A 72,089-nucleotide genomic window follows, 5' to 3' on the forward strand; every position below is an offset into this window, starting at 1 on the left:
TTAGAACTCGAGGCGTGCCATTTAGTTGAATTTCCATGGCCCTCGCAAACTTGAAAGTGCGGAGTTGCTGTAGGCGCGTTATTTTAATAATTCACCTTCCTAAACTCGGGTGCACATTTATGTGACCCAAATCCAAATCTCAACGAGGTTAAAATATGTCAAAAACCACGGGTGCATTTATGTGACGTGGTTCGAGACGTGCTTTAATAACGTTGCAATTTTCTTTAAAAAATAATAATAAAAGTAGTAAAAAGTTAAAATTGCACATAGGTTCATAATTGTTTTTAGGGGTGTGCATTCGATTTATCGATTCGATTTTGACCCTTATCGATAATTACTTATCGATTATCGATTTGTACATATGCTTATCGTTATCGTTTCAATAAGGTTTCGATTTTTCCGATTTCGATTTATCGATTTTGGGGGCTTATCGATCCGGTTATCGATTACACCAATAAGAAAATTTGCGGGATTCCACGGAAAGTATATCGCTATAAACGCGCCTAACTAATATGGACAAAAAGAAACTAAAATAAGACGAACACCATTTATAATATAAAAATTGTGTCAACAAGCACACGCAACAAAACTAAAGTAAGGGATCAAATGTATGCCACCAACACTCCAACGGTATAAAAAAACAAAACAAAACAAAACACATCATCACGGCTAATTCTGTTTTCCATTAATTTGAACTTCATTCCCTTGATCTTTAAATATGATCATTCCTTAAATGTGGTAGAGGAAATAATAGGGTACGGGACTTAGGGTAAAGGAAAGGGTATAGATTAGGGAAAATAATATTGTATAGCCGTTTTGAAAATAGTAGCGGAATATATATACATTCTGTATGTTATATTAATCTACACAAATAGGTATTACTCATTTAACAAGTGTCTACAGTCTAGGGGTGTGCATTGGATTTATCGATTCGATTTTGACCCTTATCGATCATTACTTATCGATTATCGATTTGTACATATGCTTATCGTTATCGTTTCAAAAAGGTTTCGATTTCGATTTCGATAACAAATAATCGATTCGATTTATCGATAAACCGATTCGAATGCACACCCCTAATTGTTTTAAATCAGATAATCAAGCCATTTATGACAGTTGAGCGACCGGGCTAGAACCACGGAACCTGGGAATGACTAACACCTTCTCCCAGGTTAACAGAATTCCTTACCCGGATTTCTGGTTCGCGGACTGTTAAACAGAGTCAATCCTTTCCTCGATTCGGGATTTCAAATCGGTGACTTGGGATACCATAAATCTCCCAAGTGGCGACTCTGATTTTAAATAAATAAATCCTGTTTCGATTGTCCTTTAATTGGAAAAACTCCCTTTATTATACCCTGTTCCGGGGGTGTAGTAAAAAAAGGAGGTGTGACAGTTAGGCCCAAGTGAAGCTTTGCTTGAGGCACTATTACTCACTAGCTACTATTTACACAAAAACAATACGAAAACAGACTCAAACCCTTAAGAAGGTTGTCAAGCCATCCATCATCGGGAAGAGCCACCCGGTTCACACAAATTCCACCTTTGGAAAGAACTGTGGCATTAAGAAAACCAAAGGCTTATTGCACGCAAAACTCAAACTAAGAAGCTACGAAAATGAAGTAAGAAGCTATGAAAAAAATGCGAAAAGTAAAATGGATGTGTACAATAGGGGATTTAGACGAATATACAATAGAGGAAATGAATATACACATCAGAAAGTAACTTTATATACAGACCAAAGTTGCAACTACGAAAAGTGAAATAAACTGGTAAAATTATGTACATACCAAAAGTGAAAATCAAAGCATAATAAAACGAAAATAGTGTCATATTTACAACCTAATATCATCAAAATAGGGCTACCCCCTCAAATGAAAGCTAGCATTATCCTCAATGCTAACTAACCAAAAATAGCTCAAACAAAAAAAAGATAGAGAGTAAAGAAAACTCCCTATTGGTCCTGGGTCTGCATGGTATCATGAGCCTGGGTCCCTGGGTCCTCTGACTGCTCAGGAACTTGTGACTGGGTCCTTGTAACCCGTGCCTGAACTGGGACCTGAGGCTGCTCTGAGACCTGGGGCTGGCTAGAAGAACCTCCCTGCGGGTCCTCCAACTCAATGATTGCATCATCAGCTCGGGGGATCACTCTCCTCCTCTTTGGTGCCCTCTTCAACTCCTGTACTGGCTCAGTCTGAGCTGCTGGAACTGGGTCATGCAATATAAGCTCCAATGGCAAGTGATCATCAGCCTTCATCTTCTCCGCCTCTACCCTCAACTCCTTCACAGAGTCCCTAGAGGCTTGAGTCTTTCTCAACTTCTTTGTCTCCTTTGTCAGCTATGCCAATGCCTTCCATGAGCACCTACAGCCTCCAATATCGACTGCTGGTTTTCCAAGATCTTCTTCTGGTTGGACAGAAGCTCCTTGAGAGTCTCCTCCACTAACTCTGGAACCTGTGGCTGTGGGGGTACGGACTGGGCTGCCATCGAGGTAGAAAGCACAGACAGCTTAATAGTAGCTGCCTGCATCCAGTTGTTGATACTGGCAAGGGTTTGGCTCAAACGGTGGGCAGTCAATGGGTAGGCTGTGGATGAGGGAATATCTGGAGCAGTAAAAGTAGAGGGTCCTGGTTCAATATCTAGTGTAGTTGAGGGAGGCTGAGTAGAAGGCACTACTACTACTGGTTCTTCAGACTGGCCAGTAGAAGTAGTGGCTTTTCCTTTTGGATCTTTGTTTTTGGGGTTGTCATCACTCTTTAGGCTGTACCGAGAGAAAGGCAGCTTTGGCTTCACCTTCACATCAAACTTTCTTTTCTCTACCTCCAAGTCCTCAAAGTACATTGTCAGGAAATGTGGGAAGGGATATGATCTATCACCTTCGTTAACCACCCGTGTGATCACACGAGACATGACATTCCCGACATTAATCGGGTACCCTGCCATAATTGAAGCCACCAAGATTGCCTGGCAGATAGGCAGAGAGTTCTCATGAGTAGTGGTGTCCAGCCTGCTGCACACGAAAGTCTCCTACCCCTTTGCTTCGAAGTTCAAGGTTCTCCTTAGAATTGGGACTCCTGTTGTCAACCATGCTAGGGTGGTACCCGAGAGTGCCAAGTATTCTGCCACCCACGGACGGGCTGCCTCATCCAATGCCACCTTTTCTAAATATAGTGATTCATCTTCCTCCAGAAAGCCCAGGTAGTCATTGATTGTCTGCCCATCGAACTTCACTGTCAAATTCTGCACCTTAGTCACTTTAGTGCCCTTTTTGATGTGGGCAGCATTAGCGTAAAACTCCTTGACTAAGTGCTCATTTGCCTCCTCGACGTCGCCTATGAAATATTCCCAGCCCGCTCTCTCTCTGAATTGTCTCTGCACATTAGGTTGTGAGGAAGAAGGTCCCTTTCAATGAACTTCCTCTCAAGTATCAATTTCCTCTCGGGCCACCACTCTCGGAACTTGTGGTATGCTTTCTCACTGACGAATCTATCCTGCCAAGCATCCAGGTTTCTAGTTCTCTCTACCCCCCCCCCCCCCCCGGTTTAGGGCACACCACCTCTTTCTTCTTCTATGGGATCCTCACCGGGTGTTGAAGCTGTAGGTGAGGTAGTAGAAGCACTATCACCGCTCTCAGCTGAGCCCTCAGACGACTCATAAGAAATTTGAACTGAAGCTCGAGCAGTAGGAGAGCCCGGGGGGGTAGGATCATCTCCCAATCTCATCCTGTCTGGGAAGTCAGGGATATACTCCGGCACTGAATCAGACTCAGATGCCTCCCGGGAGGGTGCATACTCACTTCCCTCAGAATGGGAAGCAGCTCTATTCGCAGCCTTGATTAGTTTTCTTGTTTCTCCAATTGCTTTCCGAACTTGTGGGGTCAATTTTATCATTCCTCGTCCCCTACCCTGGGAGGACTCTCCTTTTTCTTTTTGTTTATCACCATCGCCTCATGATTTAACCATTGTCTGCAAGTGGAATTCAGTTGAAGCTTATTAGTATCACAATACCAGAAGAATCAGTGAAGAATATGCATTAAAACAGCTGACTACAAACCGCATAAAAAGCAGTGCGGCCGCAAAGGAACCACCGCGGACCGTACAAAATGGCACCGCGGTCCGCAATGAGGTGGGGTTCAGAGTACCCACTCTCTGATTCAGGGCACCGCGGACCGCAATAAATGGTCTGCGGCCACGGTAAGGCACCGCGGACCGCGAATAACCGACTGCGGTTGCGGTCCTAAAAAACAACCTCTCTGAAGTTTCCCGCCGCGGACCGCGGAAAAACCATTGCGGCCGCGGTGAGGCACCCGGACCGCAAGAAATCCACCGCGGTCGCGGTAAGCATAACACAACAATACCAAACTAGGGTTTCAATATTTTTCTCATTTTTAGCCTAAATTTATATGTTATCAATTCCCTAGGTAGTTAATCATCATTTTCAACTAGTTAACCCTATTCTAAACAACACTATGTGACCCTACGCTAAAATTTGAAAGAAAAGGGAAGAAAAAGAAGCATAAACTAACAAATTAAAATAAAATAAAACAAAATTAAAGATTAGGGGAAAAATTTGAAGTACCAGCTATGAGATGCACACAGATGATTGGGAGACAATGTTTGAATTTGTGCTTAGGGCTAGGATGAACACTGAATTTTACTATTTAGAGAGCAAAAGAGCAAAAGGGTAAATGAGGGCATGAGGTCCTATTTATAGAAAAGGGACCTGGGACCCACAAAACCTACCCAACGCGGCCGCATAAAATGCACCACGAACCGCGGTACTCAAACACAGGAAGCACTGGGGAGGAAGTCACTGCGGATCGCAAAAAATCCTCTGCGGCCGCGGTAGTGCACCGGGGACTGCACCAAATTCATTGCGGCCGCGGTGACAACTTCAGAGAACCCCCAATTTTAACTTTTCACCAGTGCAGACCGCAATAAAATTTTGCCCCCGCATTAAGGCCATTGCGGCCGCAGAAAATGTAATGTGTCCGCAGTCCAAACTTCAGAGAGTGCTACATTTTCCCAAGTTGGTCCTGCACTGCATCAAAACAACCCTACACACATCTCCAAATCAGTTAGTCCAAAAGAAAATCCTACACTAAAAAGAAAATCAATGAAAAACAAAAAGAAAGACACATGGGTTGCCTCCCAAGAAGCGCCTGATTTAACATCGCGGCACGATGCAGGTTACCATCAAATCACTTCAGATGGATCATTGCCACTACGTGGCTATCATCAATCTTGCCAAGATAGTGCTTGACTCTGAAGATCTCACCATTTTTGTTTTTCAAGTCAAGTGCACCAAACGGAGTCACAAGCACCACTTCAAAAGGTCAACTCCATTTTGACTTAAGCTTTCCTGGAAACAGACGTAACCGAGAGTTGAACAAGAGAACCAAATCACCCACTTTAAACTCCTTGCCACGAGCATACTTGTCATGAAGGTACTTCATCTTGTCCTTATACAAGGACGAACTGGAGTAGGCATGGAATCAGAATCAAGTTCATTAAGCTGCTCCACACGAAGATTTGCTGCCACATCCCATTCAAGATTCAGCTTCCTCAAAGCCCACATGGCCTTGTGCTCTAACTCAATCGGAAGAAGGCAAGCTTTCCCAAACACCAACCGGTACGGAGACATACCAATCGGAGTCTTGTAAGCAGTCCTATAAGGCCATAGAGCATCATCCAATTTCTTTGACCAATCGGTCCTATTTGCATTGACCGTCTTTGACAATATACTCTTGATTTCCCTGTTTGAGACTTGAACTTGGCCACTCGCCTGAAGATGATAAGGATTAGAAACTTTGTGATTGACACCATACTTTGCAAGCAAAGTGTCAAAAGCTCAATTACAAAAATGAGACCCCCCATCACTTATGATTGCTCGAGGCGTGCGAAACCTAGTAAAAATGCTCTTCTTGAGAAATGCAACAACACTTCGGGCCTCATTATTGGGTAAGGCCACGACTTCAACCCACTTTGAAACATAGTCAACTGCCACTAGAATGAAAGTATTGCCACACGCACTAACAAACGGGCCCATGAAATCAATGCCCCACACATCGAAAATATCAACTTCGAGAATGGTGTTAAGAGGCATCTCATCCTTCTTCGAAATACCGCCCGCTCTTTGACATTCGTCGCATCTCTTCACAAGTTCACTTGCATCTTTGTACAAAGTTGGCCAGTAAAACCCACAACTAAGAACCTTCGAAGTTGTCCTCGCCCCACCGTGATGGCCACCATAGGGAGAGGAATGACAAGCCTCTAAGATACTCAATTGCTCCTCCTCAGGGACACACCTTCGGATCACACCGTCAGTACAGATCTTGAACAAGTACGGCTCATCCCAATAGAAATCCAAACAATCCCATTTGAGCTTCTTCCTTTGGTGAGAAGAGAGCTCACACGGGATTATACCAGTCACAAGGAAATTTTCAACGTCCGCAAACCATAGCATATCATTCACCGACATAGAAAGTAGTTGCTCATCGGGAAATGAATCGTTGATCTCTAGGCCATCACGAGGCCTACCCTCCTCCTCCAAGCGGGACAAGTGGTCCGCCACTTGGTTTTCACTACCTTTACGGTCCACAATTTCCAAATCAAACTCTTGAAGTTTCAAGACCCAACGCATCAGCCTAGCTTTGGAATCTTTCTTCGTCGTCAAGTACTAGAGAGCGGCATGATCGGTATGCACTATGACCTTGGCGCCCATGAGATAAGATCGAAATTTTTCTATTGCGAACACAATAGCCAACAACTCTTTTTCAATCACCGTGTAGTTCATTTGGGCATCATTCATTGTCTTGCTCGCGTAGTACACCAGATGAAACATTTTATTCAATCTTTGACCCAAAATCGCCCCAACCGCAACATCACTCACGTCGCACATGAGCTCAAAAGGCAAGCTCCAATTGGGTGCGGTAATAATAGGAGTGGTGGTCAACTTGTGCTTGAGAAGTTCAAAAGCTTGCATACATCCCTCATTGAACAAGAACTTGGCATCCTTTTCCAATAGATTGCACAAAGGATTTACTACCTTGGAAAAATCCTTGATAAATCTGCGGTAGAACCCCGCATGCCCAAGAAAACTTCTAACCCCCTTGACTGAAATAGGGGGAGGGAGCCTTGAAATCACTTCAAATTTAGCTTTGTCCACCTCTATGCCGCGCTTTGAGATTTTATGGCCAAGGACTATGCCCTCCTCAACCATGAAGTGGCATTGTTCCTAGTTGAGCATAAGATTGGTTTCTTCACAGCGGGCCAACACCCTATCAATATTTGTTGTACCCAGAATACCCATCCAAGAAACAGTAGAAGGCACGCCCAGCAAGTCTATCAAACATCTGGTCCAGAAAAAGCAATGGAAAGTGATCCTTGAGGGTCACTTTGTTCAACTTGCGGTAATCCATACACATCCTCCATCCAATGACAGTCCTGGTAGAAATCAGTTCATTTTGCGCATTGGTCACTACGGTCATACCACCCTTCTTCGGCACACATTGCACCACGGATGCGCTAACGCCCTTATTAGAATAGGCTTGAGCGCTAGCGCGCCCCTATCTCGTCAGCCGTTGCTTGTTCGGTCGAGCACTTCGTTCCTTACTTTCCAGTCTTTTTCTGAAGTTCCTTCTAGATTACTGCCGCTTCATTGGTTGATCGACATACGAGGGTGTCAGCACTAAGAAAGCAAATCAGACAATAAAGATCAGTACTAAGTTAGAAGGAGACTAGGCATCAGGCCCTAAGCCAAAAAAAATGGGATAGTACCGTCAGTGTCATCACTGAATCGGGTACATCTGGGTTGGTGGAAACTAGGTCCGCGTGTCAAAGAAGATCTCAGTATTTAGTCCCTTCAAAGCAGGCTCAGGATATGGGTAGCGCATATGACAGACGATCAGGGAATTTTCTTCTTGATAGAGTACCAAAATTCTCACACGGCTATATGACCAAAGATCAGGTCTCCGACCAAACTTCCCTTAGCTACTTTGAAACAACACATTTCACACTTAACTAAAAGGGCTTAACGATGCCATAGTCTTTACACGCCTGACTTATCCCTTACTCAGGATTGGTTATTTTCTCATACCGAAACGAACTTAGTTTCTCTAATTCCAACCGGAGCGATGTTGGGAACTTGCACTCCTGATAACAAACAAAATCTGGATTCTATCTCTTCCTTCTGTGAAGCGTATCTATTTGTTGGTTGATTGGCTTGTGGTGCTGCTCTAACCATGCTGTGGAGTTGAACCACAGTTCTTCCTTACCTTTCGTGGTGAAATTTCACTTCCCTTTTTCATAGCTATTATGGAGGAACCGCTGCCCTCACTCAATTCTAATCTCGAAATCTTTACCCGATCAGGAAATACTTATCTTATATGGCACCATAGGTCTGAGTTTCGTTTCCTATATGCGTTTTCGTTCCATCCGACTTCAAGAACTTGTAGGGGGCCACCCACCCTTTCCCCTTTACCCTCTCACTCCCTAAGGAATGAAAGGCCACATCTAAGCCCAAACCACTGGAATACGAATGAGATCTAGAATTACACCATATAATAGTACATGGCTTTTCTTCTCGAACCCACCTCCTCCAAATAAATTGCACCTCCATAATTCAGTTCAAGATAAATAGAAGGGAGAATGCCACTGACAAAGATGAGCTCTACCAGTCTCTCCTTTTTTTTATTCTATCAAAGGCCAGTTCTAATTTCTCCTTCGAAATTTCATCCATAAGCCTTTTATAAGGCAGGCTCGATGGGTCCCCTGGTTCTCTATTTACTTAAGGTGGTCCAAGTACGTATCCAATGAGAATGCCTTACTAATCTTCATTATAGAAGGTTCTTTATTCCAAATACTGGCGAATCACCTTCATTCAATGCTAGCATCTCTCTCAGCTGAAAGAAGATCAACTCTCAAGCTCACCCCTTTTTTGCTTTAGTCAGAAGAGCCTCTCTCCTCCTCGAGTTCTAAATCAGCAAGAGAAGAGGGACCTATAAGACAGCAAGGAAGTTTGATTTACATAAAACTTCTTGCAAGAAGATTCTATCCATCAGGTAAAGCCCCTTTGACTAGTCCAAGAACTGTCAGAGATGGGGTACATAACCCCTGCATCCAACCACTTGATCACCTCCTTTTTCACAACTTCTTGCATTGCCTCGCTCAACCTCCTTTGATGTTCCAAGGAGGGCTTTGCACCATCTTCAAGAATAATCTTGTGCATACAAAAGGCGGGGCTTATTCCCCGAATATCAGCTAAAGTCCATCCAATTGTCTTCTTCTATTTTTGGAGCACCACCAATGTGGCATCTACCTGCATGTTAGTAAGACAAGAGGAAAGAATAACTGGCAAAGTTGAACTAGGGCCTAAGAATTCATACCTAAGGTGTGGAGGTAACGACTTCAACTCCAACACGGGAGGTTCCTCAATTGAGGGCTTTGTTGGTGGAGTCTTCCTATTCTCAAGATCCAAAGATAGCTTCCGATTCTCATAAGAGTAAGAGCCCATTCCATGTAAAGCATTAACACACTCCACCCGGCCTTCATCCTCATTTACATCAATATTCAACAAAACTGCCTCTAGAGGGTCCCCCACATTGATCATTGCACTAGTATCATCAATTATCACAGTCGTGACAAGATCCAGAAATGAGCACACTTCAGTACAGTTGGGCTGCTTCATTGACTTACACATATGAAAGACCACTTTTTCATCACCCACTCGGAAAGTGAGTTCCCCTACTTCCACATCAACTAAGGCCTTCCCAGTTGTAAGGAAAGGTCTTCCCAAGATTATAGGCACCTCAAAATCGACCTCGCAGTCAAGAATCACAAAATTAGCCGGCAAGATAAATTTGTCCATCGGACAAGAACATCATCAATTATACCCAATGGCCTCTTCATTGTTCTATCCGCAATTTTCAATCTCATGGAAGTCAGCCTCGGTTGCCCAATACCCAAAGTCTTGAAAACTCAGTAGGGCATCAAGTTGATACTTGCCCCCAAATCACATAGAGCTTTAGCAAAGTCTGCATTCCCAATGGTGCAAGGAATGGTGAAAGCACCGGGGTCTTCTAGCTTCGGAGCCATTGAATGCACTATTGCACTAACTTGATGGGTCATCTTGATATTTTCACAGTCCATGGATCTTTTCTTTATCACCAAGTCTTTCATGAATTTAGCATAACCCGGCATTTGCTCTAGAGCCTCCACCAAAGGCACATTAATGGATAAGCTCTTCATCGTGTCAATAAATTTCTTAAACTGATTCTCATTTTTCTACTTCGCCAACCTTTGAGGATAAGGTGGGGGTGGCCTTGGCAAATGAGCCTTGGCTTTAGGAACAACCGTTTCCGGCATGTCTATTACGTTTTCCCTAGACGGGTTCACGTCATTCTGAGTTTCCACCTCGGTATCTTTGATATCAATCCTCACTTCTGTATTCAAGTTCTTATCAATCACATTTTCAACCACCAAAGGAATCTCATCCTCTTGCAACTCAACTTCATCACTCAAAATTTCTTTTTGTTTGGAGGCATTCACATCACCGCCTCGTCCACTTCTTGTAGTTACCGCCATTGAATGCTCGCTATTGTTCCCACCCTTCGGGTTGACTACCGTATCACTAGGTAGAGCCCCCTTAGGGCAAGTATTCAAGGATTGTGAGATTTGGCCTAGCTGAACCTCCAAGTTTCTGATTGAAGTATTGTGGGATGCCAACTGAGCATCGGAATCATCATTCTTTTTCATTATCTGTTCAAACATCATTTCAATTCTCCCCATGTGATTGTTGGATGAACTAGGACCTTGGGATGGAAATGTGGGTGGATTATTCGGTTGTTGATACATTGAGGGCCTTTGAAAGCCTTGCCACCGATTTCCCTGATTGTTATTGTTCCAACCACCCTGATTTTTGTTTCCACCCCAGTTGTTGTTGTTATTGCTCCAGTTTTGTTCTGATTATTGTTCTGGTTGCCCCAATTTGGATTTTTGTTGTTGTTCCCCCAATTATTGTTCCCTTGTTGTTGATTTCCCCAATTGCCTTGGGATCTCCATTGTTGTTGTTGGTTGGAAGAATTGCCTCTTTGGCCTTGATAGTTGTTCACGTATTGCACTTCTTCATTCTGCTCATCATAACCATCATCTTGGAACCCACCACTGTCTTGGTCATACTGATCCGAACTCCCTTGGTTCTGTTGGACTCTTTGTCTTCTTTTGTTCACTAGCATATTGACACCCTCCATAGCATTTACTTGCCGAGGAGTTTGAACCTGCTGTAATTGTTCCTTTGCTAGCTAGTTCATTGTGGTTGCCAGTTCTGCTATTGCCTGTCCATGATCATGAAGCTCTTTGTGCAAGTCAATGACCGTGGGGTCACCCTGTGGCACATTGGCTCTACTTTGCCAAGCGGAGGACGTGTCAGCCGTCTCATCCAATATTGTATTAGCCTCATCATATGGTGTGTTCATAAAATTGCCCCCGGCGAGTTGGTTCACTATGCATTGATTAGTGGTGTTAATGCCCCGGCAGAAAGTCTGTTGTGTCATTGCCTCAGTCATATCATTTGGGACACTCCTTTACCATAGTCCGGTACCTCTCCCATATTTCATGCAATGGTTCGTTGGGCTCCTGTTTGAAGGCTAAGATTTCATCCCTCAAAGTTGCCATGTGCCCCGATGAGAAAAACTTCGCAATGAATTTATCCGCCAACTCATCCCAAGTGGTGATGGAATGGTTGGGAAGCCGCTCAAACCAGTCCAAAGCCTTACCTCTCAGTGAAAAAGGGAATAGTCTCAACCGAAGTGCATCCTCTGGCACGTTTGTTTGCTTGCTCCCTAACAGGTATCCACGAAACCTTTAAAGTGCTTGTAAGCATTCTGATGGGGAGCACCAGTGAAATACCCTCGCTGCTCCAACAAGGTCAGCGTCATATTGGAAATTTGAAAATTTCCTGCCCGGATCTGGGGTTTGCACTAGCATATCCTTGGTTGGGAAGCACCCGAGGAGCCACACTTGGAGGTGGCGGGGGAGCGTCTGGAACATTATCATTAGCATTGGCCTGGCGGCCTCTCCTTTGTCCTTGAGGCACTAGAGGCACCTCATCATCTCCGTTATCATCAACCTCCTCCCCAGAACCACGTTTCCAAGAGGGTCATTGTTGTTGTTTGCCGCCATATTGTACCTGAATTGGCGTCACACACAAGTTAGTATCACAGAAGGAAAGAAAAACAATACACAAAACTATTTAGATAGATAGCCAAAATCGTTAGCTCCCCGGCAACGGCGCCAAAATGTGATCGGAGCCAACCCTACACCACTACAGAGTGGCGAGAGCGGTCGATGCAGCTTTTACCCGAGAAGGTCGGGATCGAATCCACAGGGAGCTAGATTTGGGAATTGGATTCCTATCTAAACTAGCAATGCGTAGTGCTCATAATTACGCTTCCAATCATGATTGTTCTTTTTTTACTTCTACTTTTATACTAATGAGATGCTAAATTAAACTAAGAATAATTGCTTGAAGGGTTTTCTAAATGGATAACGAGGCACTAGGTAAATGACTCTCTCCTAGGTGAATATGTGACGGGTTCTAAAGCCTAAGGCAAAGTTGTTATGTTTGGGATCGCGATATAGCCAATGCACGACACTACTCGCTCTATACCTTTCGGTAGCTTGAGTGACTTTGCCCTAAATGACTTTCTCAAGACCAATTGGGTGTCGAAATTATGCAAGCAATGTAGGCTCAAGTCGGGTATTACTATCTATAGATTTAACCCTTTAATTGGGGCTATCAATCTCTTGAGTACGCCCCAATTCCTTGTTGGACTGATTTCCTAGACTCAAGCTCTCATTCTCAAGAAGAGCCTAAGTCACATAGGCATAAATTAGTGTTTGCAACCACTAATTCAACATGAAAAACACAAATCAGTCCAAATATCAACCACCCATAAACATCTAAGCCTTAAAACACAAGACCCATCAAATACCCACACTAGGGTTGAGCCACAACCCTAGCAAATGGGTCTAGCTACTCATAACAATGGAAGAAAACAGATAATTAGATGAAGAATAATCCATATAATATGTTTACAAGCTAAGAATTAAAGATTCCATGATAAACCCACTATAAAATTACTCAAAATAGGCTAGAACCGTCGTTCACGTGCTCAGCTAAAAGTTAGATACTCTAAAAATCTAAAAAAGAACTATTTATACAAGGCCGAATTTTCTAGACAAAAATACCCCTGACGGAGGTATCGCGGACCGCGGAAAATGCACCGCTGCCGCAGTGAGGCTTTTTGGCTTGATTTCTGAGTCTTTGAATCTATCCACCGCGGACCGCATAAAATGGACCGCGGCCGCGATGGCTTCATCGCGGACCGCACAAAATGGATTGCGGCCGCGATGGCTTCCAATCTTCAAAACTCCCAGCTCTCTGAATCTCCTCACCGCGGACCGCACAAAAATGGATTGCGGCCACGTGAGGCTATTGCGGTCCGCACAAAATGGACTACGGTCGCAATGCTTGAGCTTCCAAAATTTGCATCTCTCTGATCTTTTCCACCGCGGACCGCACTAAATGAATTGCGGCCGCGGTGGGTCTTCTGCGGCTGCAATGGTTTTATGCTGCAGCAGTGCCTTGACTTGTTCTTGGTACTTGTGCAAGTTTCACTCCTTTTTAAGATGGTTTTGACTACTTGTCACTTTCTTGACCAAACCCTGCAAACAAGTACAACATGTAAGCCTTTGGGACTATTTGTATACATTTTTAATCAAAACTCAAGTAAAAAGGAGTGTAAAATGAACTAGAATCCCTAGTTATCATGGAGGAAGAGGAATGGAGTGGATAATAAGAAGAAGAATCTGATGTTGAGAAGGACAAGATGGTTAAGTTTGGGAAGAGAACCATCTTGAAAGGTGGACTCCTCAAGGACTTGGAGGAAGAAGGAATGTTACTGTTGCTGGAGAAGTTACGGTTGCAAGGTTGGAAGTAGGAGTGTGCATTCGAATCGGTTTATCGACAAATTGAATCGATTATTTGTTATCGGTTTATCGATATTGGTTTATCGGTTTATCGATTTATCGATTTCGAATTTTGAAATTTTCCTTATCGAGTTATCAATTTCGATTTCGATTTTGTCCTCTTCGGTTATCGGTTTATCGACAAACCGATAAGATATACTAAAAATACAAATATACCCTTATTCAATAATACCATTTCCTTTACCCTAAGTCCCTAACCCTATTATTTCCTCTACCCATTCTTCAGCGCCACTTTTACCTTTCTCCCTCTCTCCCGCGAACTGCAAACCCCGCAGAGAAAGCGAACTCTGGCGTACTCTGGCGTACTCCGGCGACTTCAATAGTACGTTTCTCCCTCTCTCTCTCTCCGTGCCTTTGTTACAATTTCAAGCATCAACAGATTTCACCTCCGTATCCATTTCAAGAGACCTTCTCTCTCTGTCATTGACCTCTCTTCAGGTACCCTTTTTTCTTTGATGTAGAAACGGGTATTTTTCTTTATTTGCGTATTCTTCTGTAGTCATCATATATGCTTCTTCAACTCCATGTTTGTGGGTTATCTTGGAGAGTTACCCCTTGTTGCTGCTTCCATGGCTACTTCCTTTGCCTCTGTCACTGGTTTTAGCTTGTTGGTTAGTCCTTTTCTATAAAGTGTTGGTTTCAGCTTGTTGGTTTAATGAGCTTTTACACAATCATTACAATTTCATTATGTAGAAAAAGTTAGTAGCCTTAGATTTCTTATAGTGTTGATTCTATAGCATGAGACAAGTTTAGATCTAGAAAACGAAGGAAATAGTTCAAGAAACTGTCAAAATGCTTGCTTTCCTAGGATAGTCAGTAGGAAAGTGCTCCTGGTGCTTGAAAAGGAAGGAGATAAAACACTTTCCTTTTGCTGCTCTTTCTTGATTTCCCTTTCTTGAATTTTCCCTTTTCTTGAATTTTCTTGTTGGATGCTGTAAGTATTATTGATTTTCCTTTCTTGAATTTTCTTGTTGGTTGTTGTAAGTATTACTATTAAATTCCCTTTATTTTGTTGGATAAGGACCTTATTTAAATTGATTTCTTTCCAGCCATAATTTTTAGGTCAAGAGCGAGGAGTGCTGACTTCGTCTTGCTTTGCTTCATTCAACTCGCTTAAGACTGTAAGTTACATTCTTCATTCACTTTACATGGATGAAAATGATAAAATTGATAAAGTGGTTGATGAAAGTAGAGCTTCTGAGTCTACTGCTGCAATTACTCACTCGACAGTTACAAAACAAAGGAAAAAACAATCTCAGGCATGGGATTTTTTGAAGAAAAAGTTGATGCTAAAGGAAATAATATATGTATGTAGATATTGTGGACAAGAACATTTTGAGACAAAAGGCAAAAGTACGACACAAATGAATAGTCATATCAGTAAATGTCCAAGGAATCCTTATAAAGTTGAAAAAGGTCAAAAACTATTACAATATCAAACATTACCGGGGGTAATAAAGGTGATCTTATTCCATAAAAATTTGATCAAGAAGCGTGTATGATGGCTTTGTGTCGTATGGTGATTGTTGATGAACTTCTATTTAGTTTTGTTGAGAAGGAAGGCTTCAGAAACTTTATGAGAGTGGCACAACCTTGTTTTTCATATTCCTTCCCGTACTACTGTTACACGGGATTGTTTTTGCTCTTTTTAATGTGAAAATAAATAAATTAATGAAGTTTCATAAAGGAACAAGTCAAAGAGTAAGTCTTATCACTGATACATGGACTTATATTTAAAAAATTAACTATATGTGCATCACATCCCATTGGATTGTTAGTGAATGGACTATGCATAAAAGAATTATTAACTTTTCTCCAATTACTAGTCATAAAGGTGAAGATATGGCAATGTGTATTATTGATTATTTACGTGAGTGGGGTTCGCAAAAGATTTTCACTGTCACAATTGACAATGCTAGTTCAAATGATGTGATCGTGGAGAAGTTGTCTGACAAATTAGATGATAGATCGAATGCACACCCCTAGTTGGAAGGACATGGTTCTTCATATGGATGGGAGGCTGGCCAGAACTGAGATTATGGAGTTCAAGGCAAATTGTAAGATCATAGATGGTAGGGTCACCAGTGTGGTCAAGGGGGCGACAGTGACTTTTGATGATAAAGAACTGGAGAGATCTTAGGTGTACCTGCTGAAGGTACAATAATTATAAGAAGCTTAAATGGCAGAGTCTAGAGAATCTCCCTACTGCTCTTGCCATTACTAGGAAATTTTGTGACAATGAAGAGGAGCTTGATCCCAAGGCTATTTACAAAAGTGAGATGAAGACACCCCACAAAGTGTTGTTCGAATTTGTTAGCAAATGTGATCTGAAAGGCAGGAAAGGAGGCACATTGCCACATTCATGAACCTGGTCCTTATGGAATGTTTGGACAGTGGGAGGCAAATCAATTGGCCTGGATTTATCATCCAGCTTCTTGACAGGGTTCTAAATGGCACCAAGACTCACACCATACCATATGGTTTTAGGTTGTACTTGCACATGTCAAGGTACCCATCAAGAAATGGGAAGTTGGTATAAGCAAGGATCATTTTGGGGAAAACACTCTAACTGCTTGTGACTATGAAGTTCAAACCACTTCCAAAGAACCTGGTTCATCCAAGAAGGTACTAGTGAACAACAAAATGTGAGCTTTGGTGCAAGAAAGTGGGGCTAAGGATGTTGAGATTGATAGGATGAATAAGAGGTTGGCTGAGACTGAGAGAGATGTTATCAGAGCTGAGCTTGCAAAAGAAAAGGAGAAGAATGATGACATTCTTCAAGATATGCTGAAACTGCTCCAAGCCAAAAACCAAGAACCTGGTCCTTCCCAGCCTTAAGCCTCCTAGCCTAGTGTAGATCAACCAGTGACCCAGTTTGGGATTTTTTTATTTCTTTTGCTTATGATCCAATGTTCTTATTTCTTTTTATGCTTTGTGGTAGGCTCTTATCAAACAATGAAATTCACTGCCTTTTTCTCTAACTGTTTGTTGATATTTCTTAGATGGCTAATATCCTTAGATTGATAGATGATACTTAAATCCATGATTGCATTTGAAGTAGCCACAGTGGCCATGAGTAATTTCTATTAAAATCTAGTTATCTCACATAGTTATACAACTTTTCGATGATGCCAAAAGGGGGAATTAGGTTGTGCTTTTACTCTGAACTGTGATGTTATATCCTAATGAGCCTGGTCCTTGATGATTAATGACTTTAAAAAAGGTAAAACGTTCTAACTTTGTGTTGATGTTGAGCTAAGTTGAAACAGGGCCTGCGCTTACGAAAAGCACAGAGTTTGTCATCCTCAATAAGGGGGAATTTGTTGGCCCAAGTGAAGTTGGTTTTGAAGATTGACAAAAGAACTTAAGCATGAACCAGGTCTATCCATAGTGTACACAGACACGGGCAGAATCAACCATAAGGGATGCACGTGGGGAAGATAAACTTAACTTGTTATATCGGATATCTCTTGATCAAAAAGGTTGCATAATTGATAAGGAGAATGACTCCTTAATCAAAGAGCATTATCCAAGATAAGGAAGGAGTTAGAAGTTGAGGTTAACTAAAACTCTTCCACCAATGAAGAAGTATAGCGCTGGAACTCTAGTTATTGCTATTCTACTAACTCTATATAGTACATGATGTTCTCACTTTACAGGAATGCACAAATGTTGAAGTTAGAGAGCAAAATAGCAAGGCATTTTACAAGCAATTCGAGTGTGCAAACCTAAAGCTACATGAACCAGATAGAAGAACCAGTTCCAAGTGTTTGTCTTTTATTCTAGTTCAATTGTAGTAGGTGTTTTCATATTATACCTTTCAGCTTTATCTAGAAGCAATTGTATTGGATACTCTGAGTATTCAAGTTAGAGTTAACTTGAAGTTGTCACAATAATTATAGGTTGATTGCTACAACGGGATTAGCGGTAATCCTTAGGTTTACAAAGAGTTTTTATAAATGATGTTTCGGCTAATTGATTAAGTAAAGTGTTGGAAAAAATCCTACTGAGTAGTAGGTCGTGGTTATTTCACCTTTTGAGCCTGGTGTTTTCCACGTAAAAATACTTGTGTTCTTTACTTTTCGCATTTATTATTTCCGCAATAATGGTTTAAGGAACGCATAGTAGAACCAGGTCCTTCTATAATCTGTGCACAAGAAAATTGGATATCACACAAATCACCCCCTACCCTTCTTGTGTGGCATTGAAGTATAAAACATCAGAAGAGTTAATAAAAACAAACACTTTCCGACCAATCAAATTGAAGTGTGACTAGGGGTGTTCATAAAAACCCAAAAAACCGAAAACCAAGCCAAACCGACCATAAAAACCGATACTTTTTGGTTTGGTTTGGTTTTGGTTTTGAATTTTAAAAATCGATCAAATTTGATTTGGTTTTGGTTTTAATCAGAAAAAACCCGAAAAAAACGGAACCAAACCGGCTATAGGAGTAGCTATTTCAAATTTATTATTACACCTATATATATGTATATTTTTATCCAAAGTTTCAAAAATTTAATGGTAAATATTAATAGTTTGCACTTTTAGTATAGTTCCTTACCTTTACATTCTAGTTTGATTGGTAGTTTTCTTTTGTTAAGTGCAAGAATCCAATTCGTGTTAAAAATAATATATTTTTAATTGAGTCCTTAAATTATTCATCAATATTTGATTCAATTATCATCAATATATTTTGGTAAATAATAGATTTCTCAAAGGGAAATTGATTTGATAGTGGTACGTTGAAAATGTGATCGCCAGAATATGTATTTGGTAGTGTATGTCTTAAATTTAAGAAAAAACCGACAAATAACCAAAAAAATTGAAAAACCGACAAAACCCGACATAAACCGAATCGTGAAAAAACTAACTTAATTGGTTTGGTTTGGTTCTAATATTTGAAAAATCGACTTACTTGGTTTGGTTTCTTTTTAGGGAAAAACCGATCCAAACCGAACCATGAACACCCCTAAGTATGACAAGGCCGCATTTGATTGACCAGAACATGTCACTTGCACATGTGACGCGGTTTCATTGGCCCTTTAATTTGACTTGGCATGCCTTGTCATTTTGACAATGGCACAATCCTACTTCCGTTTGACTTGGCGTGCCACGTCATTTGACACTGGCACCAAATTGGGCTTCTAGAAAGATGACTTCTTTGGCCTAATGAAGTGGGCTCATCGTCTGTAACCCAATCAAATGGATTAGCCCAATGAATTTGGACTTATTTATTTAATTCATATATATTTGACTTATATAATTAACTCCAATTATATTAGCCCGATTAATTTATTTGGACCAAAATATCTTGAATTTAAGATATAATCCTCATTATTATATCGTTTAAATTCGATAAAATTTGGATGCTTATAAGTGCGTTCGGCAACAAAACACAATCAAACCATATTCAACCTGTTTCATTCAACCCATGCCTTGATAACCAACATATTCTATTTAAGCATAGAAAAAGAATCCCATAATTCAGTCATGTAACCGTAACGAAGGAGGTCCTGGTTTGATCATAAATTGCTATTTTTGTGTTAAGTTTGTGTCGTCGTTTTAATTTTGTTGTTTAAGTGGCCATTAGTTGTTAGATGGTATGTGCTACGTGGCAATCTCCTATTTGGGTTGTTTAGTATTGGACACCTAGCATTTTGTGTAAGCGGGTTCAATCTTAGAAGAATATAACTTTAGTCGTAAAATAGTAGTTGTCAAGTGGGTTCAAATAAATATTTATACAAAATTTACACAATTTTAATCCTAATTTATACATATATACAGTATTAGTTTTTGGTGAAGCGGGTTCAGTTGAACCCGCTAACCACCACTTGGGTCCGCCACCATGTCCTTAGGCGCTGTAAAAAAAACCAGCTGTTGCTTTCTATGAATGATTATCCAAAAGTATTTTTATTTTTCAGTCTTCTCTTTCTTTTATCGTTTTCCTATATTCGGTAACGTTACAGTAAATTAGTATGCACGGCGGTACAACTGGTTGGAGGGAAATTTTGAATGTCAAAGTAAATTTCCAATACTTTTGACTAAATGTATCTTTTATGAAGTGATTATCCAAAATAGCTAACACATTACACATACTAGCATGTTTACCGATGGGCGGCAATTTAACACGTTATAAGGACAAACAGAAAGGTAAAGAATTAAAAAGTAAAAGAAAAATGCAATAGACAGAAAAGGAGATGAGGGGGTCAGAAAGAGGAAAACGACAAATTAATCAGTAATTGTCTCAATCCCTTTCCCAGGTTGCAGGTTGTGTTGTGCTGCAACAATACAATTGCGAAATTCTCACTTCTGCTTCTTCATGCACGAGGTATAAAGGAAATATATATAGGGAGAGTAATATATTGGAAGTACTAATCTTGGAACACGTATTTAACTTTTTCTGTTTAATGTTAATAACGTTTCTTTTGTATTAACATATTTTTGTCAACGTAAAAATCTTATCATATTGAAAAAATTTAACAAGAATTTTTCAGATAATATCGTCAAAGTTGTTTAACCATATTGTCTGAAGAATCAAAGACCAAAAGAAAAAAAAATTAAAGGAAAAAAGAGTTAAAAGGCAATAGGACGTCAAGAAAGCTGATCCTCTAGTGTCTCCCTAACTATTGTATAAGACCAGGAAGCCTAAAATGAATTTAGTCAATTTAACTAAATAGTTAAACGGTTTTGCACCTTCGATGACACAGTCTCATTTCGAAAGTGAGAAAAAATAATAATAAAGGAGTTAAACAATGGAAAATGGATGGATTAAACACAATCTAAGAAAGTTACGGTTGTGAACTTTATGGCTATCCAAAAGAAAGTTACTCGATAGAAGAGGTGGTTAATACAATTTTTTTAAAGTAAATTATATGTTATGATGGTGTAAATTATTTTACATTACTAGTGTGATTTTTAATTTGCTATACCATGTTACTTAGCTAGTATTTGGATATAGATTTAGTTGAAACTTGAAAAAATAATTTTACATAGATTTCGTTGAAACTTGAAAAAAGAATTTTTGAAGTTGTGTTGAAAAATAATTTTTGAAAGTTGAATTTGTGTTTGGACATACATTTTACTTTTTTAAAAAAAAGGTTGAAGCTTTATGAGTGGGAAAAAAATTTCACCCCAAAACAGCCATAACCAATTTTTGGGAACTTGAAATCTTTTTCAATTTCTTTAAAAAAATTGATCATATTCCATGAACAAATAATGTTTCTTAAAAAATATATCAAAAAAAAAAAAATTGCCAAAAATTATGGCTAAACGGGAGCTTACTCTTAGTTCATGATTGCCAGTTAAGAGTAGCTATAACAATTTAATAACCGATAGTGTATAATTTCTTTAATTACTAGACATAAAAACCGTTGTTTTGCATTATTAATGTGATTTATTAGTTTGTTATATAGTACATAATAGGTTACTTACCTTTTAATTTTTATTCCAGGTTAAATTGCACTTAGTTATCTTTTTATAATAGTCTTACTGTGTAAATAGTATCTTAACGCCATAAGTGAAATGAAAAGAGATGAATCTTGCAGAAATTAAAAGACCAATTAGCCTCAATATGTTAAGGTGAAAATTGAAATCAATTGTAGATTTGGAAACACACTGATTAAGAACATACTCTCAAGTAACCTTAGTACATACAGAAGCCTTTTTAATCAGAAAATGAGCCAGAATAATGTAGCTCATCTGCCACAATTAATAAATAGTGGTGCAGTTTTAGGAACTATTTACTTACTAATCCTATCGTAGTTCATTTTCAAGTGAATATAATTTAGAGATATAATTATACAGAAGAGCATATGTTTTTTTACGTTAAAAAAGCTGGAAGTAATAATTCTAAGCTCAAAATTAGATAGGTAATGTAAGCACGGTAATGGTAAAAGAGACAAATAAACCAAAATAAGCTAACCAATAATTAGCTGTGTGTAGTGAAAAAAACTGCCACTTCCGTATACGAGCGCAGTAGCTGTGCAACAGCAACATAATATTCCGTCTTTCATTGTTGCCATTTGCATTCTTCATCATCCCTAATTCTTCACCACTACCAGCTAGCATGACAACTTCTTCATCTTCCACTACTTCCATGGCAGCTTCTTTTCATCTTCCATTTCAATGCCAGTTTCTTCTTCCACTACCATGGCAGCTTTTTCTTCATCTTCCATGCCAGCTTCTTCTTCAGCCTCCCTTCCAGCTCCAGCTAGCGAGATTCAACCTACTTCTCCTCCCTCCCCCGCACCCGATGATAACCAAATATTTCAAGTTTTTAGAAAAGATCCACATTATGAGAATTTTGCTTATGTGAATAGCAAGAAGTTAAAACTTTTCCCTCTTCAGATCTTAAAGAAGAGATTCTTAAGGGATAACAAGGTTGCCTATGTTGCAGAAATTAATGACAAGCTCGTCCTGCATTTAAGATATCCTTTTATTTTATTCATTCATTTAATTATTACTCCACTCTACTACTACCTATTATCCATAGATTTCATGTGGTTTCTGTTGATTTTTCTATTAGCCCCTTAGCCATGATTATTAAGTACTATTTCACCACTTTTCATGATTTGACGTGTTGCTGCTGCCGCCATGAAACTAGTCTACTCTACCTAGATTTTCAGTATATCTTTTTGTTTTTATTCTTTCTAAAAACTCCCCCTGCCATGGGTTCTGAAGGTGACGGTTCCGTATTCAGCCTCCTCATCCCTATATTTTGTTTCCGGGATATAATCGTTCTATATATTTTTATTTATTGTTTTTTTAGCGTATTCTTTCAAAATTTTGTACCTATTTAATTTATTCGTTCTAATTTATATACTCACTTTATTTGATAATTTGTGCGTGTAAATACCCTTACTCCACTGTCACACTCGTTAGTTTCTTCTCTAGCTAATCAGTGCCACAATTTGTTTTGCTCTTGAATTAGGGTGCAATTTTTTTCTTCGCAAAGTACAATAGTTACTCTTAAAATCGTTTACAAGTTCTTTTAGCTAAGTTGTAATGGATTTTCAAATTTTGGCACCGTACGTCGTACCTATTTTTGATTTTGCTAAGTGATATAATAGTTGAAATAACTCTGAAGGATCTTCTTCCTTTTATTTGCATTCTTTGGATGTAAGACTTGTTTAATTAACTCAATCTTCCTCAGGTTTTTTTAGTGGATATTGATCTTTTGGATGCTCCATTCATGGAAACTGTATGTTTTGTATTCATTGCCCATTCTGATATGACTTTATCTGTGTATTGGGGTTGTGACTGCTTTTGCCCTTTCTAGCTGCCATTTCTATCAATAATGGAGTAGTTTTTTAATTTCTTCAAGTGTAGTTTCAATTTTTTTTTTTTTTTTTAGCGCATAAGGAACATGCAAACAATTTTGAAATTGCCTTTGGGCTTGTCGAACTAGGACAAAATGGCAGGGGTTTCATGTTTCACTAGATATGATACTTTTCATTTCCCAAAATAGGATTATTATTGTTATTCTTGAAAGTTCAAAAGCTCTGAGCTAAACTTTACTGTTGCTCTTCATATTATGATGGAGATTAAGAGAATGCAGATAGAGCGCAAACAATCCACGTGGTTTCCCCTAACTCTTTTAGTTTACAGTGGATGCTTCGGTTCCAGATGACCATGTTGCTATTAATTATCTCCACGCAGATTTTTTGGATCTGTTGTATGGAGAAGTTGTTCGTTTGAAATCGTGAGTTTCATTTTCCTTTTAAGCAGTCGAGTTTAATTTTCTTGTCCATCATTAATTAATGACAATATTTCTGTAGGTTCACTATCCCTCCACCTCCAGATCTTGAATTAACCACACTTGGGCTAGAAGTTGAAGACACTGGGAAAAGAATTATTAAGGTAATATTAGTCGCATCTGATTCTGATGTACTTTAATTACTCTTATTTATTGTTGATGAAGTATAGCTAACGATTTTGGTTTTACAGGCTTCTCATCCACATATTACAAAAGATTTCCTACAACAATTCAAGGTACACATCTTCTGTAAGAAACAATTGCTGTTTTTTGAGCACAGAGGTGCAAGGGTACATATGAGAGTGTCATTTGCCACTCAAAAAGCTGGGAATGTTGGTAGAGGAAAACTTGTGAAGAAAACAGAGATACACTTCTTCGAGTCCGATTTATTTAAGGTGCGCATAGTGAATTAGAAGCAAAACCAATAGTAGTATCTTATTTAAATGTTTCCTTAGAGTTGAAATAACTTGAGATTTTATCTCTCTTTCTTGACTGTATTTGGGTGACTGCTCCCTTACCAAAATGAGCAATGATCTGTTTGTTAATACTTTGGTTCATTTTTGTTTAAGTTGATATCCGAGTAAGCTAAATAGATGAAAATTCCCCTGCTTTCTCTAAAATGATCTTTCTGAGGACTAAATGTTTAAGTGAATCGCCAATAAAGTCTTTCATTATATTTCAACTTTCTCCAAACTGATTCACTATGCATCTTTAATGATGGTTATATTTATTAGATGCTTGAGTATGTGTTTCTCTCTGAGTCGTTCGTTGTATGATTAGTCATGATCGTAGAGCGTTGGCTCCATAGCATTGTTCCACTGTATGTGTTAACTATGCAAAATTAGTTTTAATTAATCTTACTTGCTGCATATCTACTCTTTCCAAATATTATTTGTATATACATTGTTGTGCACGTGAAATCATGACGGTCTCTTTGCTGGAACCTGTGAGTTTGCTGCCCGAAGGAGCCAAGTTCAGCCCTTTCTAAGATTGTTGATATGCTGACCTTAAGAATTGTTAATGGATTATTCTGATAAATAGTATGCTTCATGAGTTAAGATTTTTATGTTACATCTCATACAGGAATTGGTCATAATCTCAACATGTACTCTTTGTCTCGGACCATTGTGCCCAACTTTGATATAAGTTTACACTAGAAATCATTACCTTAAGGGGAAACTGTGTTAGTTCATTACGAGCTGTTTTCTATAAATCTGAATGTTGATGTTCTTAGCATCTAGAAATGAGAAGATAACTAGAAGTTGTTATACAGATACCCCTCACAAAACATAACATTTAAGCTTGAGAAAAGAATTCCCGGTACATTTTTAGCTGACTTTTTAATTGCTTTTAACAATGTGGTCACTCACATTTTTTTTTTTTATGTTTAGGTAAGTGATCAAAAAGAAGTCGAAAAGGTTTTAAGAAGAGACTTCAACCTTCATGATATTGCGGCTGAAATGAAATCCTTGGGAGTTGGGGGATTCGGGAATGAACTCAAATTTCTCTTCTCTATGCTGGTTGTCCCTCGCTTTATACCACAGGAATATGCCAGAGAGTAAGGGTTTTCATCTATTCTCCATTTTAAAGAAGACTTTGCTAGTGTAACACAATGCTTATGTTTGTTCTTTGCATGGTTCGCTGCACATATAAACAAGGGGTAATATTTCATGGGCCGCCTGGAACTGGAAAAACGCTTATAGCACGAGCCATATCAAAAATTGTCAATGGAAAATTACAGGTTTCGAATGCTTTTATTTTAGGAAAATTCTTACTTCTTTTAGTTAGTTGCTTTCTTTAAAGTTGTTGCTTTTGTTTTCTCCAGATTGTAAGAGGGCCGGAAATATTCAGTCATTTTATGGGATCAAGTGAAGGCAAGATAAGAGATATTTTTAATTCAGCCATTAATGATCTTAATGAAAAAGGTAAGAATATGATTTGTGCTTTAGTTTTGTTTGTACTCCCTCCGGTCCAAAATAAGTGATTTTTTGGCCTTTTTCTTGTGGTCCAAAATAAGTGATTTTTCCAGATTTCAAGAATGAATTAATTATTTTTTTCCTACATTGTCCTTGGAGTAAATAGTGTTGGAATATGTGTTAGGAGTGTTTATGTGAGGTAGTAAAGGTTAATATGGTCAATTTCATTGCTAATTAATGTTAAAAGGTGGATTTCTTAATCTGTGTGAAAACATCCAAAAAATCACTTATTTTGGACCGGAGGGAGTAGTTTTTAAGTCATCGTCCCATCATTTTATCATTTAGGGGTCGTTTGGTAAAATGTATTAGGAAAAATAATACATGTATTAGCTTTGGTATTATTAATTCCTTGTTTGATAGTATTTGTCAACGTATGTATAACCAATATAACTATTAATTGTACATCATATTTAGTACTATTCTTATAGCAAATCATAGTATTAGCACTACCATAACTTTTAATACATGGATAAGCATGTATAAAAAACTGCCTTAATGTAATGTTTATTAAATAGCTTAACTCCAGTGTAAATGTTATATAGCTGCTATGGCAGTTCTTCAATTTCTCTTTTTAATCGTCTAATTTTGGGATTCTATCATATTTTTATTTGTTAGTTTGAGTGTAGATTATTTATTCTTTTGGTTCTCATGCTCTATATTTATATAATATGGATCACTTCATTTCCAATTTATCGAGATGACAAAATTTTCCCCAAATAGTTTAAGTGAGAATACCAAGTTTTTTTTTGTTTTTCGTTTTAAGAATGAATAACTAAAACTTTGCAAAGAAAGTATACAAAGGTAAAGAATGTGGAGGGTATCTTTGTAAATAAATAATTTTTAAAAAAAATTATGATGTTATTTTAATACATCAAACAAACAATCCCAACATAATTAATCTTTGCATTTCTAATATATCCTATTAAGTAATATTCTTATAGTACATCCTACGACCCCTTACTCCATAACCATTATGTAAAGCTTATTCCCATTTCTAGTGTGCATTGTTAATATAGTATATACATTCATCATCTCACCCTCACATAGACATCTCCAATAATGCACAAGCATTACCCAACTACTGTTTGTTCAAATGCCTTTGTAACTCTACCTATTTAGACATAATTAAGGCAGTCGTGTATATTTAGTTATACGCCAGCTAATGATGGATGATCTCATATAATGGAGGCAATAACTTGGCGTCCTTATTTATGTAATACAATGTGTTTTGTACTTCGTTTAAAGTGGTGTGCTTGGTCATAACATGACACATTATTTTCTTCAGGTGTTGAGAGCCCTCTTCATGTGATAGTATTTGATGAGTTAGATTCCATTGCAAGGGTAAGCATTTCTGAGTTGTTTAGCTTTTGTTCTACTTATTTTGACATCTCTTATCTTTTTAACTTTTGGCTATTGACATTAGGCAAGAGGAACAAATCCGTCTGACACAACATGTGATAGGGTTGTCAATCAACTGTTAACGATGGTTGGACTTAAACCTGCTACTCCTTTGTGCCACCCCTTCCCTCAACTCTATGCATTGCTTAGCTTTTGCTTCTTAATTTTAATTTATGTTATGTCTAACTAGTGAGTCTTAATAATATTAGATTGACGGCTATAGCGAGCTAAGCAATGTTTTGCTTGTTGGGACAACAAACCAGCTAGAGTTGATTGATAAAGCACTGTTGAGGTACTTTACTTATTCCAAATAGTATGAAGTGGAGATGCTTTAGTTTTATTTTGACATGTAATGAACTAATAGTAATATTATAGGCCCGGAAGATTTGAGTTGCATATGGCTATAGGTCTTCCAAATAAAGATGGACGAAAGGAGATTCTCAGGATTAATGTCAAAAGATTACAGTGGAAAGGTGCATTAAGTTCAAGTGTGAACCTTGATGAGTTAGGTTAGTTTAACAATAGTAATATTTTTGCATCTTAGATATTTTGATGTAAGAATTTTTTAAGTGTTTAGGGAGTAAATATATGTTTAATGTGCAGTTGAAAAAACAGATGGATTTAGTGGAGCTGATCTTGCAGCGTTGATACAAACATCATTTTTCCTCGCTGTGACTCGCGCTGTGCCACCAAATATAGCTGACACTGTTTGGACAGACACTATAGTTGAACAGGAGGATATTGACATAGCATTTGCCACACTTCAACGTACAAAAAGGTAAAATCCAAAGTTATGCTTTGTTTGAAAGAATCAATTAGATACATATGGAGCCCCTTAAAGTTGTTACAATTTTTCATTTTGACACTTAAACTAAGGCATATTCCCATTAGACATTTCAACCTTAGTCAATTCGTACCTATTAAACACATTAAGTTAAGATGCCAAAAAAAGTGTTTCTCACATTTCTTGGGCGCGTGAAGTGGTTTGACATTATTTTTTATCTTTGCTTTTAAAAGGTACTGTTTCTAAAAACCACGGCCACCATTTTTATGATTTCTCTCCTCCTCACTGGTTAGCCGGAACCTCAATGCCGATGAGACCAAGGCTCATCCCAGTTTGCCACATTACTTCACCATCTTCAATAGATTCCCCTCTTTCACCTTCAATCATCTTAGTTACTTTCTCCATCAAGAACACACCACAGATATCAGCCGTGAAGTACCACCCAAATAGATAACACCTTCTTTTTTCTTTGGCCAAAATATTGCGTAAACTCTCAGTTCTCAAGGGTATCAAAATTTACTGCATTTGGGGGAATCAGTTCCTCTGTTTCCTTCGATGGTGTTTGGTCAGTTTTTTATAAAGCATGATTCCAGCAACAATTCATTGATAACAACTGAATCAATTGGCTTCATCCACAATATATCAAAGAAATCTGTACATTTTCTCACTATTCAGTTTTAAGGAAGAAGGAAGGGCACTATGTTTAGAAGAGGGACCATTGATTTGGACAATGAAGCTTAAAGAGGACCATTACTGTACACCAAAAGTTTTGAAGCTGAGAAATCGTTTAATGTTGGTTTGGTGAAGTAACTTAGATCGAATTGAGCAATACTAATCTTTATTTGGTGAAAGTACTGCTGCATGTGAAAAGAATAAGAGGCACAGCATCTAATTATATATGAATTGAGCAATACTAATCTTTATTCTGAAGAATTAATATTGTGTTAGATGCGGTTAGTGGAGCTTATTTGTCCATTTTGTTTGTAGTAGTTGTGTATAATTTGATCTTTATTATTTTGTAATGGAGATGAGTTTTATTTTGTAAGCGGAATGTTACTATAAATAACTTATGCTGTGTGTGTTATTGTAGAGGAGGGGTTGAGCAACCGCAGGCTTGAATACATCAATATCCTGACATTTATGTAGAAATGGTTGTAGGTCCCTTTGCTCATGTAAGACTTACAACATTGTCATTATGTTAGTTTTTGCCACTTTTATTGCTCCAACATCTTGCACCATATGTATTATTGTTGTGGTTTGCTTAATTAGTATCTCTCTTTCGAAAAGTAAATGAAGCCTCTTAGTGGTTAGTTGTATAATCATCTTCACTAAATTCAAAAGGAAATGGTTGTTCTTTCCGGGTAATTCTCAATTTCTCATCACTAGGGGGACCCAATTGTGGGCTTCACCCACGGTTAAAGATGTTGTTGAGGCATGTATCATGAGTGTTCTTATAATTCCTTGAAAGGGAAGGCTCCATCTTTTTTCCATCAAAAGAAAATTTTTCAGTTTTTTTTTTTTTTTTTCCGGAGTGGGGCGAAAGGGTTTGAAAGAATTTAACACGTAAAGTTCCCTAATCCACTTCGCAACAGGTCTATATTCTTATTAACTCGTACGTAGTTTGCTGTGATCCCATGCCAAAATATCAAGGGGTTTTGACACAGTTATCCGCAAAAACAAAACTATTTATTCTAGTCTACCCATTTGTTTTTCTACCCATAAACTAATTACATTTCCTATTCATATTAGCTTTTGTGGGGAATTTTCTCTTTATTCTCCAATTCTTTTTTATTTCTATGCTTCTTTTCTTTTCTTTTTCTTTTCTCCTTTTCTTCTCTCGTTTTCTTCTTATTTTTTCTTTTTTCCTATTCTAATTTCATTTAACTTCTTTTTTTTATATTCTTTTTCTCTTCATAATCTAATTTCATTTACTTTTTCACTATTTTTACTATTCTTTTTTTATATATTATTACTAAAGAAAAATCAAATTGTGTACCAATTAAATGTAGCTAATACAATCAAAAAAATATACTAACATTTGATACCAGTATAGTATATAGTTATACCAACATGGTATACAATTGTACGTAAAGAGTTAAAAATAGTTTAATTCAATTATTAAACTGAAATAATATCAGTTGTCAATAAAAAATTTAAAAAAATCTAAAAGGATCTAATTGTAAGAGTATACCGTTACATTTTTTTTTTTTTGCATTTTCAATTTGCCGCTCACGCTAGGTAAAAGCTTAAAACAAATTAAAAGGGAAAAGGCAAGTGAATTTACGGGTAATAAGTATACTATTATAGTATATTGTATACTATTACAACATATTGTTACAATATCTTGCATATTATTACAGTATACCATAACAATATATTTGTATACTATAATGGTATACTATTGTAGTATAACTATATACTCCTATAGTATATTAGTATACTGTAGCGGTATACTGTTAGGTAAAGTGTTCTTCTTCGATTATTAATGTAGTTGTGTTCTTCTTCGATTTTCAACTGAAAATTTTGATCTCAATCACCTCAAATCAGCTCCAGTCTCGACCAAACTGACTCAACATTTAGTTACAGTTGCCAATCGATCTCACGCCAGTCAAAATCTAATCAAACGATTACAAACTCGATAAATGCAATTTATGATTTTCAAGTTTCAAGGTCTTTCAATGGTTGATCTAATTTTACTTACAATAAATCACTATGAACTTCTCAAAGGATATTAGAAATAGTTATTTGTAACATTGCACGTACAAAATAATTATTTATCTTATCATTAAACCATATCAAATCTCACTCATTAAAATCACAATAAAAAAACTGGACAGTGACTCGAACAAACACAAACACTACGAGAAAATATGAGATATGTAAGACGTACGGAGATAGTATTTTTGTTGTTGGAAGAAGAAACAAGAAGAAGGGAAAGGGGAAAGGGAAGCTTTAAGGAAGAGAAAGGTTGGTAAGGCAATTGAGAAATGAGTGGACGGGTAATAATTTTAATTGGGTTAGGTAAATATAGTAATTATTATTAAAATGGGTAAAACCGGGTTATTATTTTGCGTTTAGTGGGTAATTAGTGTAGTTTCCTCAAATATCAAGTGGTCATTGGGCTGACCCATCAGTTATTCCACGTAAATATGAGTCCGAGTTCATAGTCTGTCTTCCTTCCTACCAATACCATTTTACTCATAACGGATTTAATCGCATTTTGTAATGATTAAATAATTTAATAAGGTAAAAAATATTAATTAATCACAATTAAGTAGTACAGGTTCATGTACAAATATCAGTATTTATTGATTTGGTTTAAGCATTGTCTATTTTCTTACCTCCCAATAATTCATCCAAAAAGAAAACTTCTTCATCTGCAAGAGCCCCCCTAGTGGGATGGGAAAATTGTATAGATTGCATATTATGGATCGTGTGGGAAAGGGAGACAACATCGACCTATATAAGGAGGGATAAATAGATCAATTAATTCATCACCTGCACTTCGAGAAACTGATGTTGACACCACCAAAGAATGTGGTGTAGCAGATGAGGTTGTTCTCCCTTAACCAGAGGTTTCGAGTTCTAGTTTTAGGTGTGAAAAAGGGAACGATTTCTCCTCAAATAGGGTCTTAAGCGGAGCAATTCTGGATATAATCGGGCTCCAATACATGTACTGAACACAGGATGGGAAACAAAATAAAAAAAGAAGAAGAGAAATTGATGTCAACGGCCGGGGACCTCTACCTCCAAAAAAGAAGAGAAACTCAAGGTCAATACTCAGATTATATAATATATGTATAAAAGAAACATGATTAATTTCATGGAACGTAGAAGATATCTCTTTTGACATACCGATGGAAACTAGAAAATTTCTATTTTATCTATTTTATAGAAAAGTCTTGATGGTCGACCAAGGGTATTTCAGTAATTTCATAATTGATTTAAGTTAAATTTTAATTGCTTTGGTACGTGTAAATATTCATCTAGAATTTTCTACAACTCAGTCCTCCAACTAGCTTTCTTTCACCATTTAATTTGTTCATCATCTACGGATCTGTCGTTGCTGGCGAATTCTAGTAGCAATCTACTACCATTACTCCATTAGCGTTGACCTTTCTCTCTCGTTTTTCCTTGTCCTTCGTATCCTCTCTTAGGGATCTCTTGTTGCCTTTGATTTGCTTGGTCCTATCCTTTTCTAATTCTTGCTTTGGCACAACAGTATCCCAATGGTTAACATCTTCTTACCCATAGTTGAAGCCAAAGGTGAGTAGACGAGGTATCTGCCACTTTTTTATAGATACTTGCAAGTGTAAATTTGCGAATTTTTTCCACCACTTATGCTTAGACTCATGCAAAGGGAGTTGTTCAAGCATTTTGGATTATTTTTTCTCATTAAGGAAATGATATAGAAGCTCGAATTCGGTTCAATGTGCTGGAATTGATGAGGGATTGTGCTCTTCACATAGGTGGTTTAACAAATTAAGAAGTAATTAGATTTCAAATACATCTATGTGTTTTACAATTTGGTATAACATTGTGTCCTACTGCTTGCTTAGTATCTGTGTTGATCCAATCAAACGCTCTTATAGCCCTATTCTTTCCTTCACCAAGTTCCGTGTTTTCCGTTGTTTTTCTTGTAATTTTTCTTCCAAACCTCCTGTTGAATGAGGTTTGAAGTTGATCCATGATCCAAAATGGCAGTTTCTTAGTTTTACTTTCTTTACTTTATTATTTCAACTACAAAAATATTTTTAGGAGTTGCATTATGTGCATAATTGGTTGTCAATGTGTAATCAATGCAGAGTATGAGATTTTTAAGATCATAAAGGTGATAAACTTATGGTTAGTTCTTGGATCTTTATAGTTTAACTGAAAAAATGGAGGAGAAAGCATTATTCCCATCAACTTGCACATTTGATGTACAAACATACATTAGCTATTATCGGCAAAAGTAGCATGAAGAGGTTGTGTAGAAGGTTTCGAGTTATATGATTGTTTTGTTTAAAACTTCACTGTGACGAACCAAATAATAAAAGCTTAAAAAGCATCAATTTTTTGGCAGATATAGCAGGAAAATTGATAAAACATTATGAGTGTACAACTCTGGTTTCATGATTTTAATATTCTATTTCCTAATTCTATGGTCAGGTTTTCAATGTTCTGTTTCAAGAACCCCAAATGCTAAGGATGTAAAAAAAAAGATTTTTTTACTAAAGAGCTACTTGCAGAGGATGAAAGAAAAGCTGCAGAAGTTTCAATTCTTATGTCCTGGTGGCACTAAAGAGGTAGTTGCAGATGATGAAAAGAAATTTGTTAAAATTTCATTCCACATTTTCTGATTGTTTTAAAAGTGTGTTTTCACTTTCAATGCATGACCATCTACTCATCTGAAAGTTGTTTATGTATTATATTTCTCCTTTGTGGGTCAATTTGGGTGTAGAAAGTATGAAAAATAAAAAGTTGGAAGATCTGGGTGATTCAGGAAATGCAAATAATCATAGTGTACCATTAGAACCTGAAACTACTAGAGTGACAAACACAATATTAGAAATTAAGAGGTAACTGAACATTAAAAGTATACTGAAGTTAATGGGCTGTATTCTGCATTTTACCAAAGGTAATATGTGCTGCAACAGACTTCTTACAGGGTATAACTGAAGAGGAAGAGTAATAAACTTCTTCCACGTGTTTGTTTCTATGCCCTTTCTAGAGCATACAAACCCAATCTCTTAATTACATTGCATATACAATGTTAACAAAAGGGATGTGCACAACGGGTCACTTGGAAAAGTTGTACCCTTATTTGCGGAAATGCTTGAATGGTATCTCTCGATGTTGTTGCATACACTGTACTTCTAAATGCATTTTGTTAATTTGGTGTATTGATTGTGAGAGCTGTTTTTATTACATATTTTTCAAATTCTAACCATAAGAGGAAAAGTTTGGACAAATATTCCCCTTTTCTTCCCTTCTTTTACATCTTTATGGTCTACGTCTGAATGAAAATTCCAACTGATATATTGTCACGACCCCAACCCCAGTCGTGATGGCGCCCAACATACTACTAGGCAAGCCTGACCAATTAATAACCTTAACCCAATCCTCATGCAGTTCATTATTAACTAACACAGATAAATTACCAAGTCATAGTACTAGAAGTCTGAAATAAGAGTTTAACATGCGGAATTTCAAATAATAATCCTACTACATAGCCCAAAAGATCCGGTGTCACAAGTTTGAGCCTCTACTACAAGTTTATCAACCTGATACATATCAATCTAGGAAAAACGGATAGAACAAAAGGATAGAAGGGAGAGATCAGGGCTGCGAACACTATGCAGCTACCTCAATGCTCCCAGGTATGCGCTGCTCAACTGAAAATCCTCACGCAGTCTCAGATGCACCTGGATCTGCACGCAAGGTGCAGGGAGTAATGTGAGTACTCCGACCCAGTGAGTAATAAACATAAATAAAGGCTGAGAGTTAGAAATCACGGAAAACATAGAGCAATCTATAATTCGGCAGTTTAAAACAAGTAATATGAAAGCGATAAACCAATGAAATCGAAATGTGACAATACTACAACAAATAAGCAGTTAAGTGGCAGGTATAGAAAGGAAAATCAAACACATAGAATGGTACCCTCTAGTACCCGCTGCGGCGTGCAGCCCGATCCATTTATTTATCGTCGACGGCGCTCACTGGGGGTGTGCAGACTCCGGGAGGGGCCCCTTACGGCCCAAGCGCAATATCAAGCCATCTCGTGGCATCAACTAGGCCCTCGTCCTGGAATCAATATCAACATAATACTGCTACGGCGCGCAACCCGATCCATACTTAGTCCAGAAATAGCATAAGCCCCTCGGGCCATAATAATATAAAAATTCTCAGCCCAAAACATCATTACAAATATCATTTAAGTTTCAAATCTGAGTAAAAGTGGCTGAGTTTGTAAAACAATATTAAACAATAGAACTGAGTTCAAGTAATATGTCAAAATGGTGAGGAAACAGTGATAGCAATCCCCGAAGGGTTCAAATAGTTGCCCGAAGCCCAAATATAACGATTAGTCCAAATAATGATGATATCAAATAAGCTTCAATCAATTACGAAGTAAAAACATCACTTGGGACGGGCCAAGTCCCAATCCCCAATAGTAAACAACCCCGCGCTCATCATCAAGCGCGTGTCTCACCTCACTATATCACTACAATGTGCAAATCCGGGGTTTCAAACACTCAGGACGTCATTTACATTCATTACTCACCTCAAACCGACCAAAGCTCTAGCTCGCAATGCCCTTGCCTCTCAAATCGGCCTCCTCGCGCGTCGAATCTGACCAAAACTAGAGTGAATACGTTACAATAGGCTAAGGGAACAAAGCCCAAGCAAAAACAATCGAAAAATATCAAAAATCCCGAAATTGGCAAAACCCGAGCCCCGGGCCCATTTCTTGAAACTCAGAAAGTTTTACACCAACGGGTTCTTTTTCTCGCCACGAGTTCACACATATCAAAAACACAAGAATCAGAGTCCATTTGACCCCTCAAATCCTTAATCTTAGCTCTCTTAAGTTCAAGCCCTAAACCTCCATTTTTAGTCCATAAATCCCTAAATTTTCAGTACTAATTCATGAAATAACACCATAGGATTGTGTTTTGAGTCAAAAGTCCTTACCTTATCGAAGTTCTATTGAAATCTCCCTTCAAAATCGCCCAAAAGCCCTCAATCCGAAGTTAGGAATGATGAAACCCTTCAAAAATCGCGAAGGATGAAATATATACCTTCTGCCCAGGGGTTTTCGCATCTGCGACCCCTCCATCGCTTCTGCGGTACCACATTTGCGGTTATAAGTCCTCTTCTGCGGAAATTCATTAAAGGCCCAAATCTGCATCTGCGGCCCACCAACCGAATATGCGGCTCCGCAGGTGCGGGCACCCCACCGCATTTGCGGTCCCAACATTTCTCTCCCAAAACCGCTTCTGCGGTCTAATGGTCGCATTTGCGACTCCGCAAGTGCGGTCCCCATACTGCATCTGCGGTTCCTGACTCTCCTTCTTAAAACCGCATCTGCGCCTTTCCTTCCGCATCTGTGACACCGCACCTGCGGTCCCCGAGCCGCAGGTGCGAAAACACCAGAAGCAGCAAGGAAATCTGCAATCACTCAAGTTCCAAAACTTCCCGTTAGCCATCCGAAATCACCCCGAGGCTCCCGGGACCTCAACCAAAAGCACCAACACCTCCAAAAACCTCATTCAAACCTGTTCCAATCATCAAAACACCTCAAACAACACCAAAACCATCAAATTACATCGAATTCAAGCCTACGTTCTTCTAAAACTTCCGAAACACGCATTTGATCAAAAACCCAACCAACTCACCTCCGAATGACCTAAAATTTTACACACACATCCCAAATCACCTAACGAAGCTACAACAACTCTCGGAATTCCATTCCAACCCTCGGATCAGAATCTCACCTATCGACCGGAAATCGTCAAAATACTAACTTCGCCAATTCAATCATAGTTCTACACCGGACCTCCAAAACCACTTCCGATCACACTCCTAAGTCACAAATAATCCCCCGAAGCTAACCGAATCATCGAAATTTGCATCCGAGCCCTCTAACTCATAAGTCAACATCCGGTTGACTTTTCCACTCAAGCCTTCTTAAAAGAGACTAAGTGTCTCATTTCCTACTAAAATCACTCCAAACCAACTCGATCACACAAGACACTGATATTGAAGCATAAAGAAGCAGAAAATGGGGAAAACGGAGCGGTAACTCATGAGAAGACGGGTCGGGTCGTCACATCCTCCCCAACTTAAACAAACGCTCGTCCTCGAGTGAGTCAAGAAACATACCTGAAGCCTCAAATAGGTGAGGGTATCTGCTCCGCATCTCCCGCTCGGTCTCCCAGGTAGCCTCCTCCACGGGCCAACCTCTCCACTGCACCTTCACTGAAGCTACATCCTTTGACCTTAATTTCCGAACCTGACGCTCCAAAATGGCTGCTGGATCTACATAATAAGTCAAATCACCCTCCAACTGAACCGTACTGAAATCCAGAACATGGGACGGGTCTCCAAATACTTCCAAAGCATAGAAACATGAAAAACTCTTTTGTCTCGACTGCACTGTACGAAGTCTCTCCTGAATCACCTTCACCTTCTCTAATGCATCCTGGACCAAATCTGTCCCCAATAGCCTAGCCTCACCGGGCTCGAACCAACCAACTGGAGATCTACACCGCCTCCCATAGAAAGCCTCATACGGAGCCATCTGAATGTAGGAAAACTCTGCAAGCGGTAGGAACCGATCCCATGACCCTCCAAAGTCAATAACACAGGCGCGTAGCATATCCTTTAATATCTGAATGGTGCGCTCGGACTGCCCGTCCGTCTGAGGGTGAAAGGCTGTGCTCAACTGTACCTGAGTACCCAACTCTCACTGAACAGTCTGCCAAAATTGAGAGGTAAACTGAGTGCCCCGATCTGATATAATGGAAACTGGGACACCATGCAACCGAACAATCTCCCGAATATAAATCTCTGCCAGCCGCTCTAAAGAATAAGTAGTACAAACAGGAATGAAGTGCGCGGACTTGGTCAGCCTGTCTACAATCACTTAAATAGCATCGAATTTCTTCAAAGTCCGTGGGAGTTTGGTAACAAAATCCATAGTGATCCTCTCCCACTTCCACTCGGGAATAACCATCTGCTGATGCTAGCCACCCGGTCTCTAATGCTCATATTTCACCTGCTGACAATTGAGACAACGAGCTACAAACTCCACAATATCCTTCTTCATCCTCCGCCACCAATAGTGATGTCTAAGATCCTGATACATCTTCGCGGCACCCGGATGAATGGAATACCGCGTGCTATGGGCCTCCTCCAATATCAACTCCCGAAGCCCATCCACATTGGGCACGCAAATCCGGCCCTGCATCCTCAACACACCATCATCACCAATGGTCACATCTCTGGCATCATCATGCTGAACCGTGTCCTTAGGGACAAGCAAATGCGGATCATCATACTGGCACTCTCTGATGCGATCATACAAGGAAGATCGAGAAACCACACATGACAACACCCGACTAGGCTCCGAAATATCTAGTCTCACAAACCGATTGGCCAAGGCCTAAACATCAACTGCAAGGGGCCTCTCCCCAACTGGAATATATGCCAAACTCCCCATACTCACTGCCTTTCGGCCCAAAGCATCGGCCACTACATTGGCCTTCCCCGGATGATACAGAATAGTAATATCATAATCCTTAAGCAACTCTAGCCATCTCCGCTGCCTCAAATTAAGATCCTTTTGCTTGAACAAATGCTGAAGACTGCGATGATCAGTGAATACCTCACAAGATACGCCATACAAGTAGTGCCTCCAAATCTTCGATGCATGAACTATGGCAGCCAACTCCAAATCATGGACAGGGTAGTTCTTCTCATGGGGCTTCAACTGGCGAGAAGCATAAGTAATAACTCTACCCTCCTGCATCAATACACAACCGATCCCAACTCTCGAAGCATCACAATATACTGTATATGAACCTGAAGCTGACGGTAAAACCAATACTGGAGCTATGGTCAAAGCTATTTTGAGCTTCTGAAAGCTCTCCTCACACTCGTCCGACCATACAAATGAAGCACCCTTCTGAGTCAACTTGGTCAAGGGCAATACGATGGAGGAAAATCCCTGAACAAACCGGCGATAATAGCCTGCCAACCCCAGAAAACTACGAATCTCCGTGGCTGAGGACGGTCTAGGCCAACTCTGAACCGCCTCTATCTTCTTCGGATCAACCTGAATACCCTCACTGGACACCACGTGTACCAAGAAAGCCACTGAACTGAGCCAAAACTCACACTTGGAGAACTTTGCATAAAGTTTCTCCTCCCTCAATCTCTGCAATACAACTCGCAAATGCTCCGTGTGCTCCTCCTGACTATGCGAGTACACCAGAATATCATCGCTGAAAACAATAACGAACGAATCCAGATAAGGCCGAAATACACTGTTCATTAAATGCATGAACGCTGCTAGGGCATTGGTCAGCCCGAAAGACATGACAAGAAACTCATATTGACCATATCTAGTCCTGAATGCAGTCCTAAGAATATTCGAATCCCTGATCTTCAACCGGTGATAACCCAAACGGAGATCAATCTTGGAAAACACCCTCGCTCCGTGAAGCTGGTCGAACAAATCATCAATGTGAGGCAGGGGAAACTTGTTCTTAGTTGTTACCTTGTTCAATTGCCTATAATCGATGCACATCCTCATTGTGCCATCCTTCTTCTTCACAAACAGAACTGGCGCACCCCAAGGTAACACACTAGGCCGAATGAACCCTTTATCTAGGAGCTCCTGAAGCTGCTCCTTCAATTCTTTCAACTCCGCTGGTGCTATACGATATGGCGGAATAGAGATGGGCTGAGTGCCCGGCATCAGGTCAATACCAAAATCAATATCCCTGTCCGGTGGCATGCCTGGCAGGTCTGTTGGAAATACATCGGGAAAATCCCTCACAACTGGAACGGAATCATTACTAGGAGTCTGAGCTCCAACATCCCTCACAAAAGCTAGATATGACAGACAACCCTTCCCAACCATACGCTGGGCCTTCAAGAAAGAAATCACTCTGCTAGGAACATACTCAGTCACACCACGCCACTCGATCCGCGGTACACCCGGCATAGCCAAAGTGACTGTCTTAGCATGACAGTCTAGAATAGCATGACATGGAGATAACCAATCCATGCCTAAAATAACATCAAAGTCCTCCATGCTCAATAGCAATAGATCAATTCGGGTCTCCAGACCCCCAATAGTCACAACACATGACCGGTACACACGGTCCACAACAACAGTATCGCCCACTGGGGTAGACACATGAACAAGTAAAGCAAGAACCTCCCGGGGCGCACTCAAATAGTGAGCAAAATATGAGGACACATAAGAATAGGTGGAACCGAGATCAAATAATACTGAGGCATCTCTGTGGCATACTGAAACAATACCTGTAATGACAGCGTTTGAAGCAATGACATCTGTCCTGCCTGGAATAGCATAAAAACGAGCCTGGCCACCGCCTGATCGACCTCCACCTCTAGGGCGACCCCTAGCTGCCTGATCTCCACCCCTAGCTGGCTGGGCGGGTGGTGAAGTAACTGGAGCAGAAGTCGAGGGCTGACCCCTCTGCTGATGCTGACCGCCACGAAGTCGAGGGCACTGCCTCCTCATATGCCCAAACTCTCCGCACTCATAACAACTACCTGGTGCTAGAGATGGGGACTGAAGGGAACCCCTCGCACCGGAGTGACTAGCAGATGCACTCGGCGCAGAAGAACCCTGAGCTGATGGGGCATGAGATGAACTCTGAGCTGGGAAGGCACTGAGTGAAGAGTGGCCTTGCTGAAACCCATGATGACCACGGTCTGAAGATCCCCCGCGATACTCTGGACGGGCCGACTGAGCAGGCCTGAAAGAACGGCCTCTACCATGCTAGAACTGGCCCCTCGAAGGAGCACCACTGTAGCTGCCCGATCCACAAGGCCTTTTGGCCTCCCTCTCCTCTCGCTCTCCACGACGAACTGACTCGATCTCACGAGCGATATCCACCACCTCCTCAAATGTAGCACCCAATACTCTCTCTCTAGTCATCAGAATACGGAGATGGTAGTTAAGGCCATCCACAAATCTCTTGATCCTCTCACGATCTGACGGAATCATCCAAATAGCATGACGGGCCAACTGTGAAAACCTCATCTCATACTGGGTCACGGTCATATCCCCTTACGTCAACCACTCAAACTGTCTACGCAGCTCCTCTCTGCGGGACTGCGGTACATGCTTCTCCAGGGAGAGAGCGGAGAACTGCTGCCAAGAAAGGGGTGCTGCACCGACAGGCCTACGCCTCTCAAAATCCTCCCACCAAGTAAAAGCAGCCCCGGTAAACTGAAAGATGGTAAATGCCACACCACTAGACTCAAGAATCCCTGCTGTACGGAGCATCCGCTGACACCTATCAAGAAAACCCTGGGCATCCTCGCCCTCAGCACCACTGAATGTCGGAGGCTGGAGTCTACCAAACCTCTCAAGACGACGCTGCTCATCCTCCGGCATAAGTGGAACCCTGAACTCCTGCACTGGTGCAACCTACTGAGCTAAAGGTGCCTTTGGCGTCTGTAGTCTCTGCACTACCTGCTCAGGTGTGCGAGCAGCGGGGGTCTGGTTGCCTCCCCCGACCTGCGAAGTAGCTGTTGCTGTGGTGGCAGAAACTGCCTGAGCCAGGCCAGTGCAAACTATCAAGATCTGTGCCAAGGTCTCCTGAAGACCCGGAATCACGATGGGCACAGCTGGTGCCTGAACTGGTGCTGTTGGAGTCTTATCTGGAGCTGGGGCAGTTGGTGGATCGATAGATGCTGCCCTCACTACTCTGCCTCTGCCATGACCACGACCACGTCCCCGGCCTCTGGTGGCCTCAGTGGGTGGTACTGGTGGTCGTCCACCTCGTCCGTTAGCTCGTGTCCTCACCATCTGTGAGAGAATAGAATAATAGAAGTTTAGTTCTCAGTTCAACAAAGCCGCATGACAAGAATTTCAAGAATGTGAAGTTTTCCTAAAGGTTCTGCAGCCTCTCGAGGATAAATACAGACGTCTCCGTACCGATCCGCGAGCCTCTACTAAACCGGCTCATGACTTGCGAGACCTAGTAACCTAGGCTCTGATACCAACTTATCACGACCCCAACCCCGGTCGTGATGGCGCCCAACACACTGCTAGGCAAGCCTGACCAATTAACAACCTTAACCCAATCCTCATGCGGTTCATTATTAACTAACACAGATAAAATACCAAGTCATAGTACTAGAAGTCTGAAATAAGAGTTTAACATGCGGAATTTCAAATAATAATCCTACTACACAGCCCAAAAGATCCGATGTCACAAGTCTGAGCCTCTACTACAAGTTTATCAACCTGATACATATCAATCTAGGAAAAACGGATAAAACAAAAGGATAGAAGGGAGAGATCAGGGGTGCGAACGCCATGCAGCTACCTCAATGCTCCCAAGTATACGCTGCTCAACTGAAAATCCTCATGCAGTCTCAGATGCACCTGGATCTGCACGCTAGGTGGAGGGAGTAATGTGAGTACTCCGATCCAGTGAGTAATAAACATAAATAAAGGCTGAGAGTAAGAAATCACGGAAAACACAGAGCAATATATAATTCGACAATTTAAAACAAGTAATATGAAAGCGATAAACCAATGAAATCGAAATGTGACAATACTACAGCAAATAAGCAGTTAAGTGGCAGGTATAGAAAGGAAAATCAAACACATAGAATGGTACCCTCTAGTACCCGCTGCGGCGTGCAGTCCGATCCATTTATTTATCGTCGACGGCGCTCACTGGGGGTGTGCAGACTCCGGGAGGGGCCCCTTACGGCCCAAGCGCAATATCAAGCCATCTCATGGCATCAACTAGGACCTTGGCCTGATATCAATATCAACATAATACTGCTGCGGCGCGCAGCCCGATCCATACTCGGTCCAGAAATCACATAAGCCCCTCGGGCCATAATAATATAGAAATTCTCAGCCCAAAACATTATCAGAAATATCATTTAAGTTTCAAATCTGAGTAAAAGTGGCTGAGTTTGTAAAACAGTATTAAACAAAAGAACTGAGTTCAAGTAATATGTCAAAATGGTGAGGAAACAGTAATAGCAATCCCCGAAGGGTTCAAATAGTTGGCCCGAAGCCCAAATATGACGATTAGTCCAAATAAGGATGATGTCAAATAAGCTTCAATCAATTACGCGGTAAAAAAATCACTCGGGACGGGACAAGTCCCAATCCCCAATAGTAAACGACCCCGCGCTCATCATCAAGTGCGAGTCTCACCTCACTATAGCACTACAATGTGCAAATCCGGGGTTTCAAACCCTCACGACGTCATTTACATTCATTACTCACCTCAAACCGGCTAAAGCTCTAGCTCGCTATGCCCTTGCCTCTCAAATCGGCCTCCTCGCGCGTCGAATCTGACCAAAACCAGAGAGAATACGTTACAATAGGCTAAGGGAACAAAGCCCAAGCGAAAACAATCGAAAAACATCAAAAATCCCGAAATTGGCAAAACCCGAGCCTCGGGCCCACTTCTCAAAACTCAGAATTTTTTACACCAACAGGTTCCTTATCTCGCTACGAGTTCACACATATCAAAAACACAAAAATCGGAGTCCATTTGACCCCTCATATCCTTAATCTTAGCTCTCTTAAGTTCAATCCCTAAACCTCCATTTTTAGTCCATAAATCCCTAAATTTTCAGTACTAATTCATGAAATAACACCATAGGATTGTGTTTTGAGTCAAAAATCCTTACCTTATCGAAGTTCTCTTGAAATCTCCCTTCAAAATCGCCCAAAAGCCCTCAATCCGAAGTTAGGAATGATGAAACCCTTCAAAAATCGCGAAGGATGAAATATATACCTTCTGCCCAGGGGTTTTTGCATCTACGACCCCTCCACCGCATCTGCGGTACCGCATTTGCGGTTACAAGTCCGCTTCTACGGAAATTCATTAAAGGCCCGAATCTGCATCTGCGGCCCACTAGCCGCATATGCGGCTCCGCAGGTGCGGGCACCCCACCGCATCGGCGGTCCCAACCTTTCTCTCCCAAAACCGCTTCTGCGGTCAAATGGTCGCATCTGCGACTCCGCAGGTGCGGTCCCCATACCGCATCTGCAGTTCCTGACTCTCCTTCTTAAAACCGCATCTGCGCCTTTCCTTCCGCATCTGCAACACCGCACCTGCGGTCCCCGAGCCGCATGTGCGAAAACACCAGAAGCAGCAAGGAAATCTGCAATCACTCAAGTTCCAAAACTTCCCGTTAGCCATCCTAAATCACCCCGAGGCCCCCGGGACCTCAACCAAAAGCACCAACACCTCCAAAAACCTCATTCAAACTTGTTCCAATCATCAAAACACCTCAAACAATACCAAAACCATCAAATTACATCGAATTCAAGCCTAAGTTCTTCTAAAACTTCTGAAACACGCATTTGATCAAAAACCCAACCAACTCACCTCCGAATGACCTGAAATTTTACACACACATCCCAAATCAACTAAGGAAGCTACAGCAACTCTCGGAATTCCATTCCGACCCTCGTATCAAAATCTTACCTATCGACCGGAAATCGTCAAAATACTAACTTCGCCAATTCAAGCCTAATTCTACGCCGGACCTCCAAAACCACTTCCGATCACACTCCTAAGTTACAAATCATCCCTCGAAGCTAATTGAATCATCGGAATTTGCATCCGAGCCCTTTAACTCATATGTCAACATCCGGTTGACTTTTCCAACTCAAGCCTTCTTAAAAGAGACTAAGTGTCTCATTTCGTACTAAAATCACTCCAAACCAACTCGATCACACAAGACACTGATAATGAAGCATAAAGAAGCAGAAAATGGGGGATACGGAGCGGTAACCCATGAGACGACGGGTCGGGTCGTCACATATATGATAGTTTTATTTTTTTGCCTAAAAGTCTATTTCGACGTTGTAGCCTGGCAAGCTAAATAAAATAAGAGAACTTGTTAATTTGTGTATTTATAAGTTGAATTAGTTTGGAATAGTCGGTTGGATTGACTCTGATGCTGCAACTGATTTCTTTTTCGAAAAATATTATTCTGCAATATAAATAGTGCCAATGACCTTATCGAACTAGCTGTATATTTAGTCAATTGCTATTTTCAAGTGAATTTGAGTTATTGATACCCAAGTTTATTGACAATAGCCATTTTACTATGACCGAAAAACTTTGGAGAAGAAACAACTCTTCTCTCAAAGCTTTGGTTATAAGATTACAAGAAAAACAAGGAGGAATGTATCTGTAAGTTCATGTGGCAAAAGTATGGTGGAAGTCTGGTGCTTTCCCTATTCACATAGATGGGCATGATTCTCTCTTTATGGATGAATTGCCGCAACTAACAAGAGAAGGTTAATTGCCTCTCTTCTCTGTTTATTACTTTATTTTCACTTTTCTTGAGCCGAGTGTCTTTCGAAAATAGCCTCTCTAACATCATAAGGTTGGGGTAAGGTCTGGTTATACATTACCCTCCTCAGACCCCATTTGTGGGATCCCCATTTGTGTGATTCCACTGGGTCTCTTGTTGTTAACAAGAGAAGGTTAATATTAAATTATATGTAAGAACTATTCTTGATCAATTTTGTTATTTACTATCTACAACTAAAGATCATTCAATTTTCTACTTGCTGATTTTTCTTACTGGTTCATTCTGAATTCTTAGGCGACCAATGATGGAAACGCGTATCTGGTCTATATGAACAAAAAATCTCAGGTCTCAATAGAATTTCAAGACTTTCATCCTCAGATATTATTACTTTATGTTATTGAATTGTACTTGCTCATACATAGATGAAAACACTAACTTTTGTGGAATCAATAGATTGTGACCAAGTTGAAGAGTACACATGTCGATGGAGCTTTTTCTAAAAATAATAAAGGTAAGCTCTATCCGTACAATTTCATGGTAGTTAAAACCAGAGTTGTTTATAAAGTATGTGATGAAAGTGAGGTATGATTGTTCATAAAAGAGTTGGAGGCCCAGATTTGTATCTTGGGATTAATAATGCTCAGGATCTTCTGGAGTTCAAGTGCAAAAACAAACAAGATGATAGAATGCCGAAACTTCTTGATCGGCCAAGCAAAAGCTCGGTCTAATTGAGAGTGTTGAACATTAATAAGAACTTTTGACTAACTTATTAATTTTTTCTTTCGTTTTTTGTGTTATATATTTAATATAAAAATATTCGTGACACTACTTAGTTTGTCTGTATGATAACTTTTGACTTAAGGTAGAAGCTACATATCAAATGAGAAAATAAGATCTTTAGATAGAATTTAGAAGTATTATTTGTAAGGCCATGGGAAGAAGGAATTTTAAATTCTTTTTATTTCTTGGGAAGCATGGATTTTTCGATACATGATTCTGTTTCTAAGTTGATCTTGGTAACCTGCTCTTATGCTTCAAGATCAGTTTTTTATTGTCTCATCCAGTGCTATATACATATTCATTAGCTTTATCACGCGTATATTCATAACCACGATCTATATATGTCCCCTTTTTGGTCTTTTGGGTTCTGGATTCCTTTCAAAGGTTACTCATGATAAATATATTGCTTCATCCAAAAAAAAAATTGTATTGTATCACAAAATTAATTTCCATGTACCGAGTAATGCTATTCTTGGTTTATTTGTAGGTTGTGAAGGAAATTCAGATTGACCTTGGAGAGAAATTGCTGCACTTCAAGGGACTTCAAGTCTGAAGAATGAATAGAATTTTCTGGGAAGCAAATGTTATTTTTGCTTGATTTCGTGTGATAAAATTTCTTGTTTTAAACTCTATGCAAACACGTTCCATTTAGTTTGCTTTATGTTTTGTGGATCATCACTAATTGAAGATCTTCTTTGTTAAATAGGTTTTGCATCAGAGATGGATCTTCATTCTAAAAAAGGGTCGAAAAAATGAGGAATACATGGGTCAAAGCGAAATAGATGTGCAAGCACGCAAATATTCATCAATAATTCATTAATATATGTACATCCAAAGGGACCTTAATTTTTTGTAGTTGTTTAGTGATTGAATATTGGACATTTGAGAGTTGTGGAAATTTCGGTGATATGCCGTGAATAAATATGGTAAAAGCTAACTTACAAAAAAATATATAGTAACTAAAATAAATGTTGTTAGAAGCTAAAAAAAAAGGGACAAGGAATATCTCGATGTATGACTTTGACAACTGCCGATAGCACTAAAATAGCTATTAACTTTATGGTCTTCATCTTAAATTCATACTTTGATTATTATAGTTTCGTTATTCTATATTTGCATTTGTATTTTTGGTTATCTTTTCCTTCATGTTTTACCTTTTTAATTAGAAAGAAGATAATAGCACTATTGTGGGCTCACCTAGAGGCAAGATATAGATATGCATCTTGAACTGAGCTGTCCATTGGTTATCTTTTTCACCATTTACATGCTTATGTGGCTGCCACTATGAATAGCAAGAATGCATTATTGTTGGAGACGAAGCTTCTCCAAATCTGGATAAAGGTTGAAGAAGGCGTGCAAAATGGTTAGATACAGAATTAGGGATTTATTATTTCAGCTTGTACACGTGGCATGATCCAGTCCATCAATCTCCACCTAAGTTCTCTCATCTCACCCGTTAGGTTTAGAACATTAATTGACAACTGTAGGTCACTAGTTATGTATTCTTATTCTTTCATTTACACGTGTACAAAAATAGTTAGTGGTTAGGTAGTTAGTAGAGGACACAAGTGACTATTATATATAATTGTATAGTACATTTTGGAGATCAGATTGGGAATACAATTTTTAGCATTTTGCAGAAATTCTCTCTCTAGAATTGCAACATGCTATCAGAGCTTGGGGGTGATCCAGCTCAAATTTCGATTCCAAATCTCATCTGGTTTATCTCTGATTTTTTGATCTCAATACAACAGTGAAATCATTACTAAATTTTTGATTTCATGCAGGTTTGATTCTGAAATTTTTCTTCACAATTTCCTTTGAGATTTCTAGGTTTTGTTTCCTTCATTTTCTGTTGATTTACCACTGAAATGGCAGTACCAGCAAAAATTAATCCTGATCATCATCATTATCTTCATGCCTCTGATTTGCCTGGGCTAGCTTTGGTCTCACCTCCATTTGATGGATCTGGATATGGTGTTTGGAGGAAATATATTTTGATTGCATTATCAGCCAAAAACAAACTCTGTTTTATTGATGGAAGCTTGAGCAGGCCAAAGGATGATTCACCTGACTCGAAGTATTGGATCCGATGTGATTATATGGTATTTCCTTGTGTCCTAAATGCCTTGACCAGCGAGATCAGACCTAGTGTAATTCATTCAAAATCATTTAGAATTCTGTGGACACAATTGGAGGAGAGGTATGGACAATCGAATTTAGCTCAATCTTTTGAATTACAAAAACAACTCTTAGAAGTAGTTCAAGGCTCAAACATATTTGCTAATTACTTCAACAAAATCAAGGCTATATGGGATGAGATAGAGTTACTTGATGCTAGAACTGTGTGTGTTTGTGTGTATTGTAAGTGTGGTGTACTTGAAAAGAATTATGCCCTTGAAGAAAGGTAAAAATTAGTGCATTTCTTAATGGGACTAAATCAGACATACACTGGGGTAAGAGGTAATATCATGATGATGCAACCTTCACCTACAGTTGACAGAGCCTATTACTTATTGCTTCAAGAGGAGAGACAAAGAGAAATTCAATCTATAGGACACTATCCTAGTGACTCCAGCTCTTTTGTTGCCACACCACAGAAATTCAATCAATCATATGGAAACTTTAACACGTTTGGTGGACAGTCTGGGAGTTCCTGTGGTGCGAATAATTCCCAAGCTGGGAATTCTTTTGGTGGATATGGCTATAGGAATAACCAGGAACACAGGAAAGGGCTATTCTGTAACTACTATAAAAAAGTCAGGTCACATTATTGAGAAATGTTTTAAAATTCATGCCTATCCTCAACAACAAAATTTCAGAAACTATAACAGACAAGGAAGGACACAAAATTTTGTTCAAGGACATTCTGTGTTCTCAGATGAACGTGTAGGACAATTTCATAAAAATGAGACATAAGCCACAATTGGTATTAAACAAGAACAACTTACACAATTGATGAAACTATTTCAACAGGTTAAAATTGGGCAACAGACAGTAGCAAATTTGGAGGTCAATGCAAATGTCAACTGTGCTGGTACATCTCTGCTTGCTCCTATTATTTTTTCTAAGAACACTAAGAGTCATTTTTGGATCATTGACTCTGGAGCCTCTGAACACATGACTTTCGATTCCAGTATTCTCAAAAACATCAAAATCCTTCCTACTCCTATGAATGTAACTTTTCATAATTCTAAAAGAGTAAAAGTAACACATTCAGGACAAGTCACAGTACACCCTAAGTTGATCCTACGCAATGTTCCGCTAGTTCCAGACTTTAGATTAAGTCTCATGTCTATTCACAGATTATGCACACAATTCAAATCCATTCTTACCTTTGCTGATTCTTTCTGTTTCTTGCTGGGCCTTTCCTTGAGGAGGCCTTTGGTTCTTGGTGATGTCAAAGCTAGACTATATCTTCTTTACTTCACACATTGCTTTCCTGATTCCCTATACATAGAAAATAAAACTAAATCAGTCATTCCATCTTCCATTGTAAATACATCTAATGTTTCACATTTTATCAGTAGTTTTGTGATTTCTTGTGACAGATTATGGCATGTAAGACTTGTTCATTTACCAATTTCTACTATGAGGCATATCCCTGGTTGCACACAACCTAATTCCACACAGGCTGGTTTCCCTTTTGCTATTTGCCCTATGGCTAGACAGCATAAATTGCCTTTTTCTAATAGCATCACTTCTACCACTCACATTTTTGAGCTTATCCACATAGACACTTAGGGACCTTATAAAACACCTACACATGATGATTTAAGTAGTTTTTTACTATTGTTGATGACTACAGTAGGGTACTTGGACATATTTGCTTAGTACCAAGAGTAATGCTTTTACAATACTTCAATCCTTTCTTTCTATGGTTGAGAGACAATTTGATACCAAAGTTAAGACCATAAGGTCTGACAATGCTTTTGAACTAGGGAGCACTGTTGCAGCCACCATGTACTTTGCTTCTAAGGGCATTTTACACCAAACATTATGTGTTGGTACTCCTCAGCAAAATGACATTATTGACGAAAACACAAATATTTATTGGAAATCTGTAGAGCCCTTCTTTTTCATTTTAAAGTACCTATAGCCTTTTGGGGAGAATGTCTTCTAACAACAACTTTTCTCATAAACAGGTTTCCCTCTAAACTACTTCACTATAAAACACCCTATGAGATTTTATTTCAGAAACCTCCTACTTACAGTTCACTCAAATCTTTTGGATGTCTTTGCTTTGCTTCTATTTTACCACATTATAGATGGAAAATGGATCCTAGGAAAACTGCTTGTGTGTTCATAGGATACCCTTTTAGGAATAAGGGATATAAATTGCTAGACCTACAAACCAGAAACATCTTTATTTCCAGAAATGTCATCTTTCATGAATCTATTTTTCCATTTTCTGATTTAAAGACTACATTTCGTTATCCTCTATTTCCTACAGACTCTCCCTCTGACTACTCTATACCTATGCCATCCCACTTTGGTCATTCAGTTCCTACAGAGTCTTCTTCTATGTCTCCTGTTTCATCTTCTTCTCTCCCCTCTAGTAATTATTTTCCTAATTCTCCTATACTTCCTAGTCCTACATCTCCTACTTCTCATGTTCATTCATCTCCTACTCTTTCTCTTTCCAGTTCCTCCTTTTCTTCTCCTCTCATTCCTGATTATTTTTTTTCTTCACTATATCCACCTCCTGATATTGAAACTGCTTTGCGCAGGTCCTTGAGGGATCACAAAACACCTGCTTACCTAGGTGATTATATTTGTGGTGCAGTTCATTTAACTGATGTTTCCACTCCATGTTTCCTAATACTTATTTCCCCTATGCAATTTTCTTTCACTGCATTATCTTCTCCTAACCAAAATTGCTCACTTCTCTTTCCCTCATCCAAGAGCCTTCCTCATATTCCCAGGCAGCCATTCATCCAGGTTGGCAAGAAGCTATGGTCAAAGAAATTGATGCTTTAGTCACCAATGAGACCTGGGAAGTGGTTCCTTTACCACAAGGTCAAAAGGCACTACCTTGTAAATGGTTTTACAAGGTGATACTCAAGTTTGATGGTAGCTTGGAGAGATTAAAAGCTCGACTGGTTATTAGGGGGGACATACAAAGAGAAGGGATTGATTTCACAGAGACCTTCTCTCCCGTGGTTAAAATGACCACCATCTGGTGTATTTTAGCCTTGGTAGTGAAGAAAAAATGGGGATTGTATCAATTGGATGTTAATAACTCTTTCTTACATTGTGATTTGCACGAGGAAGTATATATGAAGTTCCCTGCTGGGTTAGTACCTCCTGAACCTAACATGGTTTGTCGACTTAAAAAGTCTCTAGATGGGCTTCGTCAAGCCTCAAGGCAGTGGTATGCTAGATTGACATCTGCTTTGAATTTTAAGGGTTTCACTCATTCTCTCAATGATTACTCTCTTTTTTATAAGAAGGCTGGTTCCTCTATTTCTTTGGTGGTTGTTTATGTCGATGCCATACTTCTAACGGGGAATGGCATGCAAGAATTGAATGAGCTTAAGCATTTTTTAGATTTAGAATTAAAAATTAATGATTTGGGCTACTTATCTTACTTCTTAGGCATGGAAGTTCTTCGTCTTGATTCTGGTTTGATCTTGAGCCAACGAAAGTTCACCGTGGAGCTGCTTTCTGAATTTCATTGCTGTGATCTATCTCTTGCTAATTCCCCTTTAGATACTTCGTGCAAACTCTTTGCTAATAAGGGTGATATTATGTCTGATCCTACGTTGTATCGCCGATTGTTGGGCTAGTTGAATTTTTTGACTCACACGTGCCCAAATTTGTCTTTTGCAGTCCAGCATCTGAGTCAGTTCATGTATACCCCTCGTGTTCCTCATCTGGCTACTGCTGACACTGCCTTCGCTATCTTCTTCGTGACCCTGATTTGGGGCTTTTTATGTCTGATTCTCCCTCGTTTGAACTTATTGCTTTCTGTGATTCTGACTGGGGTTCTTGCCTTGATTCTCGGCGTTCCATTAGTGGTTTCTTCATCAGTCTTGGTGGCTACCCAATCTCGTGGAAATCAAAGAAACAACCCTCTGTTTATTTGTCTTCCGCGGAGGCTGAGTATCGATCTATGCGTCGTGTCGTTGCTGAGCTTACTTGGCTTGTTCGTTTACTCGACGATCTATCCATTCTGCCCCAATTGCCAGTTGCTCTCCACTCTGATAGTCAGGCGGCAATCCACATCGCCAAAAACCCTGTCTTTCACGAGCACACCAAACATGTTGAGCTTGATTGTCATTTCGTGTGCTAGAAGTTCCAGGCCGGCCTTATCTCGTTGTCCTTTGTACCATCTCACTCACAGTTAGCTGATTTTTTCACTAAGCCCCTTTCTGGGCCTCTTCATTGGGATTTACTTGGCAAGTTTGGAGTTCTTTCTCCCCCTCCCAACTTGAGGGGGGTGTTGGAGACGAAGCTTCTCCAAATCTGCATAAGGGTTGAAGAAGGTGTGCAAAATGGTTAGATACAGAGTTAGGGATTTCTTATTTCAGCTTGTACACGTGGCATGATCTAGTCCATCAATCTCCACTTAAGTTCTCTCATCTCACCCGTTAGTTTTAGCACATTAATTGATGGCTGTAGATCACTAGTTATGTATTCTTATTCTTTCATTTATACATGTGTACAAAATTAGTTAGTGGTTAGGTAGTTAGTGGAGGACACACATGACTATTATACATAGTTGTATAGTACATTTTGGAGATCAGATTAGGAATACAATTTTCACCATTTTTCAGAAACTCACTCTCTAGAATTTCAACAATTATTAACATATTATATGGGTTATCTTAATTTTCATGATTGTTGAATAGATAATTTCGTGCTGCATTTTAATATAAGCATTTTATTTTCCTACTCTGTTTGCCTCATAACAGTAAGAAAGGCAAGTATTGCACTTTGCTATTAATCATGTTTCAATGTTATTCTACTTTGTTTGCCTCGTAAAAGTAAAGAGAATTCAAGTGAAATAATTCTAGGTATGATAAGTAGTTGACTCCCTCAAAGAACTCTCATGTGCTAAAAAATTGCAGACTATGATTTTATCTTCCCAATTGTGCGCTTTAACTTGATTAAACGAAAAATTTACCTTAAATACTAAGGTAAATTTTAATTCTGGAGCATTTGGACAAGGTATATTTCCCTCGGTATTAATTATGTGAAACATGAAACAAAGCTCTCTAAACTATTAAAGAAACCATATCTTATTTTTGGGACTACAATCTGTTATTTAAGATTTTCTTTCACTTTAAATGTCAAGAACTTTATCTTAGCCTCTTTCTTCTAAAGTTATGAAATTTCCCAATGTTAATTTTCCAGTTTAGATGCCTAGTGTTTGTCTTGGTGTGACTTATTCTACTAGGACCTCAATTCTCTCCCAATTTTTTAGATATTTCTAACTGCTTATATTATGATTTAGCCTTAGTTGAGAAGCACATAATGAGAGAAATGGTACAATCTTTTTGGCGCAGAAGCTAATTTTACAGGCATACATCTTGATCTAGACCTCATTGTGGTTATTTTTTGTATTGTTTATAGTTTCTAAGATAGCAATAGTGTTGGGGATGCGTTAACCGATCATGTTCAATAAAACATAATTTTTTCATTTATATGGACATATAAATTCTTATGTCTCCTTCCTAAAGTTGTTGCACCTTGGGTCTCCGCTAATATAATAGCTCTTGTCATTCAGTGAATGACCAGGCCTTAACAATATGTAGTAAAAAATTAAAATTGCTTCTCATTTCTCATATTTGATGATTAGTTGTCTAGGCTGCTGCTTTTATGTGCTACATATAGGGCCACTTCATTTATTTTTAGTAATTGCAAGGATTGGATCAATGCATGCACTTCTTCCGGTGAATCTATGTGCTGGCAGTTGAAGCTTTACCATTGCACTATTTAGATAAATCTTGTACTATCTTAATGCTTAAGAAAATTTTGGTATCAATTTGTAGTATGAAGCTTAATATTGCTGTTAGTTTCTTTCTAAATAAATGAAAGTAGCTCTCTCACTTTTATTGTACTAAAGGAAAATGAAAATCCAATTTTTAGTAGGTGCTATAACAATTAGTGACAAGCTCATAGTTCAAACTTTGACATGCAAAAGAGCAGCATATTAGAAAAATCTACAGCTTCTCTTGAATTAGAGGAAGATTAATGACTGACTCTTCAACTGTGGCTTTCTAATCTATAGTATTTATTAGCATTCTTACTCAAATTTAATTCGGACTTACGTAATTTCTATATCAGCTATCTTGATAAATTCTAACTTAACTATTCTTGTTAAGGCAGAACTGGAGATGGAGAGAACTCAATATGCGTCTTCAAGGAAATTAATATGCGAAAAGCAATACGCTTTACATGTCCAATGTCACGCCCGTGTACCTCCTGATTGTAATGGTCGGGCTTGGCTCTGCTTGCCGGTCATGCTACATGAGCCTTAAGACGCCTCCAAGCAAGCAAAGGTTTTCGTGATAATTACCGCACTTGAAAAAAACTAAAAAATATCTACTAAAATAATTGTACATATCTGTTTAGTGAAAATTTCTCCTTTGTTTTTATTTTATGTTGTAACTTCTTTTCATTCTTGAGGGCAAATACAAAGGAGAAAATATTTTTTGATGGTGCAAAGTTCTTGCAATACACTATATGCTTGTCAATTGGGATATGAAATTTTGTTCGTACGTAGTGTAAACAATTACATACATTTTTGCAGCGCCTTTTTATTTTTTTGATAGGTTGTCACAATAACACTTTGTTTGGCCCGTGCCTAGCACGGGCATGCTTCATCTATGTAACGATCCGATGGGGCGTTTTGCTTTGTAGAACCCCTTTCCCCTAAATAATACTTCTCGTACGTGCTTTTGCTGTTTTATGACTTGTGGGGATAGTTATTTCGGGATTTGAAATGGTTCGGGTTGAAATCGGAACACTTGGTTCCTTAAGGTTGGCTTAAAAGACTAAGTTTGACTTCGGTCATTATTTTGAGTAAACGACCTCGGAATCGGGATCTAACGGTTTCAATAGTTTCGTATAATGATTTCGGACTTGGGCATATATTCGGATTGGGTTTTAAACAATCCGGGAGCGTTTCAGCGCCTAATAGTGAAAGTTGGCATTTTGAGCAAAATTCCATAAGTATGGGTTGAAATGGATTTTTACATTCTAGACGTCCGTTTGGGAATCCGAGGCTTAGAATAGCTTTGTATGGTGATTCTGGACTTGGGAGCGCATCCGGAAGTGGATTCAAAGGTCCGTAGGTCGTTTCAGGGTCATTTGGCGAAAGTTAGAAATTTGAAGTTCTGTAAAGTTTGACGAGGGTGGTGATCGGCTCCAACCCTATACCACAATGAAATGGCAAGAGTGATCGATGCAACTTTTACCCGAAAGGTCGGGATCGATATTCACAAGGAGCTATTATTGGTTGGGAGTTGGGTTTCTATCCAATCTAGCTATGCATGTTGCTCTTAATTGCACTTCTAACCATGTTTAGATTTGTTTCTATTCTACTATTAATACTACTGATTGCTGAAAATAATCTAAGTACAATATTTTTGTAGGGTTTTTCTCAATTGATAAAAAGCACTAGGGAAGTGACTTACACCTAGGCGAGTATCTAATGGGGTCTAAGATTTAGGACAAACTTGTTATATTTGGGATCGTGATTAACCTTTCACATAGTTACTCACTCTATACCTCTCGGTAGTTTGAGTGACTTTTCCCTAATTGGCTTTCTCAATCCCAATTGGGTGTTCAAACAATGCAAGCAAAATTGGCTCAAGTCGGGTATTACTATCTCTAGGATTAACCCTTTAATTAGGGCTATCAATCTCTTGAATGCACCCAATTCCTTGTTAGCCTGAATTTCCTAGACATAGTCTCTCTTGTTAGATCTAGTTTTAATGATGCAAATAATATACCTCTGCTGGAAACCAATTATAGAAGAATAAGGAATCAAGAAGATACTACAAGATAGCTGAAGTCAATCTTGATGATTGCCGAAAGAAATCAATCAGCAAAGAGTATAAGCCTATCAGCAAATCTGGATGCCAAAGGAAACAAATTTCAATCAGCAAATCAATCAGCGGACAGCTGCGATGGAGAGAATCACGAAAGCCTAAACTTAAGGCACGAATTAAGGCCAGCATATCCGGAAGATTGAAGAACTTAAGGATCGAATCAAGGCCAGCATATCCGGAAGATTGAAGATCATGCAAAGACTGGTAAGCGGCAAATTTCGGGAGGATCACAATCAAGGAGCAAGCTTTAATAATATGCAGCGATTAAAGGAAGAATATCAAGGAAGAGCAACGGCTAGCTATCTTATTCTTGGAAAGAATAAATTTCTTTCCAAGGATCAAATCTCTTGGGTTGTCAAGCCTCGATCTTCATCAAGCATTTATACCCAGCCTTAACCTAAGTTAGACATACTTTGATCGAACCAAACACCTCTCTTTATTCTACTGCAAACAAACATTGTAGTTCATAAGATCTGCTGTGTAACAAGTCAGAGAAGAAAGGAGAGTATAACATTGGTGAGGCATTGTATCAAAAGGAAACGAGTGTTAGAGGAACTGTGTTATCAAGTCAATTCCACTATACTCGAAGAAACGCATTTACTAAAGAGAACTCCCTTGCAACCCAAGGGGACTGGACTAGGATTCACATTGAATCCGAACCAGTGTAAAAATTCTAGTGTCTTTACTTCCTGCACTTACTTTCTGCATATTACTTTATGTCTTTGTAACTGTTAAGTTATTACATCTAGTCGAATACTTGATAAACTAGTCAACTAATAAGAGAATAAATTTAAAAATATACAATTCACCCCCCCTCTTGTAGTTTCAATTGGTATCAGAGCAAGGCTCACATCTTACTTTTGCTTAACAGCTTGTGAGAACAGATCATGGCAAATCAAGTTATCATAGGAGCTCTCTTTCAGGAAGGAACTTCACAAGTTAGAGCACCATACTTCAATGGACAACATTTCTCCCATTGGAAAGTGCGAATGGAGATCTTCACCAAGGCTTATGATGTTAAAGTTTGGAGAGTCATCAAAAAGGGAAACTATCCCTTACCTGCAGCCACTCCGCCACTTGCTGACCCTGAAGATATAGATTCATACACGAAGGAGAAATTGGAAGTGGTACAAGTTAATAATAAAGCAAGAAATTTGCTTCACAATGCTATAAGCGGTGAGGAATACGAGAAAATCTCAAGCTGTGACACAACCAAAGAAATATGGGACAAGCTTGAAGTCACATATGAAGAAACCAGCAAGGTAAAGGAAACACACATCAACATGCTGGTTCATGAATACAAACTCTTCTCAATGAAAGAAGGAAAATCCATTGAAGAAATATTTGCCAGATTTAGCAAAATAATCAGTGATCTAAAAGCTTTTGGCAAGCCGTATACCAGTGGTGATCAAGTTAGAAAAATCCTTAGAAGTCTGCCAACCACTTGGCAAACCAAAGTGGTCACACTAGAATCTCATGATCTAAACAAATTATGCTATGATGAGCTACAAGGAGAACTCATAGCTTTTGAAAGGACACATCTCAAGAAGACGAGTCAAGAAGAAAAAAGGAAAATAGTCGCATTTAAGACTTCAACCGAAATGGCTGAAAACGAAATTGATGATGATCCTAAAGCCTTACAAGAAGAGATTGCTATACTATCAAGAAACATGGATGGATTAATGAGAAGATTCTGGAATATGAAGAAAGGAAGAATTCCACCAAGACGGTCCAGGCAACACAATGAACAAGACAAGAACGATGGCAAATGCTATGAGTGTGGAAGATTTGGGCGCATTCAAGCAGAGTGTCCAGAACTGAAAAGGAAGATCTCTAGAGGCTTCAACAAGAACAAATCCTTCGGAAGCTGTAGTGATGAGGACAACTCAGACCAGGAAGAGATAGCAAATCTCTGCTTTATGACGATTCTAGAAAACAAAATAAACAAATCCTCAGGATGCTGGATAGATGAGGACACTTCAGATGAGGAAAATGAAAACTGTTTCATGGCACGAGGTGAAACTAGTGAGGTAAGATCTTATAACTGTGAAAGATGCAATGAATTGCAGGATATTCTTGATTTAACTTTGAAAGAGTCTCAAAAAATGATGAATGAGCTTAAGAGACTCACTAAAGAAGTCAAAGACTAGAAACTCAAACATGAAGTATGTGAAATCGAAAAAGAAGTACTTCAAGAAGAGTTTGAGGAATTGCAAATGCAACTCAATGGCATGCGCAGTCCACCAATCACAGTTCTGTTAGGTCAAACCAGACGACTCATAAGTCAACTGGAAAAGGACCGGTCAGAACTAAGTCGACTAGTACTAACACTAATGAGAGACCTAAAGGTAGGTAAGAAGTTACGTGTCATTACTGTAACAAAAATGGGCATAAATACTCCTTTTGTCGCTTTCGTAAAGCAAACGTTTCAGGATGGGCTTGGAAACCAAAAGTTAATTCTGAATCTAGTAACACTAACCCTCCAGGACCCAGGCAAGCTTGGGTACCTAAAAGAAAGTAATCGCCTTGTTTTGCAGGAAAACCACAGAATAAGCCGCAAAGGAAAATGGTATCTAGATAGTGCGTGTTCCAGTCATATGACAGGTGACAAAAACCCGTTCAAGCAAATTACAAAAATTGATGGAGGAAATGTAAAATTTGGGGATGACTCAAAAGGCAAAATAATTGGCAACTGAACAATCCCTTTCAATAACAACTGTGACATCACTGAAGTTTATCTTGTCGATGGCCTCAACTACAATCTCTTGAGCATAAGTCAACTTTGCGACTCAGTATTGTGAGCACGTGATTTTTTCCCTATATGAATTACTCCCATAAATTCAAAACAAAATAATTTCTTTCAGTATTTGCAATTTTGTGAATTTTCGTGGCATTTTCTGTTAATTGTTTGCATTTTGTCTGCGCATTTTAATTGGTGAAAAATACAAAAAAAATATGTTGCATTTGCATTTAGGATGTAATTTTACGTTGTTTTTGATTAATTAGAAAATTAGTTGTTTTGAGAAATGGAAAGGTCACAAAAAATAAATTATTTTTGCACTTTTAATTTTAGTTTGATCTTTGGTAATCCTTCCTTTAATTTGGTTTTTGATTAATTGTGGTTTTTATTATTTAGAATTAATTATTTGAATTGATAGGATTTAACTTAGGTGTTAATTTTAATTTTGGAAAAAAGAGAGAGAGAAAAGAATTTTCGAAAATTAAGAATTGAAAAGAAAAAAGAGGAAAAGAAATCAGATTTCCTTGTTGGACTTTTTTTTTTGTTTTTTTTTGTTTAAATTTTCCAGGGCCCAATTGATTTGTGCACAATACCCATTTGATCCAGCCCAAAACCCACTCCAAAACTGGTCCAGTCCCCCCCTCCCGCACCTAACCAAACGACGTCGTCCCCTACCCGGATCCCAGCCGTTGATCTCCATTGATCTAACGGTCGGAAATTAATCTCCCCAAACTATTTAAGTGTCGGAACCGGTACCCCCCCAGTCAACCCCCTCCCACTTCATCTCCTTGCTTCATCTTCTCTGCAGAAATCCTAGAGACGCCGCCTCGAAACCCTCCGCCGGCGGCGTGACCCAATCGCCCCCAAATTGCCACCATGCAATCACTACCCCGTCCTGCACCCAAATCCATCAGCTTTTCTTCCTAAAACCCAGACAAATTTACCCAGTTTCGGATATGGAAACGAAATGCAAGACCTAACTTCCTTTTTCTCCTCTGATTCTTGTTCAAAATCGTGATTCGTTCTAACTTAAATCTTACATTAATAGATTGTTCTCAACGAGAGCAATCGATTGACGATAGTTTTTAGTTATTACGAGAACGTCGGGTTCGAACAGGCCCGCCGGATTCCAGCCATAAGCCGTCCGTTCGTTTCAAGGCTTTCTCATTATCTTTTCTGAGTTAAATAAGGTAAAATTTCACCATTGTTTCCTTCATGAGTCGAGTCCATAGTTTTTAGTTTTCGTTAATTTGTTCTAGAGTCATCACTGTTTCGCCTAGTTTTTATTTTACTTCTTCTGTTAATTCCGCTAAATTTCCTTGTTAGTCGATAAGTCAGCTTACAGGTTAGTAATCTTAATTAATTTATTCATGCTTAAACTTTTACAATGTTCTCTTTCTTGGGTTGTATGGTTTCTGTGGGTTATTTGTTTGGACAGTAGAAGCTATATCTGTTTGGGCCTAAGCCTTGTCCGTTGGCCCAATTTTTGGAATTGTGGGAGGGTAAATACAGGGGTATCAAGGGGTGTTTGGTTATTTGAGGATTGGGAATATTTTCTGTTATGGGGGAAGCTTCTAGAGGATAAGGGTAGGTTCACATGTGAAGAGATAAGAGAGAGTTTAGATATTTTTAAGGGGTTAAAGTGTAAAATAGCTAAGAGAAACCAGGGGTAAAAAAGGAAAAAGGAAAAGAGAAAGGCCTGGCAATGCTGCGCTAAAGTTGGCCTATATAAAGACCTTTTGATCATTTTATAGAGAGGAGAACATTTCGGAAAATCAAAAACTAAGGGCGGCTGGGATTTCTTGAAAAATTCTGAATTCCTTGCATGATTTGTTGAGAAAAATTGTTCAAACTCTGTTGATTTTTGAGTTTTCTGATTGCATTTGGTGAAAAAAAATTCTGAAAATAATAGCTTCTCATCCCGGGGTTTGAAATGGGTTAGAGTTGGGTTTTTGAAAAATTCTGCTGGTTGTTTGCTGTTCCATTGAGCTTTTGGAGCTGGTTTCTTTGTTTCATTGGTTAAATCTGGGCTGATACTGCTCTGCTGCTGCTGATCCCTCATTTTTCCTATTTTCTTTCATATCCAGGTATGCTTTTGAAACTATGGTGGAATTGAAGCCTGATTGAGCTTATGTAAAGATTTGTGAATAGGAACTGAGACTTGAATATATAATATGTTCCCAGCTGTACCTATTGTTAGATTTAGCCATTCTATATTGTCAAATTCCTCATGTCCTGTAGCAATTCAGTGTGTGAGTATGTGTCATTTACTTTGTCATGTTATCATTTTATGGATTCTGCATTTTAGATTTAATGTTCTAGATATGCTGTAATTGATTGAATATGTTAATTTAGTGCTCTGAACTCAGCAATTGTCATGTAAAAAAATGTCCAGGATTCTGCTTACAGTTTTGGAAAGTTTTGTAATAACTTACTTATTAGAATTGCCTTTTAAGTGGTTTAGATGGATTTAATTTTCCCATGTTTGTTTATATGATTAGTTTAAAAATTAAATACAAGCATAAATCTCTACTTAATTTGTTGACAAGTTAATTGAGGTGATAATTTGTTGAAGCTCTTGTGTTGGGGTGAGACTCGACCTTGAATCTCGATTCCTAGTTTTTTGGGGCCTGTTTGTTGAGTCTCGAGTTTGCACTGTTGTTGTTGGACAGTCTGTTGGCAGACTCGATTCAAGCACATGTTGAAAGTAAAGTTAGAATTTAGTATGATTACTTTATGTCAAGCTTTTAAATTACAATTCAAACCTGTTAATCGGGCCTCAAGTTTATATATCTGCTGTATTAGCATCCGTGGGCTTTGCGTGTGAATTTTTTTGGATTGTAAGAAATGGGCCAACATTTGCCCACAACCATTGAGGCCGATACATACCCCCAAGAAACGTAGGGGTTGTGTCACCAGTCTGGGCTTCACCTGGAGCCCAATGTCTTCACCTTTTAACTCTGCAGCATGGTTACGCAAGCTAGGCTTTTTCAGTTGGGCCTTTGGTCCGTTTTGTGCCGGGCAAATCCTTTAGCTTAAAATAATTAACCTCTCCTCATGTGACCCGTTAGTTAGTTCAAGTAAAACATTTCAATCACATTTAGCTTTTGCAAATTAAGCCCATCAATTGAAAGGGGTGTGCCATGCCAAACAAAATGACAATTGCATGGCCCCCATTTAATTAATTTTGTTTTAATCTTAGAATTCGAGGCGTGCCATTTAGCAAATTTTCATGGCCCTCGCAAAGTTAAAAACGCGTAGTTGCTTTAGGCGCGTTATTTTAATAATTTAACCTCCTAAACTCGGGTGCGCATTTATGTGACCCAAATCTAAATCTCAACGTTAGATAAAATGTGTTATGGACTGCGGGTACATTTATGTGACGTGGTTCAAAACATATTTTAAATGACGTTGCAATTTTCTTTAAAAAACCAAATAAAAGCGGTTATAAAATTAAAATTGAACCATAGGCTAAAACATGTATTAAAATCAGATAATAGGCCAATTATAACAGTTGAGCAACCGTGCTAGAACCACGGAACTCGGGAATTCCTAACACCTTCTCCCGGGTTAACAGAATTCCTTACCCGGATTTCTGGTTCGTGGACTGTAAAACAGAGTCAATCCTTTCCTCGATTCGGGATTTGAACCGGTGACTTTGGATACCATAAATCTCCCAAGTGCCGACTCTGAACCTTTTAATTGAAATAAATCCCGTTTCGATTGTCCTTTAATTGGAAAAACTCCCTTTATTATACTCTTCCGGGGGTGTGTAAAAAGGAGGTGTGACAAGTATATGAGGTAAACTTTAAGAAAATAGGATGTGCTATTGAAGATGAATCAGGTAAAATAGTCCTTCCTGGAAAAAGATATGGAAATGTTTATATCCTTGATAGTTTTGAAAAGATTGATGGTCATATTTGCTTAACTTCTATGTATCCATGGTTGTGGCATAGAAAACTTGGTCATGCTAGCATGCATTTAATTAAAAAACTGTCCAAATATGAGTTAGTTATTGGTCTACCCAAATTGAATTTTTCTAGAATTCATATCTGTGATGCATGTCAAATGGGTAAGTAGACCAGAAACTCTTTCAAAAACAAGGATATAGTATCTACTTCCAAACCTTTGCAATTACTTCACATGGATTTATTTGGGCCTACTAGAACTGCTAGTATAGGTGAAAAAAGATATGCTTTTGTTATTATAGATGATTATTCACGTTTCACTTGGGTAATTTTCTTATCTCATAAATATGAAGCAATAAGAAATTTGAAGTTTTCTGCAAGAAGGTTGAAAGAGAAAAAGGATATCTAATCTCAACTATTCAGAGTGACCATGAAGGAGAATTTGAAAGTAGAGCATTTGAAGATTTTTGTAATGATTAAGGATACACTCATAATTTCTCTGCACCACGCTCACCACATCAAAATGGAGTAGTAGAAAGAAAGAACAGAACCCTCCAGGATATGACAAGAACCATGTTGCTAGATCAATAAATGGCAAATCACTTCTGGGCAGAAGGTGTAAGTACATCATGTCATATTCTCAACCGATGCCTCATAAGGCCTATTCTGAAGAAGGCTCCATATGAACTGTGGAAAGGTAAACGCCCAAATATCAGCTACTTCCATCCCTTCGGAAGTAAGTGTTTTATCACAATAACGGTAAGGATAATCTTGGAAAATTTGATCCAAGAAGTGATGAAGGTATTTTTCTGGGTTATTCCTTAAATAGTAGATCTTTTAGAGTTTATAATAAACATACATTATGTGTGGAAGAATCAGTACATGTTATACTCGATGAAAATAATCCCTTGGCCGAGAAAGGAATTAATGCAGGTAATGAAGATCTAGCTCAAGAAATGCAAGAGACTAGCAAATCTCAAGAGTCGACTGATATATCCACTGCGATAGAGTCAACTGGTGAAATCAGCAGCAATGTACCAGATCAACCTATTGAGTCGACTGCCAATGTGGTGCGTCCAAATGAATGGAGAAGCGATCATGAATATCCTAAAAAATTCATTATAGGGGAGCCAAATGAAGGAATGAAAACCAGGGATCCCTAAAAAAGAAAGCAAATATTGCATTAATTTCTCAGATTGAGCCAAAGAAGATAGAGGAAGCACTTAAAGATTCGAGTTAGGTTCAAGCTATACAAGAAGAGTTAGATCAGTTTAGCAAGAATCAAGTGTGGAATTTGATACCAAAACTTGAAAATTTCTCCGTAATCGGAACAAAATGGGTTTTCAGGAATAAACTGAACGAGGATGGAAAGGTCGTAAGGAACAAAGCCAGACTGGTTGCTCAAGGGTACTCACAACAGGAAGGAGTCAACTATGATGAAACCTTCGCTCCTATAGCTCGTTTGGAATGTATACGAATTCTTCTGGCATACGCATCATTTAAAGGATTTAGGCTGTTTCAAATGGACATTAAAATGCCTTTTTGAACAGATTCATTGAGGAAGAAGTATATGTGAAACAACCACCTGGGTTTGTAGATTCAAAGTTTCCATATCATGTATACAAGTTCACTAAGGCGCTGTATGGACTAAAGCAAGCTCCTCGTGCTTGGTATGATAGACTCAGTTCTTTTCTTGTTGATCATGGCTTCACAAGAGGTAAAATAGACACTACCTTGTTTATTAAAAGATCATCGGAAGGTAACCTTACAATTCAAATTTATGTTGATGATATTATATTTGGTAGTGCTAATCCTCTTATATGCAAGGAATTTTCAAATCTTATGCAAAGCGAATTCGAAATGAGTATGATGGGAGAGCAAACGTTCTTCCTTGGACAACAAATCCAACAATCTAAAGGAGGAACTTTTATATGTCAGACCAAATACACAAAAGAATTGATTCAAAAATTTGTATGAGTAATGCAAAATCCATTGACACACCAATGAGTCCTTCCACAAATCTAGACAAATATGAGCATGGAATTCCTGTTGATGAAACTAAATATTGTGGGATGATTGTATCACTACTGTACCTGACAGCAAGTTGACCGGATTATGTTCAGCGTATGTAAATGTGCCAGGTTTCAGTCAGCTCCTAAGGAATCACATTTGACAGCAGTAAAACAAATCATTCGATATCTCATTGGAACTGTATCTCACGGACTATGGTACCCTCACTCTAACTCTTTTAAATTAGAAGGTTTTTCAGATGCTGACCTTGCAGGTGATAAGGACGATAGAAAAAGCACAAGGGGTACATGTCAATTACTCAGAAAAGCTTTGATATCCTGGAATACTAAAAAATAAGCATCAGTTGCATTATCCACTACTGAAGCTGAATACATTGCCATTGGACAATGCTGTGCACAACTACTGTGGATGTCTCATCAACTGGGTGACTATGAACTTTCGTTTAAGCCTATACAAATTTTTTGTGATAACTCAAGTGCTATTTGTCTTTCCAAAAATCCTGTGCATCATTCTAGAGCAAAGCATATAGACATCAAGCATCACTTTATTAGAGATCATGTTCTTAAGGGAGACATAGAGATAACCTTCATTGGAACCGCTGATCAATTAGCTGATACTTTTACCAAACCGTTATTAGAGGAAAGATTTTGTGAATTAAGAAAGTTACCGGGCATTACTTGCTTTACTAATAACTCTTAGGACCCATCTGCACTATTAAAGATTTTTTGTAATTATTGTCCTTTACTCATGCATTAATTACGCCTCTACTTTTTCCCTCTCTTTTCTCTTCTTTCATATTAGTTCGTAGTTCAAAGTTGGAAAGCCAATCATCACGTCCCTTCAACTGACATCTTTTCCTTTTCTGTACTCAACCGTCAAACCTCTTCTTAAGGCGGAGAACCCTTTTAATCACCCTCATTGTTATCTCCTCTCCAAAAGTTCCGATCAAAATCCTTCCCTTCAATGGATAAACATCCCAGAAATCCTTCTGCTTCTACCAGAAAAAGCACCCGTACAAAAACAAAACCCCCATTTATGCCCCCAGAAAAGGTAGACCTAGGGTCCGATCATTCTGAGGGTTTCGCCTCCTCTCAGGGTGATTTCTCTGAACACTCTCAACTCCTAGGAGTAAAAGCCCTAGGAAAACGACCCTTGGAAGAAACCCCTTTCTCCTCCACCCCAAAGAAATCCAAGGTTGATTTCTCTGCCTCTCTCGAATCTGACCTCAACTTTTGGGATTCCCCAAATAGGGATTTTTTCATTGCTCTAAAAGACAAGCCCGTCGCTCATAGAAGGGTCGTCGACCTTGACGACACGGAAGCCCTCAATTGCAAAGTCAAAGACCTATTCGTTCATCAAGGATGTGTTAAGTTTCTCTCTCTTCCTCCGCCCAAGGTATATGAACCTCTAGTAAAACTATTCTATGCGAATCTCCGCTCTAGCAAGCCTGATAGGTTGGAATCTTTAGTGTTAGGCAAACGCATTGTCCTTGATTGTGCCCTGTTTGATTCGCTCTTTCAGTGTCGTTGTTCTGGCTATCCTATGTTTTTTAATTATACCTGGCCTGAGGACTTTGAAATTTCTTTTGACCAAGCCAAACAGTGTATTGCTGAATGCCCCTCTGACTCCTTCCCAAACCAGTTAGATCCAAGTGATGTTAGTTTTGAGACGAGTTTTAGCCCACATTGTCGCAACTACTTTGCTTCCCCGTACTGGTTCCTTTTCAACTTTCTCTCAAAGTGACACATTCTTCGTGTACTGCACTGTGACCAAACTCAAAATCAAGCATTCCTCCTGGGTTATCAATTTCATGATAGAAAGGGCTGACGATCCCACTAGTCTACCCTATGGCATGGCAATCACTCACATTCTGGAAGCCCATCAAATTTCCTTGACCAATTATCCCTTTGTCAATGTGTCAAAGTCTTACAATTCTAGAGCCTTTGCTAGTATGGGCTACGTGAGTGTTAAGGGCTCCTATGTTAAGAAGCACGATAGTGAAGCAAAGCCTGCTCCCATTGAGCCCAAACCTTCATCCTCTGTTCCTCATCCTAGTCCCGATTTTGATGACAAGCTTCGTGCCATTAACTCTCAACTCACTGAGATCATGAATCTTCTCACCGGTACTCAGTCCACTATTGGAGACATTCATGCTATTTCCAAGGTAACAGGGGCTGATGTGTCCAAAATTAGAGTTGCTGTTCTCAGAGTCCGGGAGAATGCTGTCAAAGCCTTCAGGGAAATTCATGACAGGTTGGATGGAGTGAGTATCTCAGCCAATGCTAGCTTTGAGCAATTTAAGGAGGCCATCTGCAATACCTTTACTTATTTTCTGCGCCATTGATGTGATTGTTTCACACAATTTTTTTTCTCTGTGCTGGTTATGGGCTGTTTCTTAGCCCTTGGATAATTTATTTTGCTGTGCTATTTTTTTGTGGGCTGTTTTCTCAGCCCTTGGATAATTCCTATAACTCTCCTGTTTATTAGTCTATATTCTGCTTCGTACTTGGGTGGTTCCCTCTTTGCTGATGCCAAAAAGGGGGAGAAAAGTATATGTTATATCTGCACAGGTACAATTCACCGCAGGAGAAGTGTGTATGTTATGTCTGCACAGGTACAATTCATATGCAGGAGTCGACTGTCAACTCTAACCATGGATCAATCAACTGCATAAATTGAGGGGGAGGAGCACCATGGACTAGTCGACTGCATACATTGAGGGGGAGTAAAACACAGGGAAGTCAACTGGTGTTTACACTTATATATTATTTTGTCATCATCAAAAAGGGGGAGATTGTTAGATCTAGTTTTAATGATGCAAATAATATACCTCTGCAGGAAACCAATTATAGAAGAACAAGGAATCAAGAAGATACTACAAGATAGCTGAAGTCATTCTTGATGATTGCGGAAAGAAATCAATCAACAAATAGTATAAACCTATTAGCAAATCTGGATGCCTAAGGAAACGAATCTCAATCAGCAAATCAATCAGTGGACAACTACGATGGAGAGAATCACGCAAGCCTAAACTTAAGGCACGAATCAAGGCCAGCATATTCGGAAGATTGAAGAACTTAAGGCTCGAATCAAGGCCAGCATATCCGGAAGATTGAAGATCATGCAAAGACTGTTAAGCGGCTAATTTCGGAAGGATCACAATCAAGGAGCAAGCCTTAATTATATGCACCGATTAAAGGAAGAATATCAAGGAAGAGCAACGGCTAGCTATCTTATTCTTGGAAAGAATCAATCTCTTTCCAAAGATCAAATTTCTTGGGTTGTCAAGCATCGATCTTCATCAAGTATTTATACCAAGCCTTAACCTAAGTTAGACATACTTTGATTGAACCAAACACCTCTCTTTATTCTACTGCAAACAAATATTGTAGTTCAGTAAGATCTGCTATGTAACAAGTCAGAGAAGAAAGGACAGTATAACACTGGTGAGGCATTCTATCAAAAGGAAACGAGTGTTAGATGAACTGTGTTATCAAGTCAATTCCACTGTACTCGAAGAAACGCATTTACTAAAGGGAACTCCCTTGCAACCCAAGGGGACTGGACTAGGATTCACATTGAATCCGAACCAGTATAAATATTTCGGTGTCTTTAATTCCTGCACTTACTTTCTGCATATTACTTTCTGTCTTTATAACTGTTAAGTTATTACATCTAGTCGACTACTTGATAAACAAGTCAACTAATAAGAGAATAAGTTTAAAAATATACAATTCACCCCCCCTCTTGTACTTTCATCCCTTTCTCAAGAAGAGTCTAAGTCATAAAGGCAAGAATTAGTGTTTGCAACCACCAATTCAACAGTTAAAGCATGAATCAAGCTAAATATCATTAACCCATAAATAATTAAGCCCTAAAATTGAAGACCCATTAAATAGCCACACTAGGGTTGGGTCACAACTCTAGCTAATGGGTTTAGCTACTCATAATCATGGTAGAAATCAAAGATGGAGATGAAATATAAGCCATAAAAGTTAACTACAAGAATCAAATCTAAGATTAATAGCTAAAGCTGCTCTAAAATTACTCTAAGTAGTAAAATACGGCTGTTCACAAGCTCCTCAAAACAAAAGATGACCTAAAAATGTGAAAAAGAACTATTTATACACAGCTAAAATTTTTGGACTAAAATACCCCTACGGAGGTTCCGCTGTCAGCAAAATAATAAGCGCCTCAGCGTAAGGACTTCTACGGCCGCGCAAAACAAGCGCAGACCGCGTTTGTTCACTTTTGTGCTTGGTTTTGAACTTGATTTCGCGGACAGCGTAAAAGATACCGCCTCAATATTGGCCTCAACCACGGCCGTGCAATTTGGACGCGGACCGCTCCTCAGTTTAGGCTCATTTTCCAGGGTCTCTGAACCTTGATCGCTCTCAGCGGAATTATCACCGCGGCCGCGTCAGGTATTCCACGGCCGCACTTTTTCATCGCGCCCATCGGTCTCTGTTGCACCCAAAACACCTTCTTTGAACCTCAACTCCACGGACCGCGTAATTGTGGCCGCTTTAGCGATGGATCTTCCGCAGCCGCTCTTTTACTTCGCGGTCAACGCTTTTATCTCAGATTTGAACTTGTGCAATTTTAACTTCTTCATGAGTTGATTTGGGATTTCTTGACTCATTTTGACCAAACCCTGCATATAAGCACATTAAGTCAATTTTCGGGAATACTTTTACACATTTTTGATCTAAAACCTAAGCAAAAGAGAGCATAAGATAGGCTAAAATCCATAATTATCAACTCCCCCAAACTTAAGCTTTTGCTTGTCCTCAAGCAAACAAAGTAATTCCCACCTCCTCAAGATAAAAGAAAGGAAAATTTCAGCTGTCCTAAGGTAACTTCATCAAGCATCAATTGGGACTAACAATTACCCTCAACTCAAATGCATTATTAACAACACACAACCTTTTAGTATGATAGCCTTAGTGCGACACAAAAGCATCAAGAGTTGACTTAACTCATCAAGGAAACTCTTTCTACTACATAGGTCATTGTGGAACCCAAACTCTTACTTCTCTACTCTCCATAAGCAACCTCACTTTAGATTGTAGCACTCAGAGCAAGGATTGTGGAAAAGAACGCTCATCTCTCTCAAAGGAAGGTCACAAGTCCGGCTCTAAGTACCATAAGCTTGCCCCTTATGTGAATCACCACTAATGTAAGCTCACTCAACTCGAAATCATATAAGGCTTTTGTGGGAATGTAATGAAGGCTTTTGGTTCAAGGTAGGATATATCGGTCTATGAAGGTTTCATCTTTCCTTAAGCACTTCATTTTTTCATTTCGGCTCACATTTTCTTGACTCTTTGAGTCATTTTCTTCTTCCTTAGGGGACTAGAGAGACACACTGTCACTCTTTCTTGTTCATGTCAATCCTTTTTCTCCTTTCTAATCATTCCAAGCCTTTCATCATTGCTTTTATTGAATCCCTTCATTTTTTTCAATATTATTCACTTTCTTTTTGACTTTTTGGATTTTCTTTCTTTTTCTTTTGCCTTCCCTTTTCTTCATTTTGTACCTTTTATCACTTTTGCATTCCTCGTCTCTCCCCCCAAACTTATGCTTTTGCCAATTGTGCTAAGGAATGATCGGGTGCCAAGAGAGGGTCATTTTAGAACGGATAAAGACTTGTATCATGGTTATTGAAAGAACAAGGGCTTCGGCTCAACGGGGTTGACTAGGGATATCATATTTGGTGGGCTATGGATGCTTTCAAGTTTCAATTTGGATCAAGGAGAGCCTATAGTCATTTCTCAAGTCGAGCTACACTTAGAATTTCGCCTAGACAAATATTCAGGGCAAGTTCTAGACTTATTGGCATAGGACTTGGACTTACAAATCAATACCTCACCTCACAAGCTGTTGGATTGCTAAAGAGACAGAGTCGAGGGCCCACAACAACCGTAGCTAAGATTGAGCAACACAAATGGCTCCGAGAAGCTACTCGATGATTGTTTAGTCAACACAAGAGTCTAAAGATCACAACTCGCACCATTCCTTGCAAATCAATTTGTTTCTAACCATAAGGTCAAAGGTAAATGTGCCTAGGCCCAAGTGAACTTCCTGAGTACTTTTATTGATTACTATATTTACACAAAAACATCAAAGAAAAATGGCTCAAACCTTAAGAAGGTTGTCACCATCATCATCGGAGAAGCCACCGCTTCACCACAATTCAACCTTTGAAAGAACCGTGGCATTAAGAAAACCAAAGTTAGTGATCACGAAAACTTGTAAAGTAAGAGCTACAACTGGAAAAGAAACTACTAAGTCAATAAGAAGTTATGCTATTCAAAGGAAAATTGCAAAAGAGTTATAAAGTAAAATATCGGAAGTAAGTGAATATGTAATTAGGGGATTGAGCACGATACACTAAAAGGGGAATTATATACATGGAAGAGTAACTTTATATACATACCAAAAGTAAAAAAGTACGAAATAACGGAAATAGTCAGATTATTACAAACCAAATTATCCAAACCACTTATCATCAAATAGGTCACCACTCAAATAAAAGTGATTTGTCTCAATGCTATCAGCAAAATAGAATAAGGAGAGGTAGAATGTAAGAAAGAACAACTCCCTATGAGCCTCTGTCTGCTGGGGTCACCGCTGGGTCCTGTGGCTGGTCGAGTCACTCCTGGGGTCCTCGCTTAATCTCTAGATCCTCAGTCTGTGGGATCACCTCTCCTCATCGGCTCCTCTTTCAGCTCCTGTTCTGGTGCTGTGCTGCCTGAGCTGCTCTGGACTGCCTCTCCAAGACTAAGTCCAATGGAATGTTCGCTATCTGATTTATTTCTCAACTCCTTGCTCAGCAGCTTTACTGACTTCTTTTAGGGCCGAGTCTTCTTCAACTTCTTCGTTGTTTGCCCGGTCCTGATTGCTTTTTCCTTGTGCCTCCAAAGCATCCATAGTTAGCTTCTGTATTTCCAGGAGCTTCTTCTATTGTCGAGTAGAAGTTCCTCCATTGAAGCCGGGCACTTGAGGTGAGCTGGAATGACTGAGCTGCCACTGTGCTGGATATGACAGAGCTTGATGTAACTGCATGCATCTAGTTGTTGATGCCGGGAAGAGTACTGATTAACCCTCAGGCCGTGAGAGGGTATGTTAATGAAGAGGTACTGAGTAGGAATAGAGGAAGATGGTCCGTGCAGGGAGGATATGCATGGCAGTGGACGGCTCAGAACCAGTGGCCCATCGTGGCTCTTCATACTGACTAGTGGAAGTGGTGCTTGCCCTTGGACTTGGGTTGTCCGGACCTTAAGCCTACCATGAAAATGGCCTCATTTGGTTTCACTTTGGTGTCAAATATCTTCTCCTTTACTTCTGATCCTCCAGGTAAATAGTGGAAGTTTGGAAAGGATATGAGCTCTCATTCTTCCAACTACTCTGTAATCACCTTCGCCATATATCCCGACATTGATCGGGAACTTTCTATCACCACAATAAGGCTCGGAAGCGGCATTCACTGTCATGTGTTGCAAGGTCTAACGGCTACACACAACAGTAGCCCACCCCTTTGCTTGGAAG

At 39.1% G+C, this 72,089-nt stretch overlaps 3 protein-coding genes across 9 annotated transcripts; all 3 read left to right on the top strand.

Annotated features, from left to right (window-relative positions):
• The first annotated feature begins 25,414 nt into the window (after nt 1-25,414).
• LOC109242269 (vesicular-fusion protein SEC18-like) lies at nt 25,415-29,078 on the top strand. The gene is made up of 8 exons (XM_019409127.1): nt 25,415-25,543; nt 25,628-25,727; nt 27,064-27,119; nt 27,202-27,264; nt 27,386-27,468; nt 27,552-27,685; nt 27,780-27,954; nt 29,051-29,078. Exons 1-8 carry the CDS (start codon nt 25,415-25,417, stop codon nt 29,076-29,078), a joined length of 768 nt encoding a protein of 255 aa, XP_019264672.1.
• Nucleotides 29,079-31,943: 2,865 nt separating this feature from the next.
• Nucleotides 31,944-46,688, top strand: LOC109242283. 2 transcript variants are annotated; one of them, XM_019409152.1, is made up of 6 exons: nt 31,944-32,226; nt 32,361-32,429; nt 33,112-33,248; nt 45,313-45,363; nt 45,472-45,529; nt 46,286-46,688. In XM_019409152.1, the coding sequence occupies exons 1-6, from the start codon at nt 32,190-32,192 to the stop codon at nt 46,306-46,308; spliced, it is 375 nt and encodes a 124-aa protein (XP_019264697.1). In that variant the 5' UTR covers nt 31,944-32,189; the 3' UTR covers nt 46,309-46,688. The 2 variants fall into 2 exon arrangements, with proteins under 2 accessions (XP_019264697.1, XP_019264698.1); XM_019409153.1 differs by lacking the exon at nt 32,361-32,429 and having other exon boundaries at nt 31,950-32,226.
• Nucleotides 46,689-46,977: 289 nt separating this feature from the next.
• On the top strand, nt 46,978-54,528 carry LOC109242281. 6 transcript variants are annotated; one of them, XM_019409146.1, is made up of 2 exons: nt 46,978-48,835; nt 51,631-53,473. In XM_019409146.1, the coding sequence occupies exons 1-2, from the start codon at nt 48,757-48,759 to the stop codon at nt 52,146-52,148; spliced, it is 597 nt and encodes a 198-aa protein (XP_019264691.1). In that variant the 5' UTR covers nt 46,978-48,756; the 3' UTR covers nt 52,149-53,473. The 6 variants fall into 6 exon arrangements, with proteins under 6 accessions (XP_019264691.1, XP_019264694.1, XP_019264696.1 ...); XM_019409149.1 differs by lacking the exon at nt 51,631-53,473 and adding an exon at nt 54,129-54,528 and having other exon boundaries at nt 47,392-47,903; XM_019409151.1 differs by lacking the exon at nt 51,631-53,473 and adding an exon at nt 54,133-54,528 and having other exon boundaries at nt 47,392-47,903.
• The last annotated feature ends 17,561 nt before the right edge of the window (nt 54,529-72,089 follow it).

Source organism: Nicotiana attenuata, unplaced genomic scaffold, assembly GCF_001879085.1.
Source record: "Nicotiana attenuata strain UT unplaced genomic scaffold, NIATTr2, whole genome shotgun sequence".
In the NCBI taxonomy this organism is placed as follows: Eukaryota; Viridiplantae; Streptophyta; class Magnoliopsida; order Solanales; family Solanaceae; genus Nicotiana; species Nicotiana attenuata.

Coding starts and splice junctions, on each gene's coding strand:
- LOC109242269 (XM_019409127.1), top strand. CDS start 25,415: ATGCTTATGTTTGTTCTTTGCATGGTTCGCTGCACATATAAACAAGGG. Junction 25,544..25,627: donor TTGTCAATGGAAAATTACAG/GTTTCGAATGCT, acceptor TGTTTTCTCCAG/ATTGTAAGAGGGCCGGAAAT. Junction 27,120..27,201: donor AGTTAGATTCCATTGCAAGG/GTAAGCATTTCT, acceptor TATTGACATTAG/GCAAGAGGAACAAATCCGTC.
- LOC109242283 (XM_019409152.1), top strand. CDS start 32,190: ATGGTTAACATCTTCTTACCCATAGTTGAAGCCAAAG. Junction 32,430..33,111: donor GGATTGTGCTCTTCACATAG/GTGGTTTAACAA, acceptor TTCTATGGTCAG/GTTTTCAATGTTCTGTTTCA. Junction 45,364..45,471: donor ATATGAACAAAAAATCTCAG/GTCTCAATAGAA, acceptor TGGAATCAATAG/ATTGTGACCAAGTTGAAGAG.
- LOC109242281 (XM_019409146.1), top strand. CDS start 48,757: ATGAAACTATTTCAACAGGTTAAAATTGGGCAACAGACAGTAGCAAAT. Junction 48,836..51,630: donor TGCAAATGTCAACTGTGCTG/GTACATCTCTGC, acceptor TGTCTTTTGCAG/TCCAGCATCTGAGTCAGTTC.